General features: G+C 39.1%; 1 protein-coding gene and 1 pseudogene across 1 annotated transcript; both read right to left on the bottom strand.

Moving 5' to 3' along the window:
- Positions 1-32,130: 32,130 nt before the first annotated feature.
- Positions 32,131-34,760, bottom strand: LOC115816298 (up-regulator of cell proliferation-like; annotated as a pseudogene).
- Positions 34,761-41,083: 6,323 nt separating this feature from the next.
- On the bottom strand, positions 41,084-66,133 carry LOC115816297 (interferon-induced very large GTPase 1-like). The gene is made up of 12 exons (XM_030779257.1): positions 65,884-66,133; positions 65,055-65,531; positions 63,909-64,166; positions 63,560-63,820; positions 62,547-62,804; positions 62,198-62,458; positions 61,215-61,442; positions 61,055-61,096; positions 60,544-60,792; positions 59,489-59,746; positions 59,140-59,400; positions 41,084-45,744 (listed from the first exon to the last, which is right to left on the bottom strand). The coding sequence occupies exons 1-12, from the start codon at positions 66,131-66,133 to the stop codon at positions 41,084-41,086; spliced, it is 7,464 nt and encodes a 2,487-aa protein (XP_030635117.1).
- Positions 66,134-72,089: the final 5,956 nt, after the last annotated feature.

Below are 72,089 nucleotides of genomic sequence, written 5' to 3'. Positions count from 1 at the left end.
TCAATAGACCATCTTAGCAATAGAGACACAACTGAAAGAGGGATTCTTAAAATAATCTTAAATTGTTAGATCCTCACAAAAGTAATTCATTCATGAAGTACCATACTTAATCTCTACGTTGGGGCAAGGATTCGGTGGGCGGAGATGATGTTAACATGCATATGATGGTTGACACTTGTGGAACATTCTGCTGTACACCCAGAGTGGAATACGTCCAAGATCATTTTACGTTATTAAGATTATTACTGCTGTTGCAGATAACCCTCAAGAGAGGTTTTCTTTATCAACAATTCTGGGATGTCTAGTTGCTGTCTGAAGGTAAGTTTGGACACTTTGGGAATCCTTTGGAGACACGGTGACGGACAAAATATTTGTGGAGCATGACAGAATTATTGGGTTTGTAAGTGAAATTTTTGAAGCATAACGTCTATTTGCAGCTTCAAAGGGGCTGAATAGTTCGCCAAACTGGCCCTGATTTGCTCTGTGCTTGTTACTATAGTGTCTTCTGTGTGAACTGACTAACGTACCAGTTTGAATCAAAACACACTTACTTGTGTCTGCAGAAGTACTAGCAGCAGTGCTACTCTTCCCATTTGTGAGAAGAGTGACAATGTGAAAGGAGTACGTAGTCTGTGGTTTCAGGGCGTGGAAGGTAACTGTGCTGGACTCTGTTGTCTTCTCCTGAACATTCTGTCCATCAGATTCACATGTCACATGGTATTCCTTTATCCCAGTAGTTGGTTTCTCCCAGTTAAGTGTGACTGATATACAACTGACATTTAAAACTTTGCTGTTGTCCATTTGTGCAGGTTCTGCAAAACAACAAATGCATCAACCAGTTATGTTTAAGAGACAGATGACAGTAACTTACTACATTATCAGGAAGTTCACATAGTCTGTATCTGATGGACGCAGCTCATGTAGATATAAATTTAAACTTCTTCATATTTTATCCACATTTGTGTTATCATCTGTAGTATTCTCCTGAATATTCTGTACATTACATTTACATGTCACATAGTCTTCCTTTATCCCAGTACCTGCTTCATCCCAACTAAGAATGACGGACGTACTACTGACATTTTCAACTTTGGTGTTGTCGGGAGGGGCAGGTTCTGCAAAAGCAACAAATTCACCAGTCATGCATCACAGAGAGTGTGAACAAGGCTGAAGTTTGGAAAAATATGAATTGAGTAAAATTACCTGTACACTGAGACACAGTGACTGTCTCACTGCGAGCTCCATTCTCAGCAACAGAAACAAGGCTGAATGTGTACTCTGTTCCTGGATGCAGGTCCTTCACCTCTGCAACACTGGAGCCTATAATCTTCAGGGTCTCTGAGTGTGTGCCACTGGAGTAAGTCACTTCAAATGTGTTGATGTTTTCAGGGGGATCCCAAGAAAGACTCACAGAGTTGACAGTGACAGACTTCGCTGTAATCTTTTCTGGTGCAGGAATCACTGTGGGTGAAAAACACTGCCATGCATTAGGTTATGCAACACAAATCATTGCAAATATATGTGTGTGCATGAGTGTGTGTGTGTGTGTGTGTGTGTGTGTGTGTGCGTGTGTGTGTGTGTGTGTGAGAATAAAACTGAAAAAAATTGCACAATTAACATTGTTGCACTTCAGTTTCATTTGGTGGACTGTTGATAGGTTAACCCTAGAATTCATTGGTCTGGTTTGCTGTGTATTGTCAATAGACCATCTTAGCAATAGACACACAACTGAAAGAGGGATTCTTAAAATAATCTTAAATTGTTAGATCCTCACAAAAGTAATTCATTCATGAAGTACCATACTTAATCTCTACGTTGGGGCAAGGAATCGGTGGGCGGAGAGGATGTTAACATGCATATGATGGTTGACACTTGTGGAACATTCTGCTGTACGCCCAGAGTGGAATACGTCCAAGATCATTTTACGTTATTAAGATTATTACTGCTGTTGCAGATAACCCTCAAGAGAGGTTTTCTTTATCAACAATTCTGGGATGTCTAGTTGCTGTCTGAAGGTAAGTTTGGAGACACTGGGAATCCTTTGGAGACATGGTGATGGACAAAATATTTGTGCAGCATGACAGAATTATTGTGTTTGTAAGTGAAATTTTTGAAGCATAATGTCTATTTGCAATATCAAAGGGGCTGAATAGTTAGCCAAACTGGCCCTGATTTGCTCTGTGCTTGTTACTATAGTGTCTTCTGTGTGAACTGACTAACATACCAGTTTGAATCAAAACACACTTACTTGTGTCTGCAGAAGTGCTAGCAGCAGTGCTTCTCTTCCCATTTGCGAGAACAGTGACAATGTGAAAGGAGTACGTAGTCTGTGGTTTCAGGGCGTGGAAGGTAACTGTGCTGGACTCTGTTGTCTTCTCCTGAATATTCTGTCCATCAGATTCACATGTCACATGGTATTCCTTTATCCCAGTACCTGCTTCATCCCAGCTAAGTATGACTGACGTACAACTGACATTTTCCACTTTGATGTTGTCGGGTGGGGCAGGTTCTGCAAAAGCAACAAATTCACCAGTCATGCATCACAGAGAGTGTGAACAAGGCTGGAGTTTGGAGAAAAATGAGTTGTAGAAAATTACCTGTACACTGAGACACAGTGACTGTCTCACTGCGAGCTCCATTCTCAGCAACAGAAACAAGGCTGAATGTGTACTCTGTTCCTGGATGCAGGTCCTTCACCTCTGCAACACTGGAGCCTATAATTTTCAGGGTCTCTGAGTGTGTGCCACTGGAGTAAGTCACTTCAAATGTGTTGATGTTTTCAGGGGGATCCCAAGAAAGACTCACAGAGTTGATAGTGACAGACTCCGCTGTAATCCTTTGTGGTGCAGGAATCACTGTGGGTGAAAAACACTGCCATGCATTAGGTTATGAAACACAAATCATTGCAAATATGTGTGAGTGCGTGTGTGTGTGTGTGTGTGTGTGTGTGTGTAAGAATAAAACAGCGAAAAATGCACAATTAACATTGTTGCACTTCAGTTTCATCTGGTGGACTTTTGATAGGTTAACGCTAGAATTTATTGGTCTGGTTTGCTGTGTATTGTATAATGTCTATTTGCATATTAAAAGGGGTAAATAGTTAGCCAAACTGGCCCTGATTTGCTCTGTGCTTGTAACTATAGTGTTTTCTGTGTGAACTGACTAACGTACCAGTTTGAATCAAAACACACTTACTTGTGTCTGCAGAAGTGCTAGCAGCAGTGCTACTCTTCCCATTTGTGAGAACAGTGACAATGTGAAAGGAGTACGTGGTCCCTGGTTTCAGGGTGTGGAAGGTAACTGTGCTGAGCTCTGTTGTCTTCTCCTGAATATTCTGTCCATCAGATTCACATGTCACATGGTATTCCTTTATCCCAGTAGTTGGTTTCTCCCAGTTAAGTGTGACTGATATACTACCGACATTCTCAGCTTTGCTGTTGTCCATTTGTGCAGGTTCTGCAAAACAACAAATGCATCAACCAGTGATGTTTAATAGACAGATGACAGTAACTTACTACATTATCAGAAAGCTCATATAGTCTGTATCTGATGGACACAGCTGATGTAGATATAGATTTTAACCTTCTTCATATTTTATTCACATTTGCTTGTATGCACTGGGACATAGAATTGACCTTTTTAGTTGGATGCATCTATCATCATATTGCCTCCTGGATGTCTGCTAACCACCTCAAATTCAACCTGGAGAAAACTGAGCTTCTGTTCTTTCCTGCAAAGAACTCCCCAACGATTGACACTGCAATCACCATCTAGGGATCTGTGGTGTTCCTCTCCAGAGGAGCCAAAAACCTTGGCATGACCCTTGACGACCAGCTAACCTACTCCGGTCACATCGTGGCAGTCACTCGATCCTGCAGATTCTCCCTATACTATATCAGGAGAATCCGCCCATTCCTCACACAACAGGCAACCCAGCTCCTGGTCCAAGCGCTTGTCATCTCCTGCCTGGACTACTGCAACATCCTACTGGCTGGCTTACCGACCTGCGCCATCAGGCCGCTCCAGCTCGTGCAGAACGCGGCTGCATGCCCGGTCTTCAACCTCCCTAAGCACTCACATGTCACTCCACTCCTTACTGCGCTCCACTGGCCACCTATCCCCCTCAGCCTAACCCCCCTTCCTTAAAAAAAAAAAAAAAAAACCCTTGTCTTGTATCTATGTTTGTCTAAGAATTCCAGGGCGCAATACGAAGGAGTAAATTGACGCTCAGTCTTTTTAGCGATGTATGCTTATGACGTATTAGGAATCTGACTGATGCACTGACTGTAAGTCGCTTTGGCTAAAAGCGTCTGTTAAATGCTAAATTGTAAATTGTATTGTTATTGGCAATGTGTTTCTCTTGTAGATTTATGTCTTTAAATAAGTGCCCTTCTCTTATATTGTTCATAAAAACATTCAGAAAATATAGGTAAGGATGAAAATAAAATAATTTATGTAAAACACATGATGCTATTTCTTTTTATCTGCTCTCTGTATTCTATTTAGATGCATAAAACAAAAACCATTTGTCTGTCAAAATACACCCCTATAAATCTGTACCCAAATCTATATACAAATTATAGAGTGCAGAAATACAGAACTGCACTGTATGGCACAGTTATAGGGTATCTACTTCTGTCTTCCTTTTTTTTTACTTTTTATTTCATTTTTTTTTATTCTACTTCATAATTCTGGATAATGAAAGTTTCTATTTTATAGGGCTCTTTTACCAACAATAAAAAAAAAAGATTTATTTGCACTATTCATCTTATCTGTTTTATGTCAGTTGTGATACTGATTTGCAGTCACAACTATATTCTTTAAATCCTGTCTCTCTCTTCCTACATTTTGGGGTACATAGTAATTGTCAAGATTTTGATGTAAGTTATAGGAATTCAATCTCATGAATACCACTTGAAAATTTCATCTGGTTTGCATACCGCTCACAATGTCAGCATCTCCCTTTAAATCCACCTGGTTTTTCTGTATAAAATGCATCCTCTTTCCACGATCCTCAGTGTCACCACTGTCACTGTCATTTATCTTAGGATAAAAATTTCAGTCAAAAGTGCATAGAGTATTCAATAAGCAGTGAAAAATTTGCTAACATTCTGTGACACATCTGACCTTGAAATACTCCATCTTTGGGTGTAAATATTATATGTTGTTGATATGCTATAATTTATCTTAAATTAATACATCATCTTACCGCCTCCTCTGAGGAGTTCTCCATAGAGTAGGTATTGTGACTCGTGAACTAAACTATGGTTTTGTCATGGGCAGGGACCCGTCTATAAAGACAAACAAACAAAAACTTTTTGTTACAATGTAGCAGATCTCAAGCACTAGGAAGGTTTGAAATACCGACATACACTTGTATGTGCTCTGTTGGCAGATATAATCAGAGCCATGGATCCAGTGCTCTGTGACTTCCTTTGTTCTTCTCAGTGGGATTGGGTTTCATAGCATGTATGCAAAAAAAACCTACAACGTTCCGTGCTCATGTCCTGTCAAGTTCAAATGAAAGGGCAAGCAGTACTGTGCCCACTTACTGTACACAGGCAAGTACATGCCCATCGTAACTTAAACTGATGTGACACTGATCTGCAGTCAACACTGTACTCTGCAAAACTCATTTCTCTCTCCCTATGTCTCAGGATACATTGCAGAAATAAGTCATGGCAATCGAATTACACGAATACCAGTGAGATATTAGATCTGTCTGGATCACCTCTCTCAGGTGTTGTAATATTCTTTAGGATCCACTCGATTTTACTGGATACAATGCATCTCTTAGGCTGAATCTATTACACTGGCCAGTATTTGATTCCAATATGAAAATGGGAAAATGCAACAATGCTGCAATATAGTACCTCTTTTTAGTTAATGAGTCCTGTGGTCAATCATTCATTTTGTTCACAAAGAAAAAAATCCCCAGACACTTCTCAGAAATCGCTTAATATGTCATCTCCAATCAGTTAACTGCATGCACCCATTTCACCTAAATGCTACACATAAAAATAAACATTTTCACTTATAGCTAACATATGCAGTATGCTTCCTTAAAGATACAAAAGCCTTTCCCAAATACTCCTGTCATAAATAAGCTTTTTTTAACTTGACCACACCAGAAGGCTGACAGGTTCAGCAATACATTCCATGTGCATAGTGTATTAGCACTTCATGATAACAGCAAGCAGGTATTCTTTAGTTCCCAGCAAAACAGCAGTATGTTGTATGATTGCTGCATTGTAGTAGTGTAGTACATGACTTGATGTGTCCAGCCTTACCATTTCAAGGATTTCACACTATGATGCAAATTTACATTACACAGCTATTTACTCAGCTCACAGTGTAATATTTCACAAATTCAATGAGGCTGAAAGTTATCAGATTTACTTTTAAGCAAGAACGATACCTTTTGGGGTGTTATGTACTTTGTCAGTTTTTTTAACCCGCATAGATGAATATATGTTTCTTGATATAATCTCACACTGACTCAAATCTGGTTGATACAGTATACTACATTGACAGTACTAATGCATCAGTGTAATGCACAATACACTACAGCTGAGGATATGGAGAACATTTGAATTTGCTCGGTTTGGAGTTTTTGCTCCTAACCAGTGACAAAATACAGTATTTGTTTAAATGTTCGATTGCCCTGGTGGAAGTTTTACATTATTACGGTAGCAAAGGTAGAAGAAAATGTCATTTATTGATGTGCAGTTGAGATGACACAAGTATGAGATATATATTGGCAGGTTTTGCAATGATTTTGCCAAACCTCTCCAGCAGAGTACCCCATAAGGTTTAAGTAGGAGCTAGGGTTTGCCCGATAACTACAAGTACATAGACACCATGTACGTACTCATTTTCCAGATCCCAATTTTCCTTCATAGTTTAGGTCAAAACATGTTCAGCTACCACACAGGAAAATCAGTGCATGGGGTTAAATTGAACCTGCTGTGTGTCTTTGGTTTAGATCGTGCTGGACATGCTGAGACTGTTTCAACATGTGTTGAGATGATACAGTTTAGCAGACACATTGTTTGTAGTAATGCTATTCTACTACAAACAATATTACAATGTTCTGGGAACCATGGGTTATAATCATTTACAAATAAGGTATAAATATTACATCCAACAATTATATTTCTATTTCTTTCAGAGGTTTTCAAACCAAATTCATATTTTTCACTCTCCCAGACCTGTACATACTAGAGCCCAACTGATATAGGATTTTTCAGACTGACACCGATTTCAATATTTGAGGATTTAAAAATCAGATAATGATATATAGGCCGATATTCTTTTATTCTTTTCTTTTTTTTAAGAAACACATAACATGAACAAAGATTTTCCCTAACATTTGTTATGTGTAGTTATTTAAGAGTCCTCACCAGGATAACATGACATAACGCATTTTAAAAATAAACATTTTTCACTGTCATAAATAGCACTTTGAACAAAAGTACAACAATCGCTGATACTGTTTTATTTGCAATTAGCTCATAATATCGGTACACCAATTCATCGGTCGGGCTCTACTACAGACCTCACATTTTTTTAATTTAAATGGGAGAAACTCACATAACCTTTTTGAGAAAATATACATAGTTTATTCTGTACCTATGGTGACCTTACCCAGGAGGTGGCATAGCATAATGACATAATGCACAATATACAGGCAGCATATTTCTTACATTACAAAAGAGCAAAAGCAAAAAGCTAAGAAAAAACAAATAAACAAACTAAAAAAACAAACAAACCAAAACACCAGCAAAAGCAGTTCGCTGAATTGTCCCTGTTACGGCTGTGGTGTTGGGGTGTGTTTTTTTTTCTCTCCATGTCTCTCTCCAGGTACCGCCCTACCCTGTCCTCATTGTCGCCATGAATGGTTAGCAGCGGCGGTGCTTAATTGTTCACCGGAACCGGCTGTTTTAAAAGTCCTGGGGAGACCGATAGACGGGGCCAGTGGGCCAGATGGCAGGGTTAATGTTGTGTGTGCGCGCGCGCATGTGTGTGTCTTGTTACTATTACAGGGATATATCGCTGTGTGTATTTTATCTGCGTGTGTGTATTGCCTGGTTACAGCAGTTACACTGTGTGTTTATTTCGGATAATGGTGATCAAGTAGATTTGAATATTACTTTTCGTTTTGTTGTAACCCTTTTCTTGACTTAATAAATTCACAACCAACATATTTCTGTTTTCCATCTATCTTTTTGAGTTTTTTCTTGTTGTTACCTCCCACAGTCCCTAGATTCAACTCGCGGGGACGTAACAGTCCCAAATTATAAAACAGCTGGTTGCAAAATCAAGGAGACAATACATTTCAACAGCAATCTGCTTGCTAGTTCAGCACCAAATTGTCAGCTGTTGACAGGTGGTTAACTTGCGAAATCATGTGGGTTGTAAGAGTGTTAAAGCTGTCAGCTACCTAATTAAAACTGCAAAAAATCCTACTTTGCTAACTAGCTATCTCGTTAGCATTATCCTAAGACGATGTAACTATTAAAGCATGGTGAGAAACTAAGCAGTCAACATCACAGAAATTGGATATATACTAAAGTCAGTTGCATATGTGGTGCTCTACTGTGGTTTTTGACATGACACTGAATCTGGGAGCCCAGAAATCTTCCTGACTCTGATGAGATGAGTGGCTAATCATGATACCGTTTTCAAATGGCACACTGAGAAAGCAGAAAAACTAAAAGCTGAAAAACACCACAGATGTCTCACCTCACACTACAAAATGAGAAGATAGATGTTTTTGGGAGGAAAATGATACAATGTATGGACAGCATGAAAAGGTTTTCAAGGATGCCAAGATTTACTGTGTTCTGTTTGGTGAATTTACCTCACACAATCTTGGACTGATGTCATTCTTTGAGATTTGTAGACAAAGATGAGAGCACAAGATACTTACATTGTGCACCATGCCAAGGATCACTGGCTCACACACATTGTAATTGCCATAAAACAAGTTCTGAGTTGTCTGGGCTTTGATGTCTTAATGCAGAAACCAAGGGTGTGATGATGCAAGTAACATGAGCGGTGACAGAGTTGGAGTCCAGGTATTAAGAAGGATGTACCACTTATTAAGAGGGATAATTTTGGCAGGAAATTTAAATTTAGCGTATGTCCATTCAAGCAAATTGTAATTAGTTTTAGTCATATTTGTAGTCAATTATTTTACCTTTAGTTTAAGCACATTTAGTTAAGTGTTAGTCAAAGCGAAATTTTCTTTTGGTCCGCTTTTAGTCACAGATGTTTTCATTAGGATGCTGTTTACAATGTCTAAAAGTATTTTCATAGTAAGTGGGCACTATGAATTAGCTTTTACACGTAACATAGAATAGGGTGAGGAGCTCAGACACCCGAGAGGAGCTCGGAGTAGAGCCGCTGCAGGAGCCAGTTGAGGTGGTTCGGGCACCTAGTCAGGATGCCTCCTGGGCGCCTCCCTGTGGAGGTGATCTGGGCAAGACCAACTGGGAGGAGACCCCGGGGCAGGCCCAGGACACGTTGGGAGAATTATATATCTCGGCTGGCCTGGGAACGCCTCAGGATCCCCCAGGAGGAGCTGGTGGATGTAGCCAGAGACAGGGATGTCTGGGCCACCCTCCTCAGCCTGCTGCCACCATGCCCCGGTCCCAGATAAGCAGCAGAAAATGGATGTATGGATGGACATAGCATAGACTTGCTCCTTAAAGTTCATAGTCCATGGACTTTACAAGTTAAATTTAATTTTAACAAGGTTTCACAAAAAGATAATAATCATAATAATAATTATTATCATTATTATTTTCTTTTTAAACCCTCCTAAAACAAACATGCCATTCAAAATAAATTCAGCTGTTTCAAAAGAATTTGTTAACACATTGCTAAAGTGGCCTCTATAGTTGCAGGATTGCAGAATGGATGGATTTGTTTGCAATAATCAAGTAAATAAATAAGGAAACAAACAAACAAATGAATAAACAAAAAAATCAACAAACAAAAGAAAAATCATACAAATTGTGGGAATTATTCAGCACTTGAAGCAGCTTTACATGAGTACCATCTCTACCACAGTTCCTGTACTTTCATTTGTCTCAACTGATATTATCCAAATACTAAGCCCACATTGGGCAAAAGGAGCACATCAGGCTTATATTCTACCTACAAAATCACTCATTCAATATTGATGTTTTCTCAGAGTGTTCTTAGAAACTTCACTAGGTGAGATATCCTCATTCTTTCCCCGTTAAAGCTTGGTGTGTGACAGTCAAATTGTTTTCTATGAGCTCAAGTCCCCTAGACCAGCGTTTCTCAAACTACGGGCTGCGGACCAGCGCAGAGGAAACTGCCAGGTCAGTGCCCCCTTGACTGAACTTCTTGCTTTGAAAATAGTAATATTTTAGTCAAGATTCTAGAATGTTAAGCATTCCTGCCCATGAGAACTTGCTTAACATTCTAGAATCTTGGATAAAATGTTACTATTTTCACCCAGCAAGAGACAGAAGCGCCGAACATACTTTGACTGATGCAGTGGCAGGGTTCCGTTTCCTAAGCCCATAGTTTGAGAAACACTGCCTTAGACCCAAACTCTGAGTGCACATGTTTTTGCTTCAGAACACCATACCCAGAGCTCTGGAACTTTGTCAAGAAGCTATGGCTCCTCTTCCCTGGGCAGGCAACAGCTAAACGGGTTCTCAGTCAACAAAGAAGTGGAAACATGAATGAGGACAAAGTTGTCACACACAAATCTGTGACCATGCAGGAGTGTATGGTGCAGAGACCAAAATGTCTAATATTAAATTCACTGAACTTTTGTGCAACTTCAGGCAGTGGGTACAGACTACATCTAAGGATGGGCAGAAGAACATATGAAAAATGGCTGCACATTAATTAAAGACCCATCAAAGAAAACAAAAGCAATGAGACTGTATGTGAGACTCTTAAGAAGGATGCAGACAGCCTTGCAGCGAAATATCAAACAAAGCAGGGACAGAGGTGGCGGAACTGATAACAAAACCAAACACACTGAGAGGACAGGATAAGAAAGAGAGAGAGCAGTCAGTGCTGCTAGGTAGGAAAACTGAGAGGAGGGCTACCAACCTCCCTCACTTGTCATGAGCGGTCACGCCCTGGTCCTCTCTAACCCCCTCTAGTAGTTAGTTTTGGTTAAAGTTTTGTGTTACTTCCTGGTTTCCTTAGTTCACCCTGTTAATTGACTCCATTAGTTCCAGCTGTTTTCAGTTAGTCAGGCCCTGTTCAGTCATGTATAAATACTCCTAGTTTTGCCCTTTGTGCTCTGTGTGAAATTGTGTCAACCTGTTGCGAAGTTCCAAGAAGTGGTGTATCACGTAAATAAAACTGAGTCTGTCCTGGTTGGTATTTCAGAAAGCAGGTTTAGTGAAAATTCAGAGTTAGTTAATTTAGAGTAAGTAGTAAACCTCCAAATAGAAGTCCTGTGGCTTCATTCCCCTATCAAAATAAAGCCATAGGGCTCTTCTATTTGGAGGTTTACTACTTTCTCTAAGTTAACTAACTCTGAATTTTCACTAAACCTGCTTTCTGAAATACCCCCCTGGACATGCATCCAGCCTATTCAACATATCGTGACATAAGAGACTTCTCTCAGAGCAGAAATGCAGTCACGGAGACAAATGTGGCAGAACTTCATTTGAAATTTTATAAACTTAAAAAACTGTAAAGAAGAGCAGTTACTACAGCTGGACAGGATTGGTAAAATCAGGAAGCGCTGATTAGAAGTGTCAGAAGTCATCTGTCATCATATTCATGTTAGATGTCCACCCCAATCTATTTGAATGAAAGAACTCATATTTGACTTCATATGAGTTAGTTCTGCTGTGAAAATAGTACTATTTTTCTTTGTTGAGGTCTTAAAAAGGCATTTAAAAGCACTGAATTTGTTTTTAAAAACTGTGCTGATATGCAAGAGGACTCCATGTGCAACGTTGTTTAAAACAAATTCCTGCAGCAGTACAGGATCATTGTCCTGTCTTCCCATTTACAGCTCTTTTCTGTACTTTTATGTTTTGTGACAGTGTGTATTGTCTTTTTCTAAATTTATGTCAGTTTGAAATTTGCCCTATTTAAGAATTAGCATATAGAAGAGACAACCCTGTAACAAGTCGCATCAGTTCAAAGACTGGCTTGCTTGAAATATCCTGTGCTATGAATCAAAAGGTTCACTTTTGAAGGAAAAAAACACCCACCCCTTCTAGTAGGCTGCCTGCAGCCATGGATATGTACATGAGGTATTACTAATATGAGAAATACCATTTAAAAGAATGCATGTTGAGGTACAGTTCCATTGATAGGTGAACACAAACAGCGGATAATTCGAATTTAAGTAGGCCCTGCAATGAACTAGCGACCTGTCCAGGGTGTTTCCCTGCCTTTCGCCCTATGATCGCTGGGAAAGGCTCCAGCAGCCCCCGCGACCCTAATCAGGATAAGCGGCTTAGATAATGAGCATACAACCATCACTTTTTTTATTAAATGCTGTAGAGCAGCGCTCGAAGTGTAGAAAATACGAATCACGAATACAACGTTTAGCTACTTACGTTCCGAGCACATGTTGTTTCTTTGGCCTCTACACTGGCAGCTAATAAATTTCCGCCTCAGATTAAGACAGGGAAACGCGACATTGTAGCTAATATACATCGATCTGTTTTAAAACGTCTTATGCAGTAAAACACTCTTTATTCTCTGAAACGCAGTGTGTACCCTTTCGATAAATCCAAACATTGTAGCTATTAACTCTTTGCTACAATTCAACTTTCAAAGACAATTTAATTGATCCGTCTTTAAACTTCAACTTCCTCGTAAGAACAATGACGGTAGCATTGTATACTGTCTCTTTTTTTAAAAAAATGGACAGATGACTACAAACTGCCCATATTTACCAGTTTTAGAATTTTAGAATAATTCATGTTAATGTACATCTTAAATGTCAAATGTTAATGTCCCCATGGGCTACACATCCATTAAGCCAGTGTGAATTCAAAGACCACTGAAATGTTTGTGCAGGTTTCATTATTCGATAAATGATTTCTGTACGAAAGGCAACAATACTGCAATGTAACCAATACACACAGCGCTATTTTCAGCACTAGTCCTGCAGTTTGTAAAACCAACTTTCTTGTATGGGCTGGGTGGAAACCCAGAAGCCCTAAAACCCAGTGAAAGCCCAAATCATGTAGTAGCCGATCACAGGTAGAGGGAAAACAGTTGATGAAAACACATACAATATCATTGCTATTCTAAACCTGGAATCAGTCAGTGTTGCTCTTAAATGTGCATTTTACTCGTGCCCTACCAATGTGTTGCTTGTGAAATAACACTTAGTGAAAAGGAGTCAGAGATCCGTCCCCTTGGTCAAATCCCTAGCCTGTTCGGTAATGAGTTGAAATCAGTATGATGTCCGGTTAGGCAGCACCTCGTTGTGCAACTGTCAGAAAGCATCAGATTCCATCAACTGTTTTTACCTCCGTTGTCAAGCTGAGATACTACGATTTGGGTTTTAGGGTTTCAGGGGTTCCACCCCCTAGAGGGTTATCGGCATTCTGCGGAGAAGTGCCGATACACACCAAACATGTATTACAAATTGTCAGCCTGTTCTACTAACATGTAGACATGCAAGGCGCAATTACACCATGCATAATATACAATCAGAAGCACAGTGTCAACAGTTTATCATTATATAGAATGTGTCATGTAGACACACCGAGTACATAATTCTGGTACAAAACAACTATTATATTCCTAGCCTCCCCTGAATCCCATGGTCCATATCCCCATATTGTGAACTTACTTTGTGCTGCCTACGTATGCGGTATGGAAAAGTGAGTCTCCTCTCTTGGTGCAAACAAGTCCCCAGGGGTATTGTCCAATACCGCCTCATCAACTAAAACCCAGTACAACACTGACCCCTGACGGGCTTGGTGAGAAAGTTATAGTCCTCTGTGCTGCGATGCGATTGGCTCTCTGTTCCGATCATGCACTGACAGGGGTGCAGCCAGGGCTTAATTTGTGATCTTGCACTGATGTTTGTATATTTAAAGCAAATAAATCAAGTTGAAATAACTTGACTTCGTGAATTTCGATGTATTACTTGGAATGTTATAGTCGAAAGAGCATAAATAAGCCAGTAGTTCAACCAACTAAAACCAGTCATGCACTAGAATGAATTATGTTTATCCTAGTCTCATGGATGTCCCTACCACTAGGAGATTGCAGGTGCAGTAACCGTGCAAATAACACTGGATGGAAAGAAACGGTAAGAGGTAGCCTACAGCTGAGACTTGGTTGTCAGTCGTTAGTGCATGCCTATAACTCCAGGTTTGTTGCGGTTTTTCAGGTGGTTTTCCATTTAGATGATAAAGAATCTGTCATTAGGTTTATACTCACATGTTTATTGAATGAGCTACTTATGCCTTATCCCACTGTGAACTTGTGCCACTGACGTGTGCGATGTACCTCATTCCGCGGTAACGAAACTTTTCAGACGTGTGTCCATTTATTCTGTGATCCCTGGTTCGATTCTCTTATATCCCCCAATACCCTTACTAGGCGAAGCAGCTTTGAAAATGAATGAATGAATGCTGCAAACTCATAACCGACACAGATCAAGTAGGCTATAAATGGTCTCAGTTAAATCTTCAGTTTTAGCATTGGTGAGTTAATGCTAGGTTGGCCTATATTTATTTGTTAAATCCACATATTCGAACTGGATCACTGACGGCTGTAGTAACCACCAACTCAAATAAATCAAGTTAATCTAACTTGATCACAATAAATTGAAGTTGCCACAGTAAACTACATTCATTTACTCTGTCTTAATTTTGTTAGATCAGTAAAATTACTTAACTTTGAATGAACATGATTCATTTTCGTTGTAAAAAATTCCACATTTAAATTAAGTGGATGTAAAAAAATTTTTTCAGTGTACAGGATCCGGGAGCTCTTAGATTGGGCACCTTTGATTAGATCCGGCACCTCCTTTGTCAGTATCAATCTGTAAATAAATTTTGTATAATATTTAATGTTATGCGTTCTGTCATTCTTTTATACCCCATTGCAGTTTCTCGTACATCGCTTGTTTGCTCGAAGCTGTTTGTTGTGTGTAGGTGTCGCGCTGTGATAACTGAGCGGAGGAGATCGACAGACAGACAGACGGAACGCATTACTTAGTTCGGGTTCTTAGCCTACTTGCTTTTCGTGGTTCTAATTCCATAATAGAATTAGAACCACAGAATATTGATTAAAAATTATTTTATTGCTTCCGCTAAAAAAAATATTCCATTAGCGTCCATAGCAACGGTCTGTTATTCATAGCAGCGATCTTCTATTCAGAAATGACAGGCGGTATAGGCTAATGCCGTAATTGACCAATCAGAATCAAGTATTCAACAAAGCTAATAAAAGTTAATAATAATAATAATAATAATAATAATAATAATAATAATAATAATATACGTTTATTTAGAGCCCAATATCACTATTTATAGTCTCAAAGGGCGTTACATGTCCATAACAAAATGAAACCAAAATTCTATTATCCATAAGTTAGAGAAAATACATAAGTCTTTAGTTTGGTTTTAATGTTATGAAGAGAGTTTGCCTCCCTAATTTCTGTGGGTAGACTATTAGAGAGGAAGGGAGAGGTAGGAAAAGGCTCGGTACCCAGCGGACTTCTTTTTAACTCTTCGAACGACTAATAGTCCCGAGAGTGCAGGATACGGGGGGATTATAGTATGTAATTAAATCAGATAGGTAGGCCGGCTTTGTTTGCTTTGTTTGTGATAACAGATTTGTTTAGTTTTAACAGCACCTAGCTGCTCTCCATTGTGATCGAGGCACTATGGATTTATTTTTTACTTAGTTTATTTTTACTTTTATGATTCTGTAGTATTGTCATCCCTTGTGGGCGGCACGGTGGCGCAGTGGGTAGCGCTGTCGCCTCACAGCAAGAAGGTCGGGCCAGGGTCCTTTCTGTGTGGAGTTTGCATGTTCTCCCCATGTCTACGTGGGTTTCCTCCGGGAGCTCCGGTTTCCTCCCACAGTCCAAAGACATGCAGGTTAGGTGAACTGGAGACACTAAATTGCCCCTAGGTATGAATGTGTGTGTGAGTATGTTTGTTTGTGTGTCTGCCCTGCGATGGACTGGCCACCTGTCAGCCCTATGAGCGCTGGGATAGGCTCCAGCGCCCCCCGCGACCCTAATCAGGATAAGCGGCTTAGATAATGAGTGAGTGTTATTCCTTGTATGTTTTTTTCTCCCCAAACAAATACTTTTAAATGAAAAATTCTGTTGTGTGGATGTGGATTTTTAAATCGGGAAATCTTATTGTAGGGTTTAAAGGGTTGTCATATCGGCAATTGCGCACGGTACATGGCATTCAGTATAGCCTGTGACATGCATCTGCTTTTCCAAGTCTTACAAGACACAACGCTCAGTGACTTAAATTAATGAACCACATGTTGTTACCTTTGTAGCCTTCGCTTTCGTTTTGAGACTGAGATAATAGCAGGCTAACCTTGATTCAATCTCAAAACGAAACAGAAGGCTGCATAAGTTGTCATTTTTTTCCCGATTTTTAAATCGCGAAATATTATTGTTGAGTCTAAACGTTCTCACATCGGCAATTAGGCACGGTAGCCTATGGCCTTCAATATAACCTGTGACATGCGTCTGCCTTTCCAAATCTTACAAGACACAACTACTTATGTAGCCTTGTGTTTCGTTTTGAGACTCAGTCTAAAACAAAACAGACGGTTACACTTTCATTTTGAGACTCAGTCATTTATGTGTTTGCCGTGGACGTCATTTGATTTGATAGCATTATAAAGGTATGTCATGGGTCCATTGGTGTCAAGCCGTGCAATCAGTTCCTTCGTGCAATCAGAGGGCTTCATAAGTTCACATCAGTTCACCAACAAAACATCAGCAGAAAATGAAACATGTACAAAAACAAACAAGAAACCACTTACCTCAGTTTCACTGCTCTGAAAAAGATTGATATTCATTTAAGTCATAAGTCATAAATTTGAATATGTAACGGCAATAGTACTGGTAACCACTGGTCAAAGGTTGCGAATTTGACCAAAAATTAAATATTTCCTTGAATTGTCATGAACTTTATTTAGGATGTAAAACAATGCCTGCTAACATACATAAATGAGATTTTTGACATGAAAAACCCACAAATACATGTGCTGCATGCTAATTTTGTGCAAAAAACATGATAATTAGCACTTGAACCATTGCTAAATGTATATAGAGATTAGCTAATTATATATTCAGTGGACTACTGGAGGGGAAGTGCTTGCTTAAGTGCTTTACCACACAGCACTTAAATAAGCAGGCACACTGAATATTTGCTTTATTTTTCTATCAGTTTCGCTTTTCATATTTAACAAATACATATACAAAATGACACGAAGTAATGCACAGAATACATATTCAGGCTAATTTAGCAAAAACTTCAATATTTGCTTTGCTATGATGTTGTTATAAAGAAGAGCTTGCACATCAACAATAAACTTAAAGACTAATTTGCATAATTTATCTGTAATATCTCATCTAAAACCCTCATTTTATATAAATATGCTATATTTGAAATTTCAATATTTTGTGCCCCAAAGACATTACTATGTCTTCTTACAGCCAAATTATTATAATACACTTCTTTATTCTATTTTTTTTCTACTGATTTAGTCAAAAATGCAAATTCTCTCATCTCCTAGGAGTGTTTGTATCACAATCACAGATCTACATTCTTCTGAAAATATTTATTCCTAAACTTAATTATTTTTCATCTATGTCTATTTGTTTTACCTGCTTTGCTACATTTAAAGACTTTACAAACTCCTGGAGAGCCAAATAAAGTCTAACAAGAGGAAATCTAAAGAAGTTCCTGAGATGAAATGTGAAAGTGAGAGGAAAAAACAAACATGTGAAATCCACTATTAATCTGTCTCCATGAGTTGAAGGTAAAGATTCTGATAATAGTGAAGATAAATGGGGGTTGAACACCAGAGCATAGACATACTTCTCATAACTCAAAACTCTCATAACTCTCTTCTCAAAATTCTTCTGACTCCCAAACCCTCCGCTAGTGTACAGTTAAAAAGAAATGAAATATGGGCTGATTTGATAATACTATCAGTGTGTAGAAAACAGCAGATGAATAGTTGATAAAAACCATCTGTATGTTGGAATGCACCCCTACAAATCTCTACCTGAATCAGAGTACAAATGACAGAGCTGGAATATATAACTGGATTATACAGCACATTTATTAGATTTTTACTTTTGTCTTCCCTTTTCCTTATTTTATAATTTGTGACAAAATCACTATTTTATAACCCTACGTTCACACTGGGAGCGGTGACAGCATCAAAATTCATTCTAGACATCCTGCCAACAACGCTCTCAGACAGCGTGGACGCTCTGACGTAGATTAGGTCGGAGCACTTCTAAATTGCGATTGGTTGGCGGATCTTCTTTTGGATCCACTTGGTTTTGCTGTAGAATTCATCCCCCTTTTGTGATTCCCAGATTCCCATGATTTTATCTTAGAATAAAAAAATTCACAGTAAAGAAGGTTTAGAGTATTCAATAAACAATGAAATTTCTTTCATTCATGAAAAATTCTATGACACCTCTGTCCTTGAGTGCAAAAGTTAATGTGCTATTAATTTAGCATAAGATGATCTTACTGCCTCATCTTAGGAGTTCTCCATAGAGTAAGTATTGTGACTGGTTAACTGAACTACAGTTTTGTCACAGGCAGGGACCTCTCTAGAAAGACAAAACAAACAACTTTTTGTTACAGTGCAGCAGACCTCAAGCACCAGGACAGTTTGAAATACAGGTCTACACTTCTGTGTGTTCTAGTGCAGCAGATGTAATCAGAGTCATGGATCCAGTGCTCTGTGACTTCCTCTGTTCTCCTCAGTGGGACTGGGTTTTAAAAGCATTGATGGATTCCGATGCAATGCTGACAACTGTAAAAGTAATTCAGAGAGTTCAAAACCTTTCTATTACCACCTCCTCACTCTCTGCCCCTCCAGCTTTATCAGCAGAATTACCCTCCATGCATTTGCCTGTAGCAGTTCCAGAGTGATTCAGTGGGTCCATAGAAAGATGAAAGGGCTTTGACATCCAGTGAGACCTGTATTTCTCTCATCCTCCATGACGCCTTCGGAGCCACTGTCAGAAGAGGGTGCTTCTTGAGGATACAGGGGGCCAGAGACTGGACCTGGAGACCCAGGAGCAGACACAGCCCCAGAGATGGTTGGACCCAGCACCACAGTCCCTGTGGTGCCAGGATCTAGGGCTGGGAGCAAACTGGAACAAAACCGATAACCAAAGGTGCAGTGAAACAGTGTGCAAACTAACACAAACAACAATAGACAAAGGATAAGTGAAACACAAGGGCTTAAATACAAGAGGAAAACTAAACAGGGCAAACATGATTGGATAAAATTAACAAGGGGGGAACGAGGTTAATTAATACAACAAACAGGATCAGGTGAGGGGTGGAAACACACACGGAAGAGGAGCACAAGACATTTCAAACTAAAAGTCCAAAATAAGGTCCAGGCTGTGACACAGTGGTTGGAATGAACCAGTTCCATCTTCTGACAGAGTTTGAGGGAAGATCTACAAACAGAGATTGTATGCTGCAATGACGGCTTAATTCTAGATGATCTCATCAGCACAGCTGGCACGCGACCGATCTTTCAACGTTGGAATGTGGTTGAAATAATGTCAGTAAAATGTTGAAACAATGTGTAATGTTAATGGTTGTGAAAATATTATAAAAATACTTACAAATCAACGTTGCAATTTCAACGTTGATTTGACTTTCAAAACCGAAACAAAATTCAGCAGTTATTCAACGTTGACTCAAGACCTTAATTCACCTATGTTGGAGAGTAAAGCGTTGACACAACGTCGCAATATCAAAGTTGATTCGATTTTCAAATTTGAAACGAAATTCAGCGGTGATTCAACCTTGGCACATGACGTTGACTCCCCAGTGAATAAACACTGAAGTGCCAGCTGGGAAGAGCAATTGATTAAGCAAAATACATCCGGTAATGGGCAAATGGCAACCACCACAGGCAAAATGGGTCTATAGCATTAACACCAAGATTCTGATTTGCATTATGCAGTATTGTAAACCTATTGTCTGTTGCCATTTGTCTCATGGTATAACAGGTCGGTCAAGGTAACAGTTCTCTGAGTTAAGCTTTGCAGGCAGACACTCTGCCGGATTCCAACACAACCAAATAAAGCTCTTCTCCAAGCGTACTTTTGGTCCGGTTCATTTACTTGTAAAATCACAAGAAAATCCAACAAGGGTAACACCAATGAAACCATCCCTTTCTTCTTCAGAGGTAAGCATGCCACCCTCAGTCTTTGCTGTTCAACCGTTCACCATTCTTGTGACAGCCCACTGCAGTGATTCCTCTCATTCATTTGCAGTATTGCCAGACTCAAAGGCAGTGGTCAACTTTATCTGTGGCAGGCTAGCATACCGGTGAGTGGTAAGGACCAAGCTACACAAGACAGGTACCTAGAGATTGTCTTACAGACAGTTCAAGAGTCTGGGCTCACAGACAAATGTCACTTCAAGAAAAGCAAACTGCGATTCTTTGAACAAATAATTGGCAAAGATGGAGTCAAGACAGACCAGGACAAAGTGAAATCAATTACAAACATGGCACGCTCAAAGGACATCCCACAGTAAGGCAGGTGTCAGGACTGATCAACTGCAACCTAGTCTTTCCACAAAGCTGCACCCACTAGAAAATGAGTGTGGGACTTCCTTGTGCTCAATAATGGTAATTTTGCGTGCTTATTTTCCATGAGACATAAGGATTTGTACTAGAGCTGTCGTCAGAAAATCAATAAAATAAAATTATGCATGTTTAGATTGCAGCATTGGCCTACAATACTACAGATTTTTATTTACCACTTTAAGTATACACTATACGTGATATGAGTTTCTGTAATCAATGCAATCAAATTCACAATTGTTTTATTTCAAAGCAGGCTTTATGTAGTGTGATCAAACAATTTTATGGAATGTAAAAAAGTCTTGTATTAAAAAAAAATAATTACACTACTTACATATTTAATTTCATTTCTATAAGTTTCATGAAGTTCATAAGTTTTTTGATGTAAAGTTAAGTGTCTCATAAAAGATCAGGCACAATCTTACAGAGGACTGCCTGAGCATACCCAACAACATTTTCTTGACAAAGAAGATCCTGTTCAGGGCACAGGTTTTTGTGTAAGCCCCATGGTAAACATGTTATTTTTTTGTTGTATCTGTTTATTGGATCATACTTCTATCAGGTTATGTGCTAATAATAGCTGAAATAGCCAGCAAATGAAACCCTAGTGACATATGAGGACACTTTTCATGTCTTATGTGTTGTAGCCAAACTTTCCTCAGGTAGAAAAACATCTCAGGACTTCACAAATAGATCAAGCGCCAGGAGCCAAGTACATCTGAGCCTTTCATCATTGTCAGAAGCAGGCAGTCAAACTCCCAGGCATTTTTGCTATACATATACATTTTTTTTAACCACTGTCAGAAGTAGAGCAGGCAGGGTGCCTATCATTTTTTCTGATTATTCTGTTTGACTGCACACAGACAGGAAATCCCAGGGTTCATTTTGCTTTCTTATGTCCGGCACTGTAGAAAGAAAGGGTTCTTACTTGACCCCCTCAGACTTCTTTGGCTTGTCTCCATCGGAGAACACGGTTCCAGGTAGAACTGTTCCAAAGAATTCTCCCAAGAACATTATATCAATGGTTATACCTAAAGGGTTGTACTAATAATACACCTGGAGAACCCCCAAAGCCTTTTACAAGTGTTTCACCTAGAACCCCCCTAGGGTTTCTACCTCGAACATTTATGTTTTAAGAGTTCCTCCCGTAACCAACTCTCAGGGTTCTACCAAGGTGGTACCTACAAGTTTTTTATTTTCTCACAGTTTCACCTACAACACATCCCCATAGTTAACACTTTACCTCAGACATCCTTATTCAAGCTTGCTGAAACATGATGTTAGAATGTTATATGACCTTGTTTCTCTGATATTTCTTAATCCAGCTTTAAGTATTGGTAGATCAGTGGATGGCACTCCGCTTCTGACTGCATGAAGATAAGTGAACAAATCTGTAGTCAAGTAGGGACAATCAGAGTGCAGCATCAGTATAGTGATCAATGTTGATATGTCACGTCAGTTTGGAGGAGGAACATGTAGGCTGACCTGTTACCCCTAGAAATAATGTCTGTATTGTCTCTGAAGTCTCAAGGATTAGACATTTTGTATTGGAAATTAGTGAGAGCTACAACATACACTCAACCTCGGTGTCTGTGACATTGCCAATCTGCTACAATTTGCAAGAACTACACACAGTCTAACTTTGTCTAAAGGAGGGGCTTGACCGTTAACTCAGTCATTGTCTCTTCAGCAGATAAACAATTTAAAGAGCACGAGTAAAGTAAACTGTTTTAAAATGAATTGAATGAATACATTGGTGCTTTGAACACTTTCAAAAAAGGTTTAAAAAAATGTGAAGTATTCATGGGTCAAGGAGCATGTGAGGAAAGAATTCCCACAAAAAACAGTAAGAGCAAATAAACCAGCTCCATGCCTTGGGATAAGTATTGGTTTTACCAAGTGATCATCAGAGTAGCACTAAACTGGTGTTGATGTTTCCCTAATGCGTTGATTTTCAGTAAGGTGAATAGCTGCCACTTAGTCAGTTATGCCCACAGTATGTATACATGTGTAGTTCAGCTCAACCATAATGAGGTTGTGTCCTGTGGAATGTTTCTGTGAGTGCATCTACGGACAAAATATAGTGATGGATTCAATTATTAACTAATTATTCTATGAACATTTTGAATCAGGACGGTCAAACACAAGGCTCCTGAGCTCAATGCATCCTGTCACCTTGTTACTTAGGACATGGTATGACACCCAATATAAAAATGAAATTTTACACATATCTGTAGTTCATAAGCAATGTTTTGCCTGATGCCATATCATAGGTCACACAATACTGACCTTAAAAAACCCAAGATGTATCGCCAACACCTGCTTTTTCTTTTTCATTTCTGGTGTGTGATGCTGATGTATGACCTTGTAATGCCTTGTGCCAGTAAAAATTAAAAAAAAAAAGAAAAACTTGATGGAGACGTAGATTACAGGAAGTGTTTGATCTTAATGAGGAGAAGTTTTGGGGTCTATTTTGTAAAGAAACCATGGCAGTAATGAAATAACATAATTCATGCTACTACCAAGAGACAAACACAAAGCTAAAAATGACAGCCTAATTCAAGCAAAAATGACAAAGCTGAAGAACTGAAAATGCCTTTTTATATTATAAGTACATACATTGGTGATTACACAGAGAGATGCAGCAATGAAAATCTCATTATTGGGACCTGTGTGTGGGCAGGGCAGAGCTGACAGTTGCCTGGGAACAACACCAGACAACTGGCACTGTATGGCGCTGTTATCCAGTGACCTGCAAATGAAGACCAAACAGAATTGCTGGGTAAATTGGCGGTAATAGGCCACCTAGCACTGATGGTGAAAAAGAGGTATGAGAGTCTGCAGTCAACTCATGTGTATCAGCGACACCGCTCTCATCTTGAATATCAGATGGCCCCGCATTGTGGTCTCAAACAATGTTGTTCTTCATCAGAACTGAACTAGTGAAAAGAGACCCAAAGCAGACGAGGGGTAAAGTTTCATAACTATAGATTTAATAGTTTTGTAATTACTACATCACACTTAAAAATGGAGAGAAAATCAAACTAAATCACTGGGGAGCTGTGTTTACTGGAATAATCAGCATTGCCAGACATTTGGCTGAACGCAACTTGCCCTTTTGTGGAACAACAAACAACTGTTTGATCCAACTACCAGGAATTTCTTAGGCCAGGTGGAACTGCCTCCTAAATTCAACCCCCTGGTGAATGAACACATAGGAAGAGGAAAGAAACAGGAGGTAAAGAAAATGTTGGTCCTTTTTAGCTTTGTACCTTTTTGCTGGTCCATACCGAAAGAGAATGTGAATTTGACCATAAATACCATCGAACCCCTCCCAGACACTCACTGAGAGTTATGCATTGACAGCATAAAAGTGTATCACTTGGACAAGGTACAGAGGGCTTGTACATTGGAAGCCTTTATAGACTATTCAGTCAGCAAAGGAGATAGTATGACAGAGGCAGAGCAGAGTGCGAATTATACAATGACAATCGGGGGGTCAACTTTTTCTCCAGGGCTATATAGGATAGAATATATAAATGTTTCGACTCCCTCAAATCGTTGTTTTTACCTCATTTGAGGGGGTTCAAGACTTCATTAGGGGGGTCAGACACCCTGTCCCCCCGTAATTCGAACCCGGAGGCAGAGGACATGTTTCTTCACTGACTTTAGGTGGGTGAAGGAGTATTTACAGTTGTGGTGTGTGTCTCTTCTTGAGAGAATCTCTGTATAACCATATTCATGCAAAGTAGTGGATTTGTGTATGATTACCTACTCACAATTCACCATTCACAATGATGACTTTTCCATCTTGGGCAGGGTGAATCTGAATCTGAGCCCTTATCGGTTGAATAGCCCCTGGCACTTAATTGTGCACTCATTACTTCATTGCTGAGAGCAGATCAAGGGTTCTTTCAAATAAAAGAAAGATAAATTAAGGGAAATCAAAAGTGTCCAAAAACAATAGGAAGATATTACTTAATTATTCAGAATAATTTGTTGCTGTGGTAGACTTATCCTTTTGTTCAAGTTTACATCTGATTCGTTATGTTCTAAAGGTCAACTTTAGAATTCACCTGGCCTAGCTATGTGGGCCCTGTTTCAGAAAGCAGGTTTAGTAAAAACTCAGAGTTAGTTAGCTCAGAGTGAGTAGTAAACCTTTAAATAGAAGAGCCCTGTGGCTTCATTCTCCTCATAAAACAAAGTCACAGGGCTCTTCTATTAGGAGGTTTACTACTTTCTCTGAGTTAACTAACTCTGAGTTTTCACTAAATTAAGAGCTTCCCATTAGAACTTCATGAGCTCCTATGTGGGCAAAGCCCAACCGACTTTCAAACACATTTCTTGTAAAGCGGTGGTATCAGTTTACTTACAGAGTAATCTCATTCAGTGACCAGATATAAAAGTGCTCTTAAAAAATATGATAAATGTTGCTTTCTATATTGCATGTTATTGGAATACAGAAATGTCACTAAAAACAAAAATTTAAATCAGACTTTTCACTTCACTTTAAAAGCAGGTTAGGTGAGCAAAAATATAGCTATATGTATTTTTTATATATTATACATCTTCCACATTTTATATATTTTTATATATATATATATATATATATATATATATATATATATATATATATATATATATATATATATATATATATATATTTTTTTTTTTTTTTTTTTAATATCAATATGGAAACAAAACATGCAGTTTTTATTTCCAATAATATCCAAGCAAAGAAACAAAGATAATGAAAAAATGCAGAAAATTAAAAGCCCTACACTTCCACAAAGCAAAGCTTATGAGCAATTCAAATTCAATGTCAATATCAGAGCAATCATCACGGTCATACATCATCATTATTTTCCCTTTCGGCAAACATAGACTTTTTTTTCTAATTTTAGCACATAGTACAGACTTGTAATATTTCACCTTGAATTATATGTTTGAGCATACATTTACATATTTCATGAGTGAAATGAAAGAATGCACATCATTTACAGATTTGGTAATAAAATAATTTAATTCAACAACCACCACCACAACTCAAACACAGAGCCACCATCTTAGGAGATAAGAGTGCTAACACCACTGTTCTCTATATTGCATGATGAGGGCTTCATGGGTTGTTTGAAAAGTTTCACGACAACATGAAAACAAAATCCACAGTCCTTAACACTTATACTTCAACAAATCAAATACTCTGTGAACTATTATGTTTATTGTTATAAATCCCATGCTATTCTTTTTCTAATTTCCTAAATCTCCTTGGGTACATCAAAACATTAGCATATGTGAAAATTAGTGTTGTTTTCACAAATGCAACAGTTATGTACAGAACTGTGTTTACCGGAATAATCAGCTGAACTTTTATTTGACCTCAAACCATGAAAAGGACTAGAACACACCCTTTATTATTGTATCAAGCACCCAGATAAATTGCAGCTGCCAGGAACTGAATTCAGGCTGTTTGTAAAAAAGTATCCCCAGGGGAAAGTATTGTAGTATTCCAATTCAAAACCACTGGTTAACTGTAAAGTGTAGTGTAAATGTACACTTTAATATTACAAACTGAGTTCCATCTTGGAACAATATAAATATCAACAAAGTATACCTTTGGGAACTGAGGTGTGATTTCTGTTAACTACAAATCATAAGACTAATACCAAGTTAAATGTTCAGTGAAATGTTGCTACAACTCCATAATTTTGTCATATATTCCCATTCTCTCAAGTAATCTCAAACAGCAGAAATGTGTCTGTAATATACAACTGATTAGCTAGATACATATCTAGTTAAACTACAACAACATGTAGGAACTTAGCTACATAGACAAAATGCTTATAACAAGCAAACTGAATATGTGTCTACCTTCTAAACTGCAAAACAGACATATTTCACATGGTAGATTCACTCTCTTCATTATCTCCTGAGTTTGTACAGTTAGTTACTGGATCATAAAGGGGCTGCATATTGAGGATCATAGATGTCACTGACTCGTTAACTGTGAGGTTTATCTTGATACCTCTTGACAAAATGGAATATGCAGCTGAAATAGTCTTTGACTAACTGGACTGTGAGAAACTGTTGTTCCCTTATGGGCTTCTTACATTTGTGTCTCCTCAAGACCAAATGGTTATATAAGTGTGCAGCCCAAAAGAGTTCCTCCTAAGGAGCAGTATGGTACATACACTCCTAATGACTGGCCACTACAAAGTGAAAATATATAGCAATATGTGTATATTAAGTGGACCATCAAGTCATAAAGTACAATCAGTGTGGTATTGTGCGCATGACTTGGAAAATGGAACACAAAGACACAGAAACATATGTTAATTTTGTCTCATTAAATCTTATCAACATTTATGTACTTTATTTATATCTCATACATATCTCAGCAGTTTTTATTTCTTATGAGATTCAAGGAAACATTCTTTTAAATCTTGAAAATAAATGAAAAATATTCAGGTCTTCTAACATGCTGTTTTAAAACACACTCTAGATTATGAATTTCACTGACTACATGTATTGAAACTCAAAGTCTAAATAAGCATGTGCGAAAATATCAAATCAAATGTGAAACTGGTTGGGTGGTGGTTTCACAATGGAGTCGGATACTTGATCATAGGTGAAGGTTAAAGATAATTGTCATTAAAACTGATGGGCCATGATAAGACCAACTGTCTTGGAGCACACTACCACGCACGCAAGTAAATTACAGCCAGCAGGAACTGAATTCAGGTTGCAAACCCATGCAAGTAAACAAGGTCATGGTCTCGGTAAGGTGTGCCCAAAAAACAAAGGCTACTAGGGAATACAGATTCTATTTTGAGCCATAAAGCTCCATTAGTTTTATATGTAGGTCTGGCCACTCCAGCTGAGACCAGCAGTTTTATCACCTCTGCATTGAACTTTGGTTCATGAGACCAGATGGTTATTGTTATATTGTAGCCTGTTAGTCTACTGGTGCTTCTTCTTTTTTTTTTTTTTTTTTTTTACTAGTGTAATGGGGAGAAGGTTTCCCCCTAATGGCAAGTTCTGTGTCATACTTTTACCGTAGGAACGCCCACTCAATTACCCAACTTTAATTCCACTTTATAAAAAGCCACACCTCATCCAGTGGATGAAACATTTTCTTGGGTTTCCGGTGCTGCGGATGGTGGTTGTTTTTATGAACAGTCGGGTTGCCAGAAGTTTTAAGTAACATCGTGGCTTTGGTAGAGCAAGTTTTACCATAGGATCCCTGATTCTGCTCACCTCGTGGTTCACTGGTAGTCCAGTTTGAGGAGCCGACCTAGTTTTATAGAGCGGTTGCTCACGACGGCGTAGCATTACCCTGCGGCACCAAGGTTTACAGCCACTGCTGTTTTGCCTTATTGGTTTGTTTTGCCTTATTGCTTTATTTACTGTTTTGCCTTACTGGTTTGCTTTACTTACCGTTTTGCCTTATTGTGTTGCTTTACTTATTGTGTTTTACTTACCGTTTTGCCTTTTGTATTTGTGTCGCTGGCTTTACTGTTTGTTTTGTTCGCTTACTTTATTGTTTCTTGTTTTGCTTGTTTGGATTTATTTCTTTGTTTGTTTTACTATTTCATTGTTTTTCCTGCTTTACTGTGTTGGACATGAGTTACCGTTTACTTGAGTTTTTTTTGCATTATTTTGTAAACCAGCTGCTCTCTAGTATTTAGTTCATTTTTTTCTGATTGATGCAAGTGTTCAGTGTCTGGCGGTCGTGCTGAGGGGAGGTTTATCGTTGGGTCCCCCACTATTAACCCTTGCCACTGCATACTTAATTGATGTGCTTTTCTTGCACCTGACCTCTGTTTGCACCTTCTTTGCAGTGTGGGTGGGTGTGTGTGTGTGCGCCGTGTATGTGTGTGTGCATGTTCATGACCACGTGTGGCGGTGGTAAGAAGATCCTTCTCCATCCAGGTAATTTCACCATTAGTCCCCTCAGCAGCTGGCTTAGCCTGTTTTTGGTGCTCCTCTTTTATAACATTCTGGTAACCTTAGTGACAGTTGGAGAACAACACTTTGTTTAAAACTTTTTATTGGTTTATTAAACAGTAAATTAAATTCTTTAGTATTTGAATAAAGTTGTTTCTCCTTGCATGAACTCTCCTGCTGCTTTTTCTTTCACTACAGCAATTTGAAATAAACTGACTCTGATACTTGAAAACCACATCTCTGCTCTTGCTTTACCATAAAGGACCTGTGTAATACTTACTATATCAAAGGATTAGGTATAAAACTATTTCTTTGGGGGAAATTCTCAAAGTGGCGTTGTCGGTACATGCGTTGTTCCAGGGGGTGCCCTTTTCATCTACCCTGGTCTGCTCCTCGACCAGTCACACTAACATAAAAAATCTGATTGGCCCACCACTGCCACTAAGGGTAATAAATGACGCTCAGGAGGAGTAGTTAGAAGATCATCAATTATTCTCATACCACCACTAAAGCATGTTTATCATCAGTGTCATGAATTCAAAGAGGCTAGCTAGGTGCAGCCAAACTTTATTTCAGAACACTACCCAAAGCCAAGGTCAGGATCAGGCAGAGTTCAGTGCACAGTATGTGCACTACTATAGACTAACCACAGAGTCAGAAATCAGAGAACTAGGTTTAGAACTTTACACAGTATAAGAAAAGCTAGCCACAGACAGGGGTGCTGATCAGTGATAAGGTGTCTAACAAGACAAACAGAGAAGAGGAGTCAAACAAGAACAAAACAGGCTAACCAGAAACAAGGAATACACAGCTCAGTGCACTCACATTTGTGAGAGACTTCACAAACACCATAGGAGAACCAGGGGTATTTATACACTGAGAACTGATAAGTAGATGGCCCAGACACAGGTATACATGATAACCAGATAATGAGCTAATGAAGAAAGAGCAGATGTCTAATCAGCTGGAGGTGAAAGTGTGACAATTAGTCTCTCCCTTTTTCTTTCAAAGTTGTTACATAGTTACGTCAGATTTAGACTTGCATTGCACAAGAGCACTGTCTGTGAGATATTGGTGCTTGTAAACTGTTCAACACATTTTCATCATCTTGACCACATTTGCAAAGATCAGGGTAATTTAAGACTTCTTCCCCAAGTGACAAAATACATATTTACATTGCTTAAGACATGGACCATTGTTTGCTACATCCATACAGAAAGTATCACCAGATCCTGAATTCCAAATAGAAATATTCAGTCCCACTGCTCATTGTTTTTTCTTGCACGTTATAGGCACAAATGAATGAAAGAACAAACAAAAAAACGAACAATGAATGAACCTGACGTCGGCCTGTGATGTTCTTTAAAAATCTTCCTTTGTGTAATTGTTACCAAAACTATGTCATGGATTTAACAGGCGAACAGTGGTCAACACACAAATGTCTCAGATAAGACAAATGTTACATAAGATTAGAAAAACTGAAAGTTTTGTACCTTCTGAAAGTGCTCAAAACCTCAAAGTTTTACTTTGATGTCTTTGTATCTGTTCAAAGAGTCAACCTATTTGAACAACCTGACTATCTTCTTGAAAACATCATGTAGAGCAGGCATGTCTTTCCAAAGAAACATAACTTTCAGGTTATGCATGGTCGACATCTTCACACGTCTTCACGGTTGTGTATTCACCACAATACATATAAATGTATCATCAGGATCCTTTTCATGGTGATTAGCAAATATGTAGTAGCTTTTTCGCTGTGTTACACTATTCCATGCAGCATTGTACACACTGTCCAAACCAGTGACTTCAAGGTCTCTCCAAACTTTGTTTCTAAACAAACTCCAGTCTTTACAGGGAATAAAATGTGCAACATGATCCCTGAAAAAAAATCCTCTAAATGTCGACCCAGTTTCAATGGTGTACACATTCACAGAACATGCAACTTTGTCAAAAACTTACCCGCAAACATGTCCATCAGATAACAGCCATTTGCATTCCATGGCTTCCTTCTCATTTTGAAGAAACCGCCTCAAACTCTCAGATTTCTTCTTTTTTGGCACAAAAGTCATTTTGTCATCCACAATAGTATTGAAAAGAGTAGTGAGAGCTGCTCTCCTTACACTCTTTGTTACTGTAGATGCTGACATTTTCAAACAGCTCACTAGTTGGAACAGAATGCCAATTCCCAGTGAAACACATTTATAACCATTAGGACTGGTCAACACAAGTCATGGCATGCCCGAACAACGCACCAACCTTTCATTGACTATTCACTCACCTACCACCTACAGTCACACCATTTTGTCACACAGTATCAACACAATGGTCTCTGACACACACAAAAGTCACAAGTCCTAAGTCGTAAATCTAAGCCATGACACTTGCCCATCAATCAGACAGGGACACGTTGTAAATCTAGATGACAAACAGCTGTCCATCAACTGACATGTCAGTCAAATTGACCTGTCAATCAAGCTGGGGGGGATCATAAATCACAGGGGTCATAATTCATTATGATTGACAGTTTGACAGAAAGTGTAGGATATATACTACTCACGCCTCATCCTTCAATTTGTTATGCAGTTTAATGATGTCAAAAATCTGAGTGAGACTACTTAGTGGTCCAAAGTTTGAAATCTTTATTTCAGCATTTGTTACCCATTAGTACATGTGTTTTCTAAATGACCACTCCCATTTATTGAAGTCAGCAACTAAGCTCTTCCCAAAACTGAAGATGAAGTTTTCATATTCCACAGAACTCCACAAACTTTTGGTCCACTCAAGGAACTCCTGAATATTGTTTCCAGACATCTTGCATTTTCCAAAAACCTCAATCATGCTCTTTTTGAATTCATTGATTGAGTCACTGTATCCAGCACTGACTGGTGCCATTAGAGGATTTCTGTGCCAAGGTCCAGGTATGTACCAGTTCCCAGTCTCTGGATCAAATTCCATTACATCAGCGGGCTTTGTGTTCTCTTGTTGTTCTCCATTTTTGCCACTGTGTCTGTCATCTCGTTCAACTGCTCCAACAACATTTTGCGATCTCTCATGTTCTTTTCATGTGCTGATGTGGTATATGGTGACTATGAGTTTCATGGTATACCCAGTTAGCCTGCCACTGTTAAAAAGGGAGGGGGCAGTATGCCTATGGGTAAGACCCTCCATGAGATTTTGAATTGTTTTAGATATGTTTTTTGGGTAACCAGTAGAGCGCTGCCTGTTGATTGGGGGGATGTGCTGCTGCCTAAAGGGGGGGGGGGGGGCTAGTTGCTTTTCCATATCATTACAACTAGCAACCTGATGAAAGCAGCACGGTGTTCTGTGATCTTTTCAAACACTATATTTCTCCACTCTTCAGGAGTGTAACACAATCTGCAAGATGTCTTTCATTTCTGTGGAGTTCTCCATAGCAATGTTTATAATTGTCACATCACTCAGTCCCCTCTCTTGCATTGTCCAGTACTGACTGCAAACTGCACCCCAAACATTGTGTTAAGAAGAGAAGACTTCCCTGCGCTCTGGACTTCCAAAACACCAACTTATTATTGGGCTTCACCAGACTGTTCAGCTGATCAAGCACATCACTCACCCACCTCAGGGGTATATTAGGCTAGGTTCACACTGTCAGTCCGAATCCAATTTTTAGCATATCCAATCAGAATCCAATCTTCCTGACTGATTGATTGCATTATATATTGCAAGTGATCAGATCCAATCTGTGTGTCCGGGTGGCTATCCTCATTTTCAGTGTTATCCACATTGGTTTCTATAGTGATGACATTGTGCCCGAAAGAAGAAGTAGTTGATTTAAACAAACTAAAGTGGACGGTAATGAAATGGGGTTGCTTATTTACAACCTGGCAATGTGGAGCCGCAGTGCACGTTTTATAAAAAATAATGAGACAGCGTCAGAGATGGAAGAGGCTTTCCGTGTCATTTCGTGCAACTGTCACTGTCGTTATCACTGTCCAACGACCTACAACCGCTCATCAATGGCTCCCTCCGCCACCAAACTAGCATGTTTCCTGTACGTGTGATGTACGCGTGATCTTTTCGAGGCGTCAAAAGTCAGACATAAAAAGAAAACACCTGAAATCCAATCAGAGCAGTCAGACCTAAATGGATCGCAAAAATGCGATTTGAATCATACAAATGTGGTTTGAAACGGATTTGTAAAAATATGCACATAAATCTGTTTTGGACTGACTGTGTGAACATAGCTTTAGATACATCTCCATCAACCTGTTCAATAGGGAAGCCTTCCAGCAACAACTCAGCACAGTGTTTAGGGAGGTGAAGCATCTGTTTATGTGGTTCTTCATTTTCTGAAAGATGGCTGATTCATGCAACTGACCCATTTCACGTGAAAAGTGTTCAGTTCCTAAGGAACTCTTTGAGATCTTCTTGTCCAGCTCAGCTATTTCCTCCTTGTCTTTCTTTGAGGAGTCCTGACATTTCTCTTTATACTGCTCTCTAAGAGTTGAGAGCTTCTTACGAGACAAATTATCCAGATTCATCCTCATCCATCTCAAGAAGTAGCATCTCTCCAATCTTGGACTTGATAGTGCACTAATGAAACATGTCATCGCCTCTGACACTTTGTATTCTCTTTGCTTGTGTCTGAGTTTCATCTTCTTGCTTTTTAAAATCACTTTTATACTTTTCAATATCCTGATTCCCAGCTTTCTTCAGTCTACACTCCTCCTTCTCTACCCTAGACACCTCCATCCAGACGTCTCTCTGCAAGGTAAGTTGTTCATTTCTGAACTGTTGTATGTCCTGTATTTCTGATGTGATTTCATCTGCATTTCTCTTAGCATTCTGACATTCCACTGTATCCTCATCCACATGGATTCCAGCTTCACCTGCCACTGTGGTCATCTGCTCCAGTGCCATTTTGTGTGGGTTATTTGTAATCACATCTGTTACCATGGAACAAAGAGTCTTGATAAAGTCTGCATTATTCTTTTTGTCTTTGAGAATGACATTTCTTTTTCTCAGTCCTAAGCGCTTGGCTTCATTTTTTAAAGCAGTATAACTGAAGGTGCTGTTCTGTGCATTGCCAACCAAATACAATTGTGCTTTAACATGCTGACTGGGAAGCATCCTGTAGTTTGTGTCCAAATTGTCAAAAAACACAAACACTGCTGCTGTCTGACACAGGAAACGATACTGAGTCTCAAATGCACTGATATCACCTCTCAAATTAGCCACAGCCACAGGCTCTGGAAAGATGTCAATACTTTTGTTCCCACACGGAAGATACCAGCTGATTTCCACCAGGCCATTTGATATCCTCCTCAAAGTGTCTCCTGACTCCATGTTACGGTGAACAAATGTGTCATGGTACTGTTTGGGATTACTGAGTAACATGTTTAAAATGTGTGACTTGGAAAGGCTGCATTCACCAAGTCTTACAAAAGACACCAGTGGGAGTTCAGAGACAACTATTCTTTCCTCTACAAATCCTCTGGGATCTGGCAATGAATCCAGAATGGACCAAACAGGCTCATGAGTGTGTTACACCTTCAACCAGGTTTTTAGTTTTTTCCTTATGTTTTCAGTGTTTCCCTTCCCTCGTGTCTCCTATGCTCCCCCTGTTGTTTGTGTGTGTGTGTGTGTGTGTGTGTGTGTGTGTGTGGGCGTGGTGCTTCCAATTCCCGATCAGCGGGCACACCTGCAACCTGTCTACCCATCTACTTTGCTGCACCCCGGTTTTCCATCCACTCACTGCCAGATCGTTGTCTCAGCCAGTAGGGTAGAGTTTATCATACAACCGTTAGAATTGTGTACTCTGACTGTTTCCTGTTGTTCGTTCTTGTATTTCTCTGTCTTTTAACGTTTAGGATCACTCACTCGCTTGACTGCCTGCCTTCCCTGCCTGCTTCTCACCAGTCATCCCCATCTACAGCCGTGTTCACCGCCTTGAGTCTGACACTTGTAATACACTCCGACCAGTTTCTACTCACCTGCCTCGTCTTCATCATCAGTCACTACCACTGTGTGCCTCTGACTGCAAGTTAATGTCTCTAAAAGCAAAAGTCTCCATGACTCTAATCCACAATAAATCTACCTCTAAATTACACTCTGTGTCTGAGTTCTGCGTTTGGGTTCACTCTGTTGGTTACAACGCAGTGATACCCTTCCTGCCAATTTACCAGTGCTGAATGTATGGTAGAAGTGCTTCATATGGAGGTCATGTAGAAGTTCTGTACCTGTTAATGACAATAAGTGTACCTATTTTTACCTCTGTTATATCAATGATATCCCACCCTTTCTTTTCAAAGATATTCACCAGTGTAATACCTGAAAAGATATGAAATGTTATTTCCTAATATGTTTTGAACTATACACTTGCATGCTGAACAAAAAAAGAGACTTTTCTCATCAACCAGAATTAAAGACTGACTGAGCTAGAGAACAGCTGAAGTCATAGCCATGGGCTGAAGAGTGAAAAAACTGTTTCTAGAACTCTAAAAAGGACTGTTCTCAAGAATAAACTCAGAAGCATGTTCTGATCTGCCTTTTAGCACTATCTTTTGTGATGCTTTTGATTTGAACACATGGCACATTAGTCCTAGTTAGATATTCCATGACAACAAATGGAAAACAGACAACAGCTCAGGCCATGGCTTGTAAAAGACATAGACTCATGATAGCTGTATTCTAGCTTGAACTGCTTCTAACCCAAGTTATTCCCAGTTTTTACATCAGTAGTGACAATACTGTTGTGAACAGTCATGTTTAATAGAGGGTACCAATGAGATGAGATTTTTAACCAGTTTAGCTTGTGATTCTGCTACCAGTAAGATTGAAAGTTAAGGTTAAGAGTTAGAAGTTGTCCTGTGTGAATTCTGAGCCTGTGTACCCTGTGTTGTGTTACCTGTTAGTCTCCTGCCATGTTTCATGCCCTGTTCATGGTTTGTCGTATTCCCTGGTCTGTGTCAAGTCAAATAAACTTAGATAACTACACATCCATCCAGTCTCACCTCCAAATTGTGACATTACCAAGGAAGACAGAAATGCAATACATATACACACACCCTGCAGCTTAAATTTGTTTCAGTTGTGATATTAATGAGAAGTCATTACTATGTCCTTCAAAACCCATTTCTCACTTCCTTTACCTGGAAGTACGGAGCAAAAGTCAAGAATTTTAAAGTAAATCATGGGAGTTTAATTACTGAATCACTGGTTGAACTAGCAGCAGAAGGCAAGAGGCAAGGAGGGGGTATGGACACACCCTGGACCTCTTTTCTTTTTTTTTTAAGAGTCCTCTGGTCTGCCACATATGAAATACTGATAATTTCATAAAAGCATAATATCTACCAGTATGTACATGGGACATGGCTAATATGAGAAATTACACTTAAATGAATGTTAGGTTTGACATCCAGTAGCTAATTTAAATTCAAAGAGACATCATGGACATGACCAAGAAATAAAGCAGCCTAAGAGTCATTGTTGATTTATTTCATTTTCATTACATGTTGAAAGACCATACTCCAGCTGTAATGAATATATAATTTAAATAATATAGGGAAACAACATGGCCAATATGCACAGACCTATGTGTAAACACTTCAACCGTCACATAAAACTCAGTCAATTTTGTGAAATTGACTAGGTGCCTAATGCAGAAGCTGTAGCTAAATGAGATCTTTATTTTAAATTCAGCATTTAAAGACAATGTGCTTTATTAGACTTTAACTCCTACTGACAAAATCCTATTAGAAGAGTTTCCTGCTGGAAAAGTGATTTCTGCTGTTTAACGTCCGTCTTAAAAAAGATACACGTCCATCAGTGTATCAGTGCAAAATTCAAGAACACTGAGATGTTCCTGATAATATTTTGTTGCTTTTCTCAGGATTGGTCCTACAGTCTGTAAAACCAACTTTCCTTTCATGCAATTACCGAAACTCAGACATTTTCCAGAAATCTTATAGTACCTGAACTCGAGGATCCAAGTAGAAACATCAGGTAAAAACTACAGTTTCAATTAATAAAGGAAGGCGTCAATACTGCAATGCAGCCAATATACAGAGCATTGTAAAACACTTCAGGCCTGCATTAGAACGGAGTTTCTTTCAACGTTTCCAATAAATCGAATATTTTTTTCTTATCTCGATCACAGTGGTCAGATAGATAATGTGCAGAGAGAGGCAGTGCACATCTAGTGGGAAGTCTGGTGGATCAGGTCCAGTCCAGTTTAATGGAAGATTGTGTGTTTGTGGATATGTATGTATGTGTGTTTGATTGTGTTTGGTTTGAAAAAAAATAAGAAGAATAACAGTATAGGAATTACTCCGTCATAGTTAGAAATAAACACGGAACATTTACTACCTTACACGTACTTACATGGTGGTTAATGACCTCAGCAGGCAGTACGGGGAAATGTCACACGCTGTGGACGCAGTAGCTTACTTCGTCCACTAGATGGTAGGCGTGTTATAGGATTAAAGGACTAAAACGCGGTTTATTTAAAACTGATAAAACTGAGGAGTGTTGAGTCATCTTCGTGACACTCAACAGTAATTTATAGTACCAATAAATCACATACAAACCCATAACAAACTCGCACATGCATTATTACATCAACCTGTTCCACATGCATATTACTATGCATGTGGAACAGGTTGATGATATTTAATGATGTACTGTACAACGATATTACAGGAAAATAGTAACAGCAGCTCATGATAAATCTAATGTCGTTAAAAATTGAAATATATACATCTTACTAGAAAATGGGAACAAGGAACTTACTTCTGAGCATTCAATGCACACAGGAATAAGAAAAGTGATATAAATAGAACTTAATGTTCATAGAGGGACAGGCAATTTGAACTGTCCAACTACTAAACTCAGAAAGCCACACTTTGTACTTTCAGTCCACTACTTCATCAGTGTTCCACCCAAAATTCCTTGTGGGCACTTCGGTCTTCACTCAAAGGCTTAGTGTCTGCCTTTCTAACAGAATCAGTGAAAATAATTTGCCCTATTTCCACTCATTTTACAGTATGTTTGTATATCCTTACTCACCAGAGGGCAGCATTGTGATGCGTTCACAGATATTGGCGTTCACAGATATTGTTGTTCGCAGATATTGTTACCCCCCCCCCCCCCCCCCCCCCCCCCACGCCCAGTAAAGGAATCTAATACTAAAATCATATGGTTGAAGAACAGTGGAAAAGAAACTAACTGCAGCTTTCTACAACTGGGATCAAACTGACAACAGAAATGTCAGTTAACATTCTCTTTGATTTTGTTTTGAAAGACTGTGCAAGCAAGGCAGCAGATTCAATTTCAAACTCAGAAAGTAGAATCATGATAATGGTACAGTACAATGTTTTTCTGCTGTTGCTTTGTTCTGTTGTTTTCCCTGCAATTCTGTAGTCATAATATAACACCAAACTACAGAGTAACAAGAACAGCAAGATACACGTCCACAGCTTAGAGACCATTTATATGTGAATCGCTGCTACACACTATTCAGACTTGGCTCATTTTGAGGTTGAGTTTGGGTTCAAGTCAAAGCTAAGCTAGCAGTGGAAGGAACATTATGAAACAAACATCATTTTTGAAATGTGCACATTTTCCGAGATGGTATGCTACTAAACTTATGTTATTTAAACACAAAATCAAAATCTCATTTATACACATTTTATTGTGTAGTAGAGTATTTTCCCAGAAGACGTATCTCTGATGGACTGATCAGAAACCGACATATCTTGATTTGACCACCAGAAGACAACGTCACCTTTAACCAGTCTACCTCATCTGATTACAGGTTATTTGTCACATCTGTTTCTCTGTTTCTCAGTTTGGGCGGCATGGTGGCGCAGTGGGTAGCACTGTCGCCGCACAGCAAGGTCATGGGTTTGATTCCCAGCCGGGCGGCCGAGGTCCTTTCTGTGTGGAGTTTGCATGTTCTCCTTGTGTCTGCGTGGGTTTTCTCTGGGGGCTCCGGTTTCCTCCCACAGTCCAAAGACATGCACATTAGGCGAACTGGAGACACTAAATTGCCCCTAGGTGTGAATGTGTTTGTCTGTGTGTCTGCCCTGTGATGGGCTGTCCAGGGTGTTCCCTGCCTTTCACCCAGTGAACGCTGGCTAGGCTCCAGAAGAAGTCTCCCACAAGAACTGTTCTAGGTCCTTTGTGGGCAAATTTCAGCTGAAACTGAAAAACATTTTTTATCATCTTGTGGCATCCCTGGGAATTCTGTCCTTTAGTATCTACACATAAATGCACTCTTTAGAAAACAAGATAAACTCTATTGTTCTCTACATTAAAATATCGAGGGGATATATTATAAAACAAAAGCTTAGAGGAGAACCTGGAAGTGTCCAACATTTTGCAAAAGACAGGCTAGCATTCACTTATTCATTTTTCAGATAATGTCAGCAGCAAACACATTCTGTTTTGATGTTTTGCATCTGTTTATTCATATTTATAAGCTTCAATGGAACATTCTGGAATGTTGTGAATATTCACACATGGTAAAAGTCAGGGAGATGAGAAGCAGGTTATATGTGGTGTATACACACACATTTACACATGCCTCCTTCAAATGAGTACTGACTATCTGACTTTTTTTTGAAAATTTTATGTTAAGAAAATAAAACATCTTGATCTGACCAACTGAGAGAGCTGAGAGAGAGAGAGAGAGAGAGAGAGAGAGAGAGAGGACAACATCTGACTTATCCATTCTATCTCAGCTGATTAATAGTTATTGGTTACACCTGTTACTCACTATGTAAGGTTTGTCTAGCTCTCAATTCAGTGCCCTGTCTTGGAATCCTTCTGCCTTGTGACTGTTCTGCTTATAATTTGCCTTTGTTTTATTTCTTTGTTTATGTCCTTAATATTCTCAGAGCATTTATTTTTCCACCAATACAGTCAGCAAACCTACTACTGATTGGTTCTCTGCATCCCCTGTTAACTCTGCAATTTGTTTCACATTCTGTTTATTCTGGAAAAGAACTCTGGTCTGCTGTGATAGAAAAGAAAAATATATACAAATATATAAGGTGATATTTCTATTTATTTTAGAAGTTATTACCCACTGTATGTTGTAATTCTGCTCTGTGGAACATTAAAGACATTAACAGCCAATAAACTCATGCTATGTTTTCATTCTCCAAGAGAAGCTGGAGTGTCCCACAAGAAGAATTCTAGGTCCTTTGTGCACAAATTCCAACTGACATTCAAACACATTTCTTTTAATCCTGTTGCATCCCTGGGACTCAAACAAGATAAACACTATTGTTTTTAATATATAGATATACTAATCCATAGAAAATCAGTTTGAACTGAGTTTATTAGCCAACCGAAATGTAGCTGAGAACAAAATTCATACATTTTGCGGACAACAAATTTTATGAAACACTAGAAATTTAAGACCATATGTCTTGATTATTTGTCCAGAGCCAATGGGAACATATGACATACATTTTCTAAAACATATTATGATAGCTGATTTATATACTGCATGATTGCATATACAAACATGAGCCAAAGGGAAAAAAATGCATGAGTCATCTGTAGCATGAACAGTGAAGCCCACACAGTTGAAAAACAGATAAACATATCAGGTAAACATCAGAAACAGCTAAAATTAAATCAAACATTAAATTTGACTCACACCACATCAGTTTAGCTCTGTCATTTTACTCTCTATTTTACTCTCTATCTTCTTGATCAACACTGTCTCATTCTTTTATAGAGGCGTAAAAGTTTTTGCTAGGTTTGAATTAACAGTAACTAAAATGGATAAAATATTGCTTAATGCATTGTTATATTTCAATTTCATACCAAGACAAACAACTCCCCATAATAAAACCTCACATAATTGTTATTGCAAAAGTACATTATTAAAATATTCAATATAACTTCAGAGGAAAAAAAATCATGTAAGCAAGTGAAAGCTATTGTCAGCATTGTACATACTATGAAACAGATACTATTGTCAAAGCTTTTCATTATGCTTAAAATACAGGTTTTAAAAGTTAAGGTATAAACTTCATTACTGAATCATGCTTCAACAAATGAGTTTGCAGTACACTTGATTCAAATCAATGTGGTTTTGTATATATGAAGTAAAATTTCCACAAGCATATAGTTTCGGTTTATTAACAGTAAGTTAAAATATATCTGGATCCTCACAAACACCTGTGGACAAACTACTTAGCCAATAATCAGTTATTGTTTTATTATATCATTGGTGATGGTGCCAAGGTCTTTGGATCAAAACTTAAAGTGGTACAGAGAATACAGTTTTAAATAAGCTCTTAAGTATTCCTTGTAATTAGTGCATGTTGTAATATTTATTCAGGACTTTTTCTGCCTGTTCTTTTTTAATGTTTTTCCACTCACTAGGTATATCTGCTGGTTGAGCATTATATTGCTTAGCAAACTCCTCGTTGAATTTTGCCATGACATATTTCCAGTAGTCTGAGGCCTGTATGCTGCTGTCTGGGATAATATTCCAGTCAGGGAAAATCTCTCTGTAATCTTTATAAGGGTGCCACTTATCCTTTGTCTCGGTGCATTTGAACCTTGACTCACTGTGGACAAGAGAAGAACAGATATCAATCATCAGTTTTCCAGAGGATTCCCATCGGTATCTACCTAATCCTTCAGGTCTGTGAATTGAGGCAGAATGATTACTGTGTTTTTCCCCTCCTGCCTCACATGGTGCCTTGCAGAATGGACACTGTTTCCCACAGCCAAACATTTGTTTGAACAACACATCCTGTGGTTTGAGTTTAAGAGTTTTCAGTTTATCTTCCAAATTTCTTTTCTGAAATGACTCCTTCAAGTCTACTTCCAGTTCCTCCAGTGATTTTTTAAGGTGTTTCACAAACTGGTCCTGGTTCGCATTGTTAAGGGTCAAAAAGTTTACACGAGCTTCATGAGAGACTGTCAGTCTGTCCCTCAAAACTGTGCAAAAATTGTTAATGAAGTCCTTTATGTTACTGGATATCTCTGTGTCTTTCTGTGTTTTGGAAATGGCCTCTTCAATGCTTTTTATAGCCACAGTCAGATGCTTCTCCTCCAACTTTGACATTTTCTCCTCTGAACAGTGTTTGGTAACTTGATCAGATATCCAGTCTTTCACAAATTCTTCATAAGAGGAAATGTAACACACATAGTTTTCAAAATCAGATTCATCAAGCAGTTGTTTCAAAAGTGAGTACTGAAAGGAGCCACGTGAGCTGAAATTAACTGACCCTTTGCTGGACAAAACTTCATCAACAATGTCAGTGCCAAGGACTTTGGAAATATAGCTCTCTATTGCTGGTCTGAGACAGTATTTTGTAAATTCATCTGCTTTCCTCTGACACTGGTCATGGTCAAAGAAAAGATCCTTGAAGTCTGTCCAGTACTTCTCTTTGTTTCTTTCGAGGCATCTGCGGGGATCATTTTTTTGTATGAAAGATTCATGCATTTTTTGGAATTCCCTCCCTGCAATGCTACAAATATGCAGTTTCAGATTCTCCTCAAACTTTTTGTCTGTTTTGAGATGTTCATTGGCCTTTAAAGTCTCATCAATCAAATTCAGAATTTCTCTGATGTGTGTCTCATCATAGTTGGTCTCCTCCGCTCTAATGTTAGCAGCAGACTGCTTACATTTTGCTATAAGGTTGCTCGACATTACCTGGATGTCCTTAATCCAACTTTGATTCAAAAGATGTGTAATATGCTCCCACCATGTACAGGCAGTGAAGGGCTTTAATCCAAACTTTTTTTCAAAACTGATTTTGTCTAAGTCGTGTGCCACTGAAATTCTTTTGTGTTTAAGATTTATCAATACTTGTCCAAAAACACTTCCCATGACATCTTCTTTTTTAATCCCTTCGAATGACAATTCACATATTGTTTGATCCCACGTGTTTTCAAAGTCAGACCTAAGTTCCTCCACTGATTTTTTAGACTTGTTCCTCTGGCACTCTTCAAGCAATGCAAGCACTCTCTTCTCCAATATACTGGTGTGGTTGTTTTTGATGGACTCCAGCGTTATCATTCCCTGACGGAGTGAAGCAGCTCTATCTAGACGATGCGTCACAGAATTCTCTAATTCTGTTTTCAGGGATTTGGCACTGTTTTCAAAGTCCCCTCTATATTTTTCCACAAGTTCCACATGGCAGTCTGTTTTCTTGTAGTATGAAGCAATATTGTCTAAAATGTTTTTTTCTCCTTTGGTGAGCTCAGTGCATGCATCAGTTTTCAGCTGAGTGACAAAGCTTTTTATGTCTGATGTCTGTGATGTCTCAGGGAAATTACAAAAATTGGAAATCTTTGTTTCAGCTGTTGTTACCCATGTGTGCACGTCCTTTCGGAATTCCCATTCCCACTTACTGAGTTCAGTGCACACCTTCATGTAAGAATCAGCAACCAAGCTGTTCCTAAAGCTGAAAATGAAGTTTTCATGCTTCACAGCGCTCCATAAGCTTTCAGTCCACTCCAGAAAATGCATAACAGTGTTTCTAGATGTCTTGCATTTCTTGAAAACATCAATCATGCTCTTTTTGAAGTCATAGACAGATTCACTGTAACCTGTACTGACTGGTGACATGGGGGGAGTTCCATGCCAGAGTCCAGGGATGTAAACACTGTCAGTCTCTGGATCATATTCCATCACATCAGTGAATTTTTTGTTCTCTGCGTTCTTCTCCATTTTTGCTGCTGCCTGTGTCATCTCATTCAGCTGCTCCAATAGCATTTTTCGATCCTTCATGTTCTTGTCATGTGCTGAGACATCAGCTACATTTTGATGCACAAACAGACATTTGGGTCTCTTGCCCACTTCCTTCATCCTGAGAAAGGCATGAACAACAATCTGCAAGATGTCTTTCATTTCTGTGGAGTTCTCCATAGCAATGTTTATAATTGTCACATCACTCAGTCCAACTACAAGTGTGGCCAGTTCATTGTCATGCTCATAGCTGTAGTCAAGTTGAGCCAGTTCTGGTGACTTCAGTCCCTCTGTGTCAATGATAAGTAGAAAATCACAATTAAGTTCTTTTCTCATGTCATCTTTGATTTTGATTAGCACCATGAAAGCCCCTCTAGTGCATCTTCCATTACTGACAACAAACTGCACCCCAAACATGGTGTTAAGAAGAGTAGACTTCCCTGTGCTCTGGACTCCCAAAACTGTCACCACCAACATTTTATTATTTGGCTTCACCAGACTGTTCAGCTGACCAAGCACATCACTCACCCACCTCAGGGGTATATTAGATGCATCTCCATCAACCAGTTCAATAGGGAAGCCCTCAAGCAGCAACTCTGCACAGAGTTTGGGGAGGTGAAGCATTTGTTTATGTGATTCTTCATTTTTTGAAAGGATGACTGCTGATTCATACAGCTGACCCATTTCACGTAAAAAGTGTTCGATTCCTAAGGAACTCTTTGAGATTTTGTTGTCCAGCTCTGCAATTTCCTCTTTGCTTTCTTCTGAGGAGTCCTGACATTTCTCTTTATACTGCTCTCTAAGAGTTGATAGCTTTTCACGGGACAGATTGTCCAGATTCATCTTCATCCATTTTAAGAAGTAGGATCTCTCCAAGCCTGGCCTTGATAGTGCACTAATGAAACACTTCATTGCCTCTGACACGTCATATTGTTTTTGCTTCTGTCTGAGTTCCATCTTCTTTTTTCTGAGATCACTTTTATACTGTTCAATATCCTGATTCCAAGCTTTCCTCAGTCTGCACTCCTCCTTCTCTACCCTAGCCACCTCCATCCAGATGTCTCCCTGCAACGGGAGTTGTTCCTCTTTGAACTGTTGTATGTCCTGTATTTTTGATGTGATTTCATCTGCATTTCTCTTGGCATTCTGACATTCCACTGTGTCCTCATCCACACGGATTCCAAGTTCATGTGCCACTGTGGTCATCTGCTCCAGTGTCATTTTGTGTGGGTTGTTTGTAATCACATCTGTTACTACGGAGCGAAGAGTCCTGATAAAGTCTGCATCATTCTTTTTGTCTTTGAGAATGACATTTCCTTTCTTTAGTCCTAAGTGCTTGGCTTCATTTTTTAAAGTATCATAATTAAAGGTGCTGCTCTGTGCATTGCCAACCAAATACAACTGTGCTTTAACATGTGGACTGGGAGGCATCTTGTAGTTTGAGTCCAACTGATCAAAAAACACAAACACTGCTGCAGATGTCTGACACAGGAAATGATACTGAGTCTCAAATGTACTGATATCACCTCTCAAATTAGCTACAGCCACAGGCTCTGGAAAGATGTCAATACTTTTGTTCCCACACGGAAGATACCAGCTGATTTCCACCAGGCCATTTGATATTCTCTTCAAAGCATCACCTGAGTCCATGTTATGGTGAACAAATGTGTCATGATACTGTTGGGGATTACTGAGTAACATGTTTAAAATGTGTGACTTTGAAAGGCTGAATTTACCAAGTCTTACAAAAGACACCAGTGGGATATTAGAGACAACTATTCTCTCCTCCACAAATCCTCTGGGATCTCCCAATGAATGTGGTCTAAACTTTTTAAGAATTTCTCTCATTGCCCAAAGCATGAATGTGACCTGTTTTGTGTCACAGTTTGGCAGAAGCAGAGGAACAGAGAACTGGCATAAAGACATTTTCAGGGCCATTTCCTGCTGAAGAAAACTATCTGAGCAGAGAAAGAGTGCAGTTATAATGTCTAAAGGATTTATGTCCTTTATTTCCCGTGGTTTCTCCTCATCACTGTCCCAGTCTGTGTCATTACTATTAGTGTCATTTGACGGGACAAGTTTAACAGACCTGGCAGTAACATTCACCATCATTAGTTTCTTCAGGAAGAGCCATGGCAGTGAGGAGAGTGACTGAACTGACTCATCTGTGACACTCTCCCTGCCAATCTCCAGGACTCTACTGAGGGAGAGCTTCTCAGGATGGCACTGCTCCAAATCCAGGTCCTGCAGAAGTCCTGTCAGCACTGTACCTGTTAATGATGAGAAATGAAATTGTATGAATTTCTCCAATCTCAGTGGCACCAAACCTTGATTATAAATGTTGAATTTTATATAATGTTCAGTGAGAGGGTGTAAACATGTGGCTGATGACTGACGCTTGTGCAACAATCTGCTGCAGACACTGAGTGGAGTTTAGTTTATGATACATATTGTTGTTGATTTACCCCCAACAGGTGTTTCATTTGTGAATTATCCTGGGATGTCTAAAAGCCTATGGAGGCTGACTTGCTGTCTCAAGGTAGGCTGACAAACATAAATGATTTGGATATATGGGGGCTGAATAAATAAATAAATAAATAAATAATTTGGCATAATTGCTGGATATGAAAATAGAATTACTAAATGATAATTTCCATTTGTATGTCCAAAATAGGTGCATTTTTTATTTTTCTGGCCCTAAAAAGTGCTGTTACTTTTCTCTCTTGGTCAGGCTCTGCAGTGACATAAAAAATTGACCAGTCATGTGTTAGAAAGAACACAGATAAGGCTGGAGTTTTGAAAAAGTGAGTTTAGGAATATTACCTGTACACTCAGACACAGTGACTGCCTCACTGTGAGCTCCACTGTCACCAACAGAAACAAGGCTGAATGTGTACTCTGTTCCTGGATGCAGGTCCTTCACCTCTGCAAAGTGGGAGCCTGTAATATTCAAGATCTCTGAGTGTGTGCCATTGGAGTAAGTCAGTTCAAATGTGTTGATGTTGTCGGGAGGATCCCAAAAAAGAGTCACAGAGCTGACAGTGACAGACTTCACTGTAATCTTTTCTGGTACAGGAATCACTGTGGAAAAAAAACACTGCCATGTATTAGGTGGTACAACATGAATAATTGAAAACATGTCTAAATATGAGTGTATGTGTGTGGGCACACAAATAACATTCTGTGTAATATGCTATCCTTTTCTTCTCAGGGCCCATTGTAATGATGTCTTTTAACAAGGATTGTAATGACGAACATCTGTGCATCTTATCGTCCTGAGCCTGACAATAATGCACATATGAATTTATATAAGTCATATGTATATAAAACTGATCAGTGAACACATAGTCTACGTTGTTCATTTAGATACTCTTCTATTAGAGCACACATTGTAACCAACTCCTAAACACATACATTGTACTTGTGAACAGAGTGTGAGCTGTTTGAGTCATCGCTGTTTTCCTGTGAAGATGTGGAGTTTTCATATATTACAAATCAGTGCTCATGCTACATACTCTCTGCATGTGAATAAGCTTCCTGCTTACTCTGTTTTAAAAGTGACAAAAATTCTTCTCAGTAAAATCTGCCATGTACATTTCTCAATTCAGTGTCTGGTTTGACTGGTCTGTGCTGGACTTTGCGCAACGTCAGTTTGGCCATCAGGTGCAGTTCATGAGGAAACTTTGCCATGATGTGTCCAAATGCTGTGTTACTCTCTGTGACTGTCTATACCTGCCTTATCTGACCTGTCCACTGCCACAAAGGTTCAGACAGATTGTTTTTGGGTGCCCACTGACTTATGACAGTGAGCATGGTTGCCTAGTAATTTTAACAATGGCATAATGGCATGAGCTCTTTCATAATTCATCTGCTCCCACTTTTCACTGCTCTCACATGACTTTTAAAAGTAAGCACAAAGGATATATATACAGGTATTTCCAATCAATGAATGAGGAATCTACAAAGTTAATTAAGGACTTCTTAATAACTAATGAAGATTTCAAAACACGTTTTCATGATTAATTTGAAAATAAGGATTGTCAAGCACTACAGACACTAAAATGACAACTGAGGGAAATTCCTTTATCCCCATCATTTTCCCTATCTGTCACTGCTCATCTAGCTAATTATTCTCTCTGTGCAGTTGCTGATGAGTACAATGAGGCAGAAGTCTGTACCGACCACCACTGACGATCCCTCTCCAGCAAAACTCTTGTGATCTACAAAGAGTTTTTTTTTAACCTTTTTTAGGCACTTAATAATCTGCATTTAAGGTTATAAAACTACTGTAGATTACTGGTGCAGGTAAATAATTATAAACATTATGAATATGCAAAAAGTGCATAAAGTCAGACATTTTCCCTTTTTTGTCATCAGTCAAAAGTACAAGGAGTAGTGTGAATGGGAAAAAACACAGGGAGTGGATCACAGACTTCCTGTTCCACGTCCATGTAAGACTCCTGTTAGAGTCGCACAGAACTCTAAAGCTGTGACCTTTGCTCGGTTTTTCCCTCTCAAACTAGTCATCATGAATAGACATATTTACCTCCACTACAGAAAGATAGATAAGCACAAATACTGCAGTACTTTGGCTTACCATAATTAATGTGGCTAAACCACAACAGATTTTACCTATTCATTTGCTCATGGGAATCCTTTGAGCATGGAGGTTTGTTGACTACTAAATTAGAGAGGACTTACTTTCAAAAAAGAACATGAAGAACAGTTTAGAAGTACCTACAGTGTGAACATTGGCTTTGTGGAGACTAAGAGCGAGGAAGTCATACAGACTCTTCTTCAGCAGCTCTGTGACACTTTGGAATATGTCCAGTATGAGTTTATGTTATTAATTTATTGTTGTAGTTGCTGATAACCCCCGAAAGTAGTTTCTCTTTCAACAATTGGGGATGTATAAAATCCTATGAACTTTAAGTTCTTCTATGAAGGTATGTTTGGAGACACTGTGAGAGACAGAACATGTGGGATCTGTGACAGCTTAATAGTTCGCCAAACTGGCCCTGATTTGCTCTGTGCTTGTAACTATTTTGTTTTCTGTGTGAAATGACTAGCATAATACATGTAATCAAAACACACTTACTTGTGCTTGCAGAGGTGCTAGCAGCAGTGCTTCTCTTTCCATTTGTGAGAACAGTGACAATGTGAAAGGAGTACGTGGTCCCTGGTTTCAGGGTGTGGAAGGTAACTGTGCTGGACTCTGTTGTCTTCTCCTGAATATTCTGTCCATTACATTCACATGTCACATGGTATTCCTTTATCCCAGTAGCTGATTTATCCCAACTAAGTATGACTGACGTACTACTGACATTCTCAACTTTGATGTTGTCAGGTGGGGCAGGTTCTGCAAAAGCAACAAATGCACCAGTCATGTATCACAGAGGGTGTGAATAAGGCTGGAGTTTTGAGAAGAATGAATTGAGGGAAATTACCTGTGCACTCAGACGCAGTGACTGCCTCACTGCGAGCTCCATTCTCAGCAACAGAAATAAGGCTGAATGTGTACACTGTTCCTGGATGCAGGTCCTTCACCTCTGCAAAGTTGGAGCCTGTAATATTCAGGGTCTCTGAGTGTGTGCCACTGGAGTAAGTCACTTCAAATGTGTTTATCTTGTCGGGAGGATCCCAAGAAAGAGTCACAGAGTTGCTAGTGATCAATTTCACTGTAAACGTCTCTGGTACAGGAATCACTGTGGGAAAAAAAACACTGCCATGTATTAGGTGGTACAACATGAATAATTTAAACATGTCTAAATATGAGTGTATGTGTGTGGGCACACAAATAACATTCTGTGTAATATGCTATCCTTTTTTTCTCAGGGCCCATTGTAATTATGTCTTTTAACAAGGATTGCAATGACGAACATCTGTGCATCTTATCGTCCTGAGCCTGACAATAATGCACATCTGAATTTATATAAGTCATATGTATATAAAACTGATCAGTGAACACATAGAGTAAGCTGTTCAGTTAGATACTCTTATTTTAAAGTACACATAGTAACCAGCCCCTAAATACATACATTGTACTTGTGAACGTGAGCTGTTTGAGTCATCGCTGTTTTCCTGTGAAGATGTGGAGTTTTCATATATTACAAATCAGTGCTCATGCTTCATACTCTCTGCATGTGAATAAGCTTCCTGCTTACTCTGTTTTACAAGTGACAAAAATTCTTCTCAGTAAAATCTGCCATGTACATTTCTCAATTCAGTGTCTGGTTTGACTGGTCTGTGATGGACTTTGCGCGACTTCGGTTTGGCCATCAGGTGCAGTTCATGAGGAAACTTTGCCATGATGTGTCCAAATGCTGTGTTACTCTCTGTGACTGTCTATACCTGCCTTATCTGACCTGTCCACTGCCACAAAGGTTCAGACAGATTGTTTTTGGGTGCCCACTGACTTATGACAGTGAGCATGGTTGCCTAGTAATTTTAACAATGGCATAATGGCATGAGCTCTTTCATAATTCATCTGCTCCCACTTTTCACTGCTCTCACATGACTTTTAAAAGTAAGCACAAAGGATATATATACAGGTATTTCCAATCAATGAATGAGGAATCTACAAAGTTAATTAAGGACTTCTTAATAACTAATGAAGATTTCAAAACATGTTTTCATGATTAATTTGAAAATAAGGATTGTCAAGCACTACAGACACTAAAACTGACAACTGAGGGAAATTCCTTTATCCCCATCATTTTCCCTATCTGTCACTGCTCATCTAGCTAATTATTCTCTCTGTGCAGTTGCTGATGAGTACAATGAGGCAGAAGTCTGTACCGACCACCACTGACGATCCCTCTCCAGCAAAACTCTTGTGATCTACAAAGAGTTTTTTTTTAACCTTTTTTAGGCACTTAATAATCTGCATTTAAGGTTATAAAACTACTGTAGATTACTGGTGCAGGTAAATAATTATAAACATTATGAATATGCAAAAAGTGCATAAAGTCAGACATTTTCCCTTTTTTGTCATCAGTCAAAAGTACAAGGAGTAGTGTGAATGGGAAAAAACACAGGGAGTGGATCACAGACTTCCTGTTCCACGTCCATGTAAGACTCCTGTTAGAGTCGCACAGAACTCTAAAGCTGTGACCTTTGCTCGGTTTTTCCCTCTCAAACTAGTCATCATGAATAGACATATTTACCTCCACTACAGAAAGATAGATAAGCACAAATACTGCAGTACTTTGGCTTACCATAATTAATGTGGCTAAACCACAACAGATTTTACCTATTCATTTGCTCATGGGAATCCTTTGAGCATGGAGGTTTGTTGACTACTAAATTAGAGAGGACTTACTTTCAAAAAAGAACATGAAGAACAGTTTAGAAGTACCTACAGTGTGAACATTGGCTTTGTGGAGACTAAGAGCGAGGAAGTCATACAGACTCTTCTTCAGCAGCTCTGTGACACTTTGGAATATGTCCAGTATGAGTTTATGTTATTAATTTATTGTTGTAGTTGCTGATAACCCCCGAAAGTAGTTTCTCTTTCAACAATTGGGGATGTATAAAATCCTATGAACTTTAAGTTCTTCTATGAAGGTATGTTTGGAGACACTGTGAGAGACAGAACATGTGGGATCTGTGACAGCTTAATAGTTCGCCAAACTGGCCCTGATTTGCTCTGTGCTTGTAACTATTTTGTTTTCTGTGTGAAATGACTAGCATAATACATGTAATCAAAACACACTTACTTGTGCTTGCAGAGGTGCTAGCAGCAGTGCTTCTCTTTCCATTTGTGAGAACAGTGACAATGTGAAAGGAGTACGTGGTCCCTGGTTTCAGGGTGTGGAAGGTAACTGTGCTGGACTCTGTTGTCTTCTCCTGAATATTCTGTCCATTACATTCACATGTCACATGGTATTCCTTTATCCCAGTAGCTGATTTATCCCAACTAAGTATGACTGACGTACTACTGACATTCTCAACTTTGATGTTGTCAGGTGGGGCAGGTTCTGCAAAAGCAACAAATGCACCAGTCATGTATCACAGAGGGTGTGAATAAGGCTGGAGTTTTGAGAAGAATGAATTGAGGGAAATTACCTGTGCACTCAGACGCAGTGACTGCCTCACTGCGAGCTCCATTCTCAGCAACAGAAATAAGGCTGAATGTGTACACTGTTCCTGGATGCAGGTCCTTCACCTCTGCAAAGTTGGAGCCTGTAATATTCAGGGTCTCTGAGTGTGTGCCACTGGAGTAAGTCACTTCAAATGTGTTTATCTTGTCGGGAGGATCCCAAGAAAGAGTCACAGAGTTGCTAGTGATCAATTTCACTGTAAACGTCTCTGGTACAGGAATCACTGTGGGAAAAAAAAACACTGCCATGTATTAGGTGGTACAACATGAATAATTTAAACATGTCTAAATATGAGTGTATGTGTGTGGGCACACAAATAACATTCTGTGTAATATGCTATCCTTTTTTTCTCAGGGCCCATTGTAATTATGTCTTTTAACAAGGATTGCAATGACGAACATCTGTGCATCTTATCGTCCTGAGCCTGACAATAATGCACATCTGAATTTATATAAGTCATATGTATATAAAACTGATCAGTGAACACATAGAGTAAGCTGTTCAGTTAGATACTCTTATTTTAAAGTACACATAGTAACCAGCCCCTAAATACATACATTGTACTTGTGAACGTGAGCTGTTTGAGTCATCGCTGTTTTCCTGTGAAGATGTGGAGTTTTCATATATTACAAATCAGTGCTCATGCTTCATACTCTCTGCATGTGAATAAGCTTCCTGCTTACTCTGTTTTACAAGTGACAAAAATTCTTCTCAGTAAAATCTGCCATGTACATTTCTCAATTCAGTGTCTGGTTTGACTGGTCTGTGATGGACTTTGCGCGACTTCGGTTTGGCCATCAGGTGCAGTTCATGAGGAAACTTTGCCATGATGTGTCCAAATGCTGTGTTACTCTCTGTGACTGTCTATACCTGCCTTATCTGACCTGTCCACTGCCACAAAGGTTCAGACAGATTGTTTTTGGGTGCCCACTGACTTATGACAGTGAGCATGGTTGCCTAGTAATTTTAACAATGGCATAATGGCATGAGCTCTTTCATAATTCATCTGCTCCCACTTTTCACTGCTCTCACATGACTTTTAAAAGTAAGCACAAAGGATATATATACAGGTATTTCCAATCAATGAATGAGGAATCTACAAAGTTAATTAAGGACTTCTTAATAACTAATGAAGATTTCAAAACATGTTTTCATGATTAATTTGAAAATAAGGATTGTCAAGCACTACAGACACTAAAATGACAACTGAGGGAAATTCCTTTATCCCCATCATTTTCCCTATCTGTCACTGCTCATCTAGCTAATTATTCTCTCTGTGCAGTTGCTGATGAGTACAATGAGGCAGAAGTCTGTACCGACCACCACTGACGATCCCTCTCCAGCAAAACTCTTGTGATCTACAAAGAGTTTTTTTTTAACCTTTTTTAGGCACTTAATAATCTGCATTTAAGGTTATAAAACTACTGTAGATTACTGGTGCAGGTAAATAATTATAAACATTATGAATATGCAAAAAGTGCATAAAGTCAGACATTTTCCCTTTTTTGTCATCAGTCAAAAGTACAAGGAGTAGTGTGAATGGGAAAAAACACAGGGAGTGGATCACAGACTTCCTGTTCCACGTCCATGTAAGACTCCTGTTAGAGTCGCACAGAACTCTAAAGCTGTGACCTTTGCTCGGTTTTTCCCTCTCAAACTAGTCATCATGAATAGACATATTTACCTCCACTACAGAAAGATAGATAAGCACAAATACTGCAGTACTTTGGCTTACCATAATTAATGTGGCTAAACCACAACAGATTTTACCTATTCATTTGCTCATGGGAATCCTTTGAGCATGGAGGTTTGTTGACTACTAAATTAGAGAGGACTTACTTTCAAAAAAGAACATGAAGAACAGTTTAGAAGTACCTACAGTGTGAACATTGGCTTTGTGGAGACTAAGAGCGAGGAAGTCATACAGACTCTTCTTCAGCAGCTCTGTGACACTTTGGAATATGTCCAGTATGAGTTTATGTTATTAATTTATTGTTGTAGTTGCTGATAACCCCCGAAAGTAGTTTCTCTTTCAACAATTGGGGATGTATAAAATCCTATGAACTTTAAGTTCTTCTATGAAGGTATGTTTGGAGACACTGTGAGAGACAGAACATGTGGGATCTGTGACAGCTTAATAGTTCGCCAAACTGGCCCTGATTTGCTCTGTGCTTGTAACTATTTTGTTTTCTGTGTGAAATGACTAGCATAATACATGTAATCAAAACACACTTACTTGTGCTTGCAGAGGTGCTAGCAGCAGTGCTTCTCTTTCCATTTGTGAGAACAGTGACAATGTGAAAGGAGTACGTGGTCCCTGGTTTCAGGGTGTGGAAGGTAACTGTGCTGGACTCTGTTGTCTTCTCCTGAATATTCTGTCCATTACATTCACATGTCACATGGTATTCCTTTATCCCAGTAGCTGATTTATCCCAACTAAGTATGACTGACGTACTACTGACATTCTCAACTTTGATGTTGTCAGGTGGGGCAGGTTCTGCAAAAGCAACAAATGCACCAGTCATGTATCACAGAGGGTGTGAATAAGGCTGGAGTTTTGAGAAGAATGAATTGAGGGAAATTACCTGTGCACTCAGACGCAGTGACTGCCTCACTGCGAGCTCCATTCTCAGCAACAGAAATAAGGCTGAATGTGTACACTGTTCCTGGATGCAGGTCCTTCACCTCTGCAAAGTTGGAGCCTGTAATATTCAGGGTCTCTGAGTGTGTGCCACTGGAGTAAGTCACTTCAAATGTGTTTATCTTGTCGGGAGGATCCCAAGAAAGAGTCACAGAGTTGCTAGTGATCAATTTCACTGTAAACGTCTCTGGTACAGGAATCACTGTGGGAAAAAAAACACTGCCATGTATTAGGTGGTACAACATGAATAATTTAAACATGTCTAAATATGAGTGTATGTGTGTGGGCACACAAATAACATTCTGTGTAATATGCTATCCTTTTTTTCTCAGGGCCCATTGTAATTATGTCTTTTAACAAGGATTGCAATGACGAACATCTGTGCATCTTATCGTCCTGAGCCTGACAATAATGCACATCTGAATTTATATAAGTCATATGTATATAAAACTGATCAGTGAACACATAGAGTAAGCTGTTCAGTTAGATACTCTTATTTTAAAGTACACATAGTAACCAGCCCCTAAATACATACATTGTACTTGTGAACGTGAGCTGTTTGAGTCATCGCTGTTTTCCTGTGAAGATGTGGAGTTTTCATATATTACAAATCAGTGCTCATGCTTCATACTCTCTGCATGTGAATAAGCTTCCTGCTTACTCTGTTTTACAAGTGACAAAAATTCTTCTCAGTAAAATCTGCCATGTACATTTCTCAATTCAGTGTCTGGTTTGACTGGTCTGTGATGGACTTTGCGCGACTTCGGTTTGGCCATCAGGTGCAGTTCATGAGGAAACTTTGCCATGATGTGTCCAAATGCTGTGTTACTCTCTGTGACTGTCTATACCTACCTTATCTGACCTGTCCACTGCCACAAAGGTTCAGACAGATTGTTTTTGGGTGCCCACTGACTTATGACAGTGAGCATGGTTGCCTAGTAATTTTAACAATGGCATAATGGCATGAGCTCTTTCATAATTCATCTGCTCCCACTTTTCACTGCTCTCACATGACTTTTAAAAGTAAGCACAAAGGATATATGTACAGGTATTTCCAATCAAATCATATAAATGATTAAACCTGTGAGGAATCTACAAAGTTAATTAAGGACTTCTTAATAACTAATGAAGATTTCAAAACATGTTTTCATGATTAATTTGAAAATAAGGATTGTCAAGCACTACAGACACTAAAATGACAACTGAGGGAAATTCCTTTATCCCCATCATTTTCCCTATCTGTCACTGCTCATCTAGCTAATTATTCTCTCTGTGCAGTTGCTGATGAGTACAATGAGGCAGAAGTCTGTACCGACCACCACTGACGATCCCTCTCCAGCAAAACTCTTGTGATCTACAAAGAGTTTTTTTTTAACCTTTTTTAGGCACTTAATAATCTGCATTTAAGGTTATAAAACTACTGTAGATTACTGGTGCAGGTAAATAATTATAAACATTATGAATATGCAAAAAGTGCATAAAGTCAGACATTTTCCCTTTTTTGTCATCAGTCAAAAGTACAAGGAGTAGTGTGAATGGGAAAAAACACAGGGAGTGGATCACAGACTTCCTGTTCCACGTCCATGTAAGACTCCTGTTAGAGTCGCACAGAACTCTAAAGCTGTGACCTTTGCTCGGTTTTTCCCTCTCAAACTAGTCATCATGAATAGACATATTTACCTCCACTACAGAAAGATAGATAAGCACAAATACTGCAGTACTTTGGCTTACCATAATTAATGTGGCTAAACCACAACAGATTTTACCTATTCATTTGCTCATGGGAATCCTTTGAGCATGGAGGTTTGTTGACTACTAAATTAGAGAGGACTTACTTTCAAAAAAGAACATGAAGAACAGTTTAGAAGTACCTACAGTGTGAACATTGGCTTTGTGGAGACTAAGAGCGAGGAAGTCATACAGACTCTTCTTCAGCAGCTCTGTGACACTTTGGAATATGTCCAGTATGAGTTTATGTTATTAATTTATTGTTGTAGTTGCTGATAACCCCCGAAAGTAGTTTCTCTTTCAACAATTGGGGATGTATAAAATCCTATGAACTTTAAGTTCTTCTATGAAGGTATGTTTGGAGACACTGTGAGAGACAGAACATGTGGGATCTGTGACAGCTTAATAGTTCGCCAAACTGGCCCTGATTTGCTCTGTGCTTGTAACTATTTTGTTTTCTGTGTGAAATGACTAGCATAATACATGTAATCAAAACACACTTACTTGTGCTTGCAGAGGTGCTAGCAGCAGTGCTTCTCTTTCCATTTGTGAGAACAGTGACAATGTGAAAGGAGTACGTGGTCCCTGGTTTCAGGGTGTGGAAGGTAACTGTGCTGGACTCTGTTGTCTTCTCCTGAATATTCTGTCCATTACATTCACATGTCACATGGTATTCCTTTATCCCAGTAGCTGATTTATCCCAACTAAGTATGACTGACGTACTACTGACATTCTCAACTTTGATGTTGTCAGGTGGGGCAGGTTCTGCAAAAGCAACAAATGCACCAGTCATGTATCACAGAGGGTGTGAATAAGGCTGGAGTTTTGAGAAGAATGAATTGAGGGAAATTACCTGTGCACTCAGACGCAGTGACTGCCTCACTGCGAGCTCCATTCTCAGCAACAGAAATAAGGCTGAATGTGTACACTGTTCCTGGATGCAGGTCCTTCACCTCTGCAAAGTTGGAGCCTGTAATATTCAGGGTCTCTGAGTGTGTGCCACTGGAGTAAGTCACTTCAAATGTGTTTATCTTGTCGGGAGGATCCCAAGAAAGAGTCACAGAGTTGCTAGTGATCAATTTCACTGTAAACGTCTCTGGTACAGGAATCACTGTGGGAAAAAAAACACTGCCATGTATTAGGTGGTACAACATGAATAATTTAAACATGTCTAAATATGAGTGTATGTGTGTGGGCACACAAATAACATTCTGTGTAATATGCTATCCTTTTTTTCTCAGGGCCCATTGTAATTATGTCTTTTAACAAGGATTGCAATGACGAACATCTGTGCATCTTATCGTCCTGAGCCTGACAATAATGCACATCTGAATTTATATAAGTCATATGTATATAAAACTGATCAGTGAACACATAGAGTAAGCTGTTCAGTTAGATACTCTTATTTTAAAGTACACATAGTAACCAGCCCCTAAATACATACATTGTACTTGTGAACGTGAGCTGTTTGAGTCATCGCTGTTTTCCTGTGAAGATGTGGAGTTTTCATATATTACAAATCAGTGCTCATGCTTCATACTCTCTGCATGTGAATAAGCTTCCTGCTTACTCTGTTTTACAAGTGACAAAAATTCTTCTCAGTAAAATCTGCCATGTACATTTCTCAATTCAGTGTCTGGTTTGACTGGTCTGTGATGGACTTTGCGCGACTTCGGTTTGGCCATCAGGTGCAGTTCATGAGGAAACTTTGCCATGATGTGTCCAAATGCTGTGTTACTCTCTGTGACTGTCTATACCTACCTTATCTGACCTGTCCACTGCCACAAAGGTTCAGACAGATTGTTTTTGGGTGCCCACTGACTTATGACAGTGAGCATGGTTGCCTAGTAATTTTAACAATGGCATAATGGCATGAGCTCTTTCATAATTCATCTGCTCCCACTTTTCACTGCTCTCACATGACTTTTAAAAGTAAGCACAAAGGATATATGTACAGGTATTTCCAATCAAATCATATAAATGATTAAACCTGTGAGGAATCTACAAAGTTAATTAAGGACTTCTTAATAGCTAATGAAGATTTCAAAACACGTTTTCATGATTAATTTGAAAATAAGGATTGTCAAGCACTACAGACACTAAAACGACAACTGAGGGAAATTCCTTTATCCCCATCATTTTCCCTATCATCTGTCACTGCTCATCTAGCTAATTATTCTCTCTGTGCAGTTGCTGATGAGTACAATGAGGCAGAAGTCTGTACCGACCACCACTGACAATCCCTCTGTGTATCCCTCTCCAGCAAAACTCTTGTGATCTACAAAGAGTTTTTTTAACCTTTTTTTAGGCACTTAATAATCTGCATTTAAGGTTATAAAACTACTGTAGATTACTGATGCAGGTATGTAATTATTAACATTATGAATACGCAAACAGCCTATGCTATTATAGGGCATGTTAAGGCTGCAGTAGGAGTGCATAAAGTCAGACATTTTCACTTTTTTGTCATCAGTCAAAAGTACAATGAGGAGTGTGAAGAGGAAAGAACACACGGCGTGGGTCACAGACTTCCTGTTCCACGTCCATGTAAGACTCCTGTTAGAGTTGCACAGAACTCTAAAGCTGTGACCTTTGCTTGGTTTTTCCCTCCCAAACTAGTCATCATGAATAGACATATTTACCTCCACTACAGAAAGATAGATAAGCACAAATACTGCAGTACTTTGGCTTACCATAATTAATGTGGCTAAACCACAACAGATTTTACCTATTCATTTGCTCATGGGAATCCTTTGAGCATGGAGGTTTGTTGACTACTAAATTAGAGAGGACTTACTTTCAAAAAAGAACATGAAGAACAGTTTAGAAGTACCTACAGTGTGAACATTGGCTTTGTGGAGACTAAGAGCGAGGAAGTCATACAGACTCTTCTTCAGCAGCTCTGTGACACTTTGGAATATGTCCAGTATGAGTTTATGTTATTAATTTATTGTTGTAGTTGCTGATAACCCCCGAAAGTAGTTTCTCTTTCAACAATTGGGGATGTATAAAATCCTATGAACTTTAAGTTCTTCTATGAAGGTATGTTTGGAGACACTGTGAGAGACAGAACATGTGGGATCTGTGACAGCTTAATAGTTCGCCAAACTGGCCCTGATTTGCTCTGTGCTTGTAACTATTTTGTTTTCTGTGTGAAATGACTAGCATAATACATGTAATCAAAACACACTTACTTGTGCTTGCAGAGGTGCTAGCAGCAGTGCTTCTCTTTCCATTTGTGAGAACAGTGACAATGTGAAAGGAGTACGTGGTCCCTGGTTTCAGGGTGTGGAAGGTAACTGTGCTGGACTCTGTTGTCTTCTCCTGAATATTCTGTCCATTACATTCACATGTCACATGGTATTCCTTTATCCCAGTACCTGCTTCATCCCAACTAAGTGTGACTGACGTACTACTGACATTTTCCACTTTGATGTTGTCGGGTGGGGCAGGTTCTGCAAAAGCAACAGATTCACCAGTCATGTATCACAGAGAGTGTGAATAAGGCTGGAGTTTTGAGAAGAATGAATTGAGGAAAATTACCTGTACACTGAGACAGAGTGAGTGTCTCACTGCGAGCTCCATTCTCACCAACAGAAACAAGGCTGAATGTGTACTCTGTTCCTGGATGCAGGTCCTTCACCTCTGCAACGTTGGAGCCTGTAATCTTCAGGGTCTCTGAGTGTGTGCCACTGGAGTAAGTCACTTCAAATGTGTTGAGGTTTTCAGGAGGATCCCAAGAAAGACTCACAGAGTTGATAGTGACAGACTTCACTGTAATCTTTTCTGGTGCAGGAATCACTGTGGGGGAAAACACTGCCATGCATTAGGTTATGCAACACAAATCATTGCAAATATGTGTGTGTGTGTGTGAGTGTGTGTGTGTCTGTCTGTCTGTGTGTGTGTGTGTGTGTGTGTGTGTGTGTGTGTGTGTGTGTGTGTGTGTGTGTGTGTGTGTGAGAATAAAACTGCAAAAAAAAATGCACAGTTAACATTGCTGAACTTCAGTTTCATCTGGTGGACTTTTGATAGGTTAACGCTAGAATTCATTGGTCTGGTTTGCTGTGTATTGTCAATAGAACATCTTAGCAATAGAGACACAACTGAAAGAGGGATTCTTAAAATAACCTAAAATTGTTAGATCCTCATAAAAGTAATTCATTCGTGAAGTACCATATTTAATCTCTACACTGGGGCAAGGAATCAGTGGGCGGAGAGGATGTTAACATGCGAATGATGGTTGACACTTGCGGAACATTCTGCTGTACACCCAGAGTGGAATACGTCCAAGATCATTTTACGTTGTTAAGATTATTACTGCTGTTGCAGATAACCCTCAAGAGAGGTTTTCTTTATCAACAATTCTGGGATGTCTAGTTGCTGTCTGAAGGTAAGTTTGGAGACTCTGGGAATCATTTGGAGACATGGTGACGGACAAAATATTTGTGGACCATGACAGAATTACTGGATTTGTAAGTGTAATTATTGAAGCGTAATGTCCATTTGCATCTTCAAAGGGGTAAATAGTTCGCCAAACTGGCCCTGATTTGCTCTGTGCTTGTAACTATTTTGTTTTCTGTGTGAACTGACTAACGTACCAGTGCTAGCAGCAGTGCTTCTCTTCCCATTTGTGAGAACAGTGACAATGTGAAAGGAGTACGTAATCTCTGGTTTCAGGGCGTGGAAGGTAACTGTGCTGAGCTCTGTTGTCTTCTCCTGAATATTCTGTCCATCAGATTCACATGTCACTTGGTATTCCTTTGTCCCAGTAGCTGGTTTCTCCCAGTTAAGTGTGACTGATATACTACTGACATTCTCAGCTTCGCTGTTGTCCATCTGTGCAGGTTCTGCAAAACAACAAATGCATCAACAAGTGATGTTTAAGAGACAGATGACAGTAACTCACTAGATTATCAGAAAGCTCATATAGTCTTTATAAGATGGACACAGTTGAAGTAGATATAGATTTTAAACTTCTTCATATTATATCCACATTTGTCTTATCCTCTGTAGTCATCTCCTGAATATTCTGTCCATCAGATTCATTTGTAACATGTTATCCCTTTATCCCAGTACCTGCTTAATCCCAACTAAGTATGACTGACGTACTACTGACATTTTCCACTTTGATGTTGTCGGGTGGGGCAGGTTCTGCAAAAGCAACAAATTCACCAGTCATGCATCACAGAGAGTGTGAACAAGGCTGGAGTTTGGAGAAAAATGAATTGAGGAAAATTACCTGTACACTGAGACAGAGTGAGTGTCTCACTGCGAGCTCCATTCTCAGCAACAGAAACAAGGCTGAATGTGTACTCTGTTCCTGGATGCAGGTCCTTCACCTCTGCAACACTGGAGCCTATAATCTTCAGGGTCTCTGAGTGTGTGCCACTGGAGTAAGTCACTTCAAATGTGTTGATGCTTTCAGGAGGATCCCAAGAAAGACTCACAGAGTTGATAGTGACAGACTTCGCTGTAATCTTTTCTGGTGCAGGAATCACTGTGGGTGAAAAACACTGCCATGCATTAGGTTATGCAACACAAATCATTGCAAATGTGCGAGTCTGTGTTTGTTTGTGAGAATAAAACTGCAAAAAAAATGCACAGTTAACATTGCTGAACTTCAGTTTCATCTGGTGGACTTTTGATAGGTTAACGCTAGAATTCATTGGTCTGGTTTGCTGTGTATTGTCAATAGAACATCTTAGCAATAGAGACACAACTGAAAGAGGGATTCTTAAAGAGGGATTCTTAAAATAACCTAAAATTGTTAGATCCTCATAAAAGTAATTCATTCGTGAAGTACCATACTTAATCTCTACGTTGGGGCAAGGAATCGGTGGGCAGAGAGGATGTTAACATGCAAATGATGGTTGACATTTGTGGAACATTTTGCTGATGACCCAGAGTGGAATACGTCCAAGATCATTTTATGTTGTTAAGATTATTACTGCTGTTGCAGATAACCCTCAAGAGAGGTTTTCTTTATCAACAATTCTGGGATGTCTAGTTGCTGTCTGAAGGTAAGTTTGGAGACTCTGGGAATCATTTGGAGACATGGTGATGGACAAAATTTTTGTGGACCATGACAGAATTACTGGATTTGTAAGTGTAATTATTGAAGCGTAATGTTCATTTGCATCTTCAAAGGGGTAAATAGTTCGCCAAACTGGACCTGATTTGCTCTGTGCTTGTAACTATTTTGTTTTCTGTGTGAACTGACTAACGTACCAGTTTGAATCAAAACACACTTACTTGTGTCTGCAGAAGTGCTAGCAGCAGTGCTTCTCTTCCCATTTGTGAGAACAGTGACAATGTGAAAGGAGTACGTGGTCCCTGGTTTCAGGGCGTGGAAGGTAACTGTGCTGGGCTCTGTTGTCTTTTCCTGAATATTCTGTCCATCAGATTCACATGTAACATGGTATTCCTTAATCCCAGTACCTGCTTCATCCCAACTAAGTATGACTGACGTACTACTGACATTTTCAACTTTGATGTTGTCGGGTGGGGCAGGTTCTGCAAAAGCAACAAATTCACCAGTCATGCATCACAGAGAGTGTGAACAGGGCTGAAGTTTGGAGAAAAATGAATTGAGGAAAATTACCTGTACACTGAGACACAGTGAGTGTCTCACTGCGAGCTCCATTCTCAGCAACAGAAACAAGGCTGAATGTGTACTCTGTTCCTGGATGCAGGTCCTTCACCTCTGCAACACTGGAGCCTATAATCCTCTGGGTCTCTGAGTGTGTGCCACTGGAGTAAGTCACTTCAAATGTGTTGATGTTTTCAGGAGGATCCCAAGAAAGACTCACAGAGTTGATAGTGACAGACTTCGCTGTAATCTTTTCTGGTGCAGGAATCACTGTGGGCGGAAAACACTGCCATGCATTAGGTTATGCAACACAAATCATTGCAAATGTGCAAGTCTGTGTTTGTTTGTGAGAATAAAACTGCAAAAAAAATGCACAGTTAACATTGCTGAACTTCAGTTTCATCTGGTGGACTTTTGATAGGTTAACGCTAGAATTCATTGGTCTGGTTTGCTGTGTATTGTCAATAGAACATCTTAGCAATAGAGACACAACTGAAAGAGGGATTCTTAAAGAGGGATTCTTAAAATAACCTAAAATTGTTAGATCCTCATAAAAGTAATTCATTCGTGAAGTACCATACGTAATCTCTACGTTGGGGCAAGGAATCGGTGGGCGGAGAGGATGTTAACATGCAAATGATGGTTGACACTTGTGGAACATTTTGCTGATGACCCAGAGTGGAATACGTCCAAGATCATTTTACGTTGTTAAGATTATTACTGCTGTTGCAGATAACCCTCAAGAGAGGTTTTCTTTATCAACAATTCTGGGATGTCTAGTTGCTGTCTGAAGGTAAGTTTGGAGACTCTGGGAATCATTTGGAGACATGGTGATGGACAAAATCTTTGTGGACCATGACAGAATTACTGGATTTGTAAGTGTAATTATTGAAGCGTAATGTCCATTTGCATCTTCAAAGGGGTAAATAGTTCGCCAAACTGGCCCTGATTTGCTCTGTGCTTGTAACTATTTTGTTTTCTGTGTGAACTGACTAACGTACCAGTTTGAATCAAAACACACTTACTTGTGTCTGCAGAAGTGCTAGCAGCAGTGCTTCTCTTCCCATTTGTGAGAACAGTGACAATGTGAAAGGAGTACGTGGTCCCTGGTTTCAGGGCGTGGAAGGTAACTGTGCTGAGCTCTGTTGTCTTTTCCTGAATATTCTGTCCATCAGATTCACATGTAACATGGTATTCCTTAATCCCAGTACCTGCTTCATCCCAACTAAGTATGACTGACGTACTACTGACATTTTCAACTTTGATGTTGTCGGGTGGGGCAGGTTCTGTAAAAGCAACAAATTCACCAGTCATGCATCACAGAGAGTGTGAACAGGGCTGAAGTTTGGAGAAAAATGAATTGAGGAAAATTACCTGTACACTGAGACACAGTGAGTGTCTCACTGCGAGCTCCATTCTCAGCAACAGAAACAAGGCTGAATGTGTACTCTGTTCCTGGATGCAGGTCCTTCACCTCTGCAACACTGGAGCCTATAATCTTCAGGGTCTCTGAGTGTGTGCCACTGGAGTAAGTCACTTCAAATGTGTTGATGTTTTCAGGGGGATCCCAAGAAAGACTCACAGAGTTGATAGTGACAGACTTCGCTGTAATCTTTTCTGGTGCAGGAATCACTGTGGGTGAAAAACACTGCCATGCATTAGGTTATGCAACACAAATCATTGCAAATGTGCAAGTGTGTGTGTGTGTGTGTTTGTGAGAATAAAACTGTAAAAAAAATGCACAATTAACATTGTTGAACTTCAGTTTCATCTGGTGGACTTTTGATAGGTTAACGCAAGAATTCATTGGTCTGGTTTGCTGTGTATTGTCAATAGACCATCTTAGCAATAGAGACACAACTGAAAGAGGGATTCTTAAAATAATCTGAAATTGTTAGATCCTCACAAAAGTAAATCATTCATAAAGTACCATACTTAATCTCTACGTTGGGGCAAGGAATCAGTGGGCGGAGAGGATGTTAACATGCATATGATGGTTCACACTTGTGGAACATTCTGCTGTAGACCCAGAATGGAATACGTCCAAGATCATTTTACGTTATTAAGATTATTACTGCTGTTGCAGATAACACTCAAGAGAGGTTTTCTTTATCAACAATTCTGGGATGTCTAGTTGCTGTCTGAAGGTAAGTTTGGAGACTCTGGGAATCATTTGGAGACATGGTGACGGACAAAATATTTGTGGACCATGACAGAATTACTGGATTTGTAAGTGAAATTATTGAAGCGTAATGTCCATTTGCAGCTTCAAAGGGGTAAATAGTTCGCCAAACTGGCCCTGATTTGCCCTGTGCTTGTAACTACCGTAATTTCCGGACTATTAAGTGCACCTAAATATAAGCCGCACCCACTGAATTTAAAAAAAATATTTATTTTGAACATAAATACGCCGCACATGTCTATAAGCCGCAGGTGCCTACATTGAAACAAATGAACTTTACACAGGCTTTAACGAAAGACCGTGCCTGTAACACGGCTCGTAACAAAACAGTAGCCTACCAAGAATATTTATGATGTCGTGCGGGCCGATGGAAAGCTCCGCTATGTTTGCATGAGTGAATTTGCGGAAGTTTGAAACTTTTTCCTCGTAGCCCGGAGGGAGCTGCTGACACAGAGTCGTCCGTGCCCTGATGGACAGGCCTTTACGTCTCATAAATCTGAGACACCACGATGGTCCACCTCTAAAATCCTCAAACTTCATTGCGGTGGTGATTGTTTTGGTTTTCAGTCGGATCTGCACAGTTGAAACACCTCGGCCGTCTGCTCTCTGTGCGTTGACCCAGTCTTCGAGGTCATTTTCTAGTTCGTGCCATCTGCTTTTCTTCCCTCTGAAAGCTTTTGTTGTCTTTTTGCACTGAGTCAGTTCCTCACGCGGCTGTTTCCAACGTCTTATCATCGACTCATTAAGGCCAAACTCCCGTGCAGCAGCTCTATTTCCTTTTCCAGCAGCCAGATCGATCGCCTTCAACTTGAAAGCTGCATCATATGCATTTTGTCCGTGTCTTTCCCATGATAAGGGCGTGTACATGACAAAATGACTACCTTAATCAGAATGATTCAGTGGGAGCGCGCTCGATTTAATGTAAAGAGTTTCATTGGTTCACCATAACCCGTTCGGCAATTTCATTGGTCTAATGTTACGGAGCTCAGTTTTTTGGCGGCATGAAGCTTGTGAAACCGGGAAAAATCCATAAATTAGCCGCTTCATTGTTTAAGCCGCGAGGTTCAAAGCGTGGGAAAAAAGTAGCGGCTTATAGTCCGGAAATTACGGTATTTTGTTTTCTGTGTGAACTGACTAACGTACCAGTTTGAATCAAAACACACTTACTTGTGTCTGCAGAAGTGCTAGCAGCAGTGCTTCTCTTCCCATTTGTGAGAACAGTGACAATGTGAAAGGAGTACGGGGTCCCTGGTTTCAGGCCGTGGAAGGTAACTGTGCTGAGCTCTGTTGTCTTCTCCTGAATATTCTGTCCATCAGATTCACATGTCACATGGTATTTCTTCATCCCAGTAGCTGGTTTCTCCCAGTTAAGTGTGACTGATATACTACTGACATTCTCAGCTTTGCTGTTGTCCATTTGTGCAGGTTCTGCAAAACAACAAATGCATCAACCAATGATGTTTAAGAGGCAGATGACAGTAACTTACTACATTATCAGAAAGCTCATATAGTCTGTATCTGATGGACACAGCTGATGTAGATATAGATTTTAAACTTCTTCATATTTTATCCACATTTGCTTGTATGCACTTTGACATAGAATTGACCTTTTTAGTTGGATGCATCTATCATCATATTCTTATTGGCAATGTGTTTCTCTTGTAGATTTATGTCTTTAAATAAGTGCCCTTCTCTTATATTATTCATAAAAACATTCAGAAAATATAGGTAAGGATGAAAATAAAATAATTTCTGTAAAACACCTGATGCTATTTCTTTTTATCTGCTCACTGTATTCTATTTAGATACATAAAACAAAATCCATTTGTCTGTCACTATAAATCTGTACCCAAATCTATATACAAATTATAGAGTGCAGAAATACAGAACTGCACTGTATGGCACAGTTATAGGGTATTTACTTCTGTCTTCCTTTTTTTAACTTTTTATTTAATTTTTTTTTTAATTCTACTTCATAATTCTGGATAATGAAAGTTTCTATTTTATAGGGCTCTTTTACCAACAATAATAATAAAAAAAAGATTTATTTGCACTATTCATCTTATCTGTTTTATGTCAGTTGTGATACTGATTTGCAGTCACAACTATATTCTTTAAATCCTGTTTCTCTCTTCCTAAATCTTGGGGTACATAGTAATTGTCAAGATTTTGATGTAAGTTATATGAATTCAATCTCATGAATACCACTTGAAAATTTCATCTGGTTTGCATACCGCTCACAATGTCAGCATCTTCCTTTAAATCCACCTGGTTTTTCTGTATAAAATGCATCCTCTTTCCACGATCCTCAGTGTCACCGCTGTCACTGTCATTTATCTTAGGATAAAAATTTCAGTCAAAAGTGCATAGAGTATTCAATAAGCAGTGAAAAATTTGCTAACATTCCGTGACACATCTGACCTTGAAATACTCCATCTTTGGGTGTAAATATTATATGTTGTTGAAATGCTATTAATTTAGCGTAAAATAATATATCATCTTACCGCCTCCTCTGAGGAGTTCTCCATAGAGTAGGTATTGTGACTCGTGAACTAAACTACGCTTTTGTCGTGGGCAGGGACCCGTCTATAAAGACAAACAAACAAACAATTTTTGTTACAATGTAGCAGATCTCAAGCACTAGGAAAGTTTGAAATACAGACCTACACTTGTATGTGCTCTGTTGGCAGATATAATCAGAGTCATGGATCTAGTGCTCTGTGATTTCCTCCGTTCTTTTCAGTGGGATTGGGTTTCATAGTATGTATGCAAAAAAAACCTACAACATTCCTTGTTCATGTCCTGTCAAGTTCAGTTGGAAGGGCAAGCAGTACTATGCCCATTTACTGTACACAGGCAAGTACAGTCAACACTGTACTCTGCAAAACTCATTTCTCTCTCCCTACATCTCAGGATACATTGTATTTCTCAAGATTTTTGAAGTAAGTCATGGCAATCGAATTGCATGAATACCAGTGAGATATTAGATCTGTCTGGATCACCTCTCTCAGGTGTTGGAATATTCTTTAGGATCCACTCGATTTTACTGGATACAATGCATCTCTTTTGCCTGACTCTATTACATTGGCCAGTATTTGATTTCAATATAAAAATGGGAAAATGCAACAATGCTACGATATAGTATTTCTTTTTAATTAATGAGTCCTGTGGTCAATCATTTATTTCATTCACAAAGAAAAAAATTTTCAGACATTTCCCATAAATCACTTAATATGTCATCTCCAATCAGTTAACTGCATACACCCTTTTCACCTAAATGCTACACATAAAAATAAACATTTTCACTTGTAGATAACACATGCAGTATGCTTCCTTAAAGATACAAAAGCCTTTCCCAAATACCCCTGTCATAAATAAGCTTTTTTGACTTGACCACATCAGAAGGCTGACAGGTTCAGCAATACATTCCATGTGCATAGTGTATTAGCACTTCATGATAACAGCAAGCAGGTATTCATTGGTTCCCAGCAAAACAGCAGTGTGTTGTATGATTGCTGCATTGTAGTAGTGTAGTAGATGACTTGATGTGTCCAGCCTTACCATTTCAAGGATTTCACACTATGATGCAAATTTACATTACACAGCTATTTACACAGCTTGCAGTGTAATATTTCACAAATTTAATGAGGTTGAAAATGATCAGATTTACTTTTAAGCAAGAATGATAACTTTTGGGGTGCTATGTACTTTGTCAGCTTTTTTAACCCGCATATATGAATATGTGTTTCCTGATATAATCTCACACTGACTCAAATCTGGTTGATACAGTATACTACACTGACAGTACTACTGCATCAGTGTAATGCACAATACACTAGAGCTGAGGATATGGAGGACATTTGAATTTGCTCAGTTTGCTCTTAACCAGTGACAAAACACAGTATTTGTTTACATGTTTGATTGCTCTGGTGAAACTTTTACATTATAATGGTAGCAAAGGTAGAAGAAAATGTAATTTGTTGATGTACAGTTGAGATGACACAAGTATGAGATATATATTGGCAAGTTTTGCAATGATTTTACCAAACCTCTCCAGCAGAGTACCCCATAAGGTTTAATTAGGAGCTAGGGTTTGCCCCATAACTACAAGTACATAGATACTATGTACATACTCATTTTCCAGATTCCAATTTTCCTTCATAGTTTAGGTCAAAACATGTTCAGTTACCACACAGAAAAATCAGTGCATGGGGTTAAAATGAACATGTTGTGTGTCTATGGTTTAGACCAGGCTGGACATGCTGAGACTGTTACAATATGTGTTGAGATGATACAGTTTAGCAGACACATTGTTTGTGTTGAGATAATACAGTTTAGCAGACACATTGTTTGTGTTGAGATGATACAGTTTAGCAGACACATTATTTGTAGTAATGCTATTCTACTACAAACAAAATTACAATGTTCTGGGACCCAAGGGTTATAATCAGTGCCTAAACTCAAAGTCATAGGATATTGCACCTCAGAACAAACAAATACGTGGGTTACAGGAAAACCTGCAATAACTATTAATTAATTGAAAGAACACTCAATCAGAACTCAACTACATGCGTAATATCCAATGAGCAAAACAGAAATCATACATTCTCCTAATTTGACTACCTTTGAAAACTTTAATGAGGGTCAGTTATACTTTACTAATCAATAAATTGCTACTAGTGAAGAATCCAACATTAAGATGTTACTAGACAATAAGCTGCAAAAAAAGATGAATGAGAGTATGATTTCCATAGGCCCCCACAATCTAGGTAACATGCTTTCCAAAAAATAGTGCAGACACTCTTTAAAGCACAAGAAAAGAAAGGATAGACAGAGGAGAGCCCCACCTTTTCATAAAACATGCGTTTCTCAAACTATGGGCTGCAGTCCAGCACCAAGGAAACTCCCAGGTGAGTGCCCCCTTGACTGAACTTCTTGCTTTGAAAATAGTAACATTTTATTCAAGACTCTAGAATGTTAAGCATTCCCACTCACAGGAACTTGCTTAACATTCTAGAATCTTGGATAAAGTGTCACCATTTTCACCTGGCGAGAGACAGAAGTACGGGACATAATTTGATTGGTGCAGTGGCAGGGCTCTGTTTCCTCAGCCCATAGTCTGAGAAACGCTGCCTTAGACCCAAACTCTGAGTGCACATGTTTTTGCTTCAGAACACCATACCCAGAGCTCTGGAACTTTGTCAAGAGGCTACGGCTCCTTTTCCCTGGGCAGGCAACAGCTAAACTGGGGTTCTCAGTCAACAAAGAAGTGGAAACATGAAACATGAATGAGAACACAGTTGTCAAACACAAATCTGTGACCATGCGATAGTGTATGGTGCAGAGACCAAAATGTCCACTTCACTGAACTTCTGTGCAACTGCAGGCAGTGGGTACAGATGTACCTAAGGATGGACAGAAGAACATATGAAAAATGGTTGAACATAAACTTAAAGACCCACCAAAGAAAAGAAAAAGCACTGAAACTGTATGTGAGGTTCTTAAAAAGGATTCACACCGCCTTGCAGAGAAAGCTCAGATATAGCAGGGACCGAGATGGGAGAACTGATAACAAAACCAAACACACTGAGAGGACAGGATAAGAAAGAGAGAGAGCAGTCAGTGCTGCTAGGTAGGAAAACTGAGAGGAGGGCTACCAACCTCCCTCACATGTCATGAGCGGTCACGCCCTGGTCCTCTCTAACCCCCTCTAGTGGTTAGATTAGGTTAAAGTTTTGTGTCACTTCCTGGTTTCCTTAGTCCAGTAGTACTATTTTTCTTTGCCGAGGTCTTAAAAAGGCATTTAAAAGCACTGAAGTTGTTTTTAAAAACTGTGCTGAGATGCTGCAAGAGGACTCCATGCGGAATGTTGTTTAAAACAAAATCCTAAAGCAGTACAGGATCATTGCGCTGTCTTACAGTTCTTTTCTGTACTTATATGTCTTGTGATATTGTGTGTATTGCCTTTTTCTAAATTTATTTCAGTTTGAAATTTGCCCTACTTAAGAATTAGCATACAGAAGAGACAATTCGAAGACTGGCTTGCTTGAAATTTCCTGTGCTATGAATCAAAAGTTTCACTTCTGAAGAAAAAAACACCCACCCCTACTAGTAGGCTGCCTGCAGCCATGGATATGTACATGAGGTATTACTAATATGAGAAATAACATCTAAAAGAATGCATGTTGAGGTTCAGTTCCATTGATAGGTGAACATAAGCAGTGGATAATTCAAATTTAAGCAGGCTTAAATGAAATACACAGAAAACTAATAAATAAAGCAATATATAAAGCCATCACTTATTTCATTTTCATTAAATACTGTTAAGCAGGGCCCGAAGTGTAAAAAATACGAATCACAAATACAATGTTTAGCTACTTGCGTTCCGCGCATATGTTGTTTCTTTGGCCTCTACACAGGTTGTAAATACATTTCCGCATCAGATTAAGACAGAGAAACAACGCGACATTGTAATTAACATACATTGACCTGTTTTAAAACGCTTTATGCAGTAAAGCAGTTTATTCTCTGAAAGGCAGCGTGTACTCTCTCGATAAATCCAAACATTGGTAGCTAAATTAACTCTTTGCGACAATTCAACTTTCAAAGACAATTTAATTTGTCCATCTTTAAACCTCAACTGCTCCTCGTAATAAGAGTGACCGTCGCATTGCATACTGTCTCTCGTCTAAAAAAAATGGACTGATGACGAGTACAAGCTGCGCGTATTTACCAATTTGACAATAATTCATGTTGTTAATGTCAATCTTAAAAACAGGGCTACACATCTATTAAGTTACTTTCACTTCAGTACTCGGGCTCAGATGTACCCCTGCCGATTAAGCTAGTGTAAATTCAAAGACCACTGAGATGTTCGTGCAGGTTTCATTAATCGATAAATGATTTTAGTACGAAAGGCAACAATACTGAAATGCAACCAATTCACATAGCGCTATTTTCAGCATTACTCCTGCAGTTTGTAAAACCAACCTTCCTTGCATGTGCTGGATGGAAACCCAGAAAACCTAAAAGCCAGTGAAAGCCCAAATCATGTAGAAGCCTGTCTCAGCTCGACAACGGAGGGAAAAAGCAGTCGATGAAAAAACGTACAATTTCCTTGCGATTCTAAACCTGAAATCAGTCAGCGTTGCTGTTAAAATGTAAATTTTACTCGTGTCCTACCAATGTGTTGCTTGTGAAATAACACTAAGTGAAAAGGAGTCAGAGATCCGTTCCCTTGATCAAATCCCTAGCGTGTTCGGTAATGAGTGGTAATCAGTATGATGTCCGGTTAGGCAGTTAGGCTGTTTTTACCTCCGCTGTCGAGCTGAGATACTACGATTTTAGGGTGTATGGGGCTCCACCCGCTAGAG

This window comes from Chanos chanos, chromosome 7 (assembly GCF_902362185.1).
Source record: "Chanos chanos chromosome 7, fChaCha1.1, whole genome shotgun sequence".
NCBI classification, from domain to species: domain Eukaryota; kingdom Metazoa; phylum Chordata; class Actinopteri; order Gonorynchiformes; family Chanidae; genus Chanos; species Chanos chanos.
This window is presented reverse-complemented; position numbering and strand designations above follow the sequence as displayed.

What these genes read in the sequence shown, in the direction of transcription:
- LOC115816297 (XM_030779257.1), bottom strand. Translation starts at nt 66,133, where the DNA reads ATGGACAACAGCAAAGCTGAGAATGTCAGTAGTATATCAGTCACACTT. An exon ending in TAGCACTTCTGCAGACACAA is followed by an intron (nt 65,532 to 65,883) that starts GTAAGTGTGTTT and finishes CATATGATGCAG; the next exon opens with CTTTCAAGTTGAAGGCGATC. An exon ending in CACTCTGTCTCAGTGTACAG is followed by an intron (nt 59,401 to 59,488) that starts GTAATTTTCCTC and finishes TTGCTTTTGCAG; the next exon opens with AACCTGCCCCACCCGACAAC.